Below are 72,089 nucleotides of genomic sequence, written 5' to 3' on the forward strand. Positions count from 1 at the left end.
TACAAAACGTTCTCCAGATTTGACCTCCGGAGCCTCTTGGAGGAGCAAAATTCATCGGATCCGGTTCAAATTAGGAACGTGGTGTTAGTATATGGTCGCTAACAACCATACCAAAATTGGTCCAATCACACAAAAATTGGTCCATATCGGTTCATAATCATGGTTGCCACTAGAGCCAAAAATAATCTACCAAAATTTTATTTCTATAGAAAGTTTTGTCAAAATTTTATTTCTAGAGAAAATTTTATTAAAATTTTATTCGGTTCATAATAAAATTTTCATCATTGTCAAAATTTTATTTCTATAGAAAATATTGTTCAAATTTTATTCGGTTCATAGTCATGGTTACCACTCGAACCAAAAATAATCTACCAAGATTTTATTTCTATAGAAAATTTTGTCAAAAGTTTATTTCTATAGAAAATTTTGTTAAAACTTTATTTCTGTAGACATTTTTGTCAAAATTTTCTTTCTATAGAAAATTTTGTCAAAATTTTTATTTCTATAGAAAATTTTGTGAAAATTTTATTTCTGTAGAAAATGTTGTCAAAATTTTATGTCTACTTTGTCAAACTGAATTATATACGTATTGGATCGATCTTTTTTGATTTAATATATACCACGTATGGACTTACATACAATTTAGAAGATGGTGTTAGGAGGTTTTAAGATACCTTGCCATCGGCAAGCGTTACCGCAACTTAAGTAATTCGATTGTGGATGGCAGTGTTTACAAAAAGTTTCTACGCAATCCATGATGGAGGGTACATAAGCTTCGGCCTGGCCGAACTTACGGCCGTATATACTTGTTTTTTTTTTAATTTAAGTACTATTGAAAAGTTTTCTCCAAATTACATTCTTATAGAAAGTATTGATTTCTATAGAAAATTTTGTCAAAACTTTATTTATATTGAAAATTTTGTAAATTTTTTTTTTTCTAGAGAAAAATTTGTCAAAAGTTTAGTTGTATAGAAGCCACCGTGGGAGCCGCCGTGGTGTAATGGTTAGGATGCCCGCCTTGCATACACAAGGTCGTGGGTTCGATTCCTGCTTTGACCGAACACCAAAAAGTTTTCAGCGGTGGATTATCCCACCTCAGTAATGCTGGTGACATTTCTGAGGGTTTCAAAGCTTCTCTAAGTGGTTTCACTGCAATGTGGAACGCCGTTCGGACTCGGCTATAAAAAGGAGGCCCCTTATCATTGAACTTAACATGGAATCGGGCTGCACTCAGTGATAAGAGGGAAGTTCACCAATGTAGTATCACAATTGACTGAATAGTCTAAGTGAGCCTGATACATCGGCCTACCACCTAACCTAACCTAGTTGTATAGAACATTTGGTCAAAATTTTATTTCTATAGAAAATTTTGTCAAAATTTTATTTCTACAGAAAATTTTGTCTAAACTTTATTTGTATAGAAAATTTTGTCAAAATTTTATTTCTACAGAAACTTTTGTCAAAACTTTATTTGTATAGAAAAATTTGTCAAAATTTTATTTGTATAGAAAAATTTGTCAAAAGTTTATTTGTATAGAAAATTTTGTCAAAATTTTATTTCTATAGAAAATTTAATAAAAATTTTATTTCTATAGAAAATGTTGTCACAATTTTATTTCTATAGAAAATTTTGTCACAATTTTATTTCTATAGAAAATGTTGTCACAATTTTATTTCTATAGAAAGTTTTGTCAAAATTTTATTTCCATAGGGAATTTTTTCAAAATTTTTTATCTATACAAATTTTTTTCAAAATTTTATATCTATAGAATTTTTTTAAAATTTGTATTGAAAATTGTTCTCAAAATGTTATTCCTATAGAAAGTATTGTCGATAATTGATTTCTATAGAATATTTGGTAAAAATTGTATTTCTATAGAAAATTTTTTCAAAATTTTTATTATATATAAAATTTTCATTTCTATAGAAAATATTGTCAAAATTTTACCAAAAATCTACCATCATCTACGGGTATCGCAAACGTTCTTCATTTGATTCAAATTTAATTTTCATTTTATTTTTGCATTTATTTATTGTTTGTTACAAAATTTGTTTTTGCCGTAATTTCAAACACTTTTATACAAAAACCACAATCGATTTCTTCTTTATCAAGACCTGTTCTTTACTGGAGAAAGAAGGTCCTTATCCCGTATATATGACATATTTTGATATTTCATGGAAAAAATGTTACATGGTTCTATGCAATGCCATACATCCTAAATTGACCCATAACCATGGTGTAGGGTAAAGTTAAGAGTTCTACTCTAACAAAATTTTCTGTTGTAAAGTTATGCTTTCTTTGTCTACACAATGCCAGCTGTCCAGATGAATATGACCATAGGCTATGGATTCACACAGAAAGCAACGTAACTCAGTTAATGGTAACATTGTAATGCGATAATGGTGATTGTATTAAATGATTTTTTCTTTTGTTGTACTTACTAAATATCTTAGTTGCAGTTCCCTTAATTTTATTTTGAATTTTCTTAAAATTTTAAAATTATTCAATTTATTTACTTGAAATATCATTATTTGGACTAAATGTTATAAAGATTGATATTGAATGGCCTAAGGAGTTAATTAAAAGGGCGCATGAGTTACAAATAAACCCGGAATTCGAGAATATTTGAAATAAAATTAAATTTCGAAAATATTTGAATATTTAAGAATATTTGAAATAAATTTTGCAAATAAATTTAAATTTCGGGAATATTTAAAATAATAGACCACTCATGGTCGATTTTAATTGTTGAATTCCGTCAACATCTTAAGAATTTATTTATTCAAAAAAAATGGCTTAATTCGATTTTTTTCAAAAATATCTGGAAATTTTGAGCCAGCCCAAACTTTGCATTATTCTTATGCGTTTCTTGTAGCCACAATATTTCAATTTTAAATGAAAGCTTTAAATAAATACTTGGTCATTTTGAATTTACCTCAACATATGGTTATGGTCTTAATGCTTCACTTAATATTGGTTGCTTGCATTGTTTTTGGGGTCTGTGTTTTAAACATCCACCAAATGTGGAGAAATCACCAGACAAGCGTTTCATTAAAATGTCAAAAATGTTAATTTGACTTTATCGCATATAAATTATCTTTCACCCAGACCCATATCTTCCATATGTATGGTATATATATATATATATATATATATATATATATATATATATATATATATATATATATATATATATATATATATATATATATATATATATATATATATATATATATATATATATATATATATATATTTTAATTTCATTTATTTTTGTCCTTCATTTGCTGAATTTGTATTCTGTCTATATGCGATAGTCCACAATATTTACTGGTGTAATTGCCACATAATAGCCCAAATAAAAACAAAACAAAAAATTATTGTAATTTCTAAAACAATTTCAGATATATCCGATATTTAAAGTGGAATTCAACGAAATGTTTTTCTATAGCAAATTATTATTTCTGCAGGTAATAGATATACCTCCAGAAGTCAAAGCGGGAAATCGATCTACATGCGCAAAAAATGGTAAACGATATTTGTTTGTCTAAAATTTAATTTGGGAGGCAAAAATTATTTTTTGGTGTGTAGATCGATCTCCCGATTTGTTTTCTGGAGGAATTTCCTCCCAAATGAAATTGTAGGGGAAAAAAATATCATTTCGGCCTGGCCGAACCTTCAGTCTTATTTACTTGTATTTTTTCGTTATTCAAACATTTTATTTCTTTGCTATTTCTCTTTATATAATATTATACATCAATACTATTTAGATTTAAAAAAAAAAAGTTGGCCAATTTTGCATAGACTCATAATCACCATCCTTAACCTCCATCTTTTGTAGCACATTTCTTATAAGACCTTTTTTATCCATTTTTCCACCTTTTGACTTTAGCCCATGCTAAACATTTTCAAATTATTAAATCCCTTTGATTTATCAATTTTTCCCTGGAGACGACCCTTCAGCAACATTACATTTTCAACATTGCCCTTATCCATTTGAATATCCACATAGAAATTAGTTTCGGTACAATATTGTGGTAATAGCTCTTCATCCACATGATAATCACTCAATGTATAGATATTCGACTTCTTTAGAGGACAGGTTTTGATAAAGGTACCCTGTTTGAGAATATCCTCATACAAGCGATGGAGGATGGCATCCAGGCTACGCTGTTGAAGGAATTTACAGAATTGTACCTTATGACTTAACATTGTGGTGTAGTTGTTGGCTTGTTCGCCCTCAATGGCCAGACTGTAAGTGAGGGCAATATCATCAATGTCTTCCAAGACATTGAGCACAACATTCACCGAGGTATCCGCGGAAGTATTTTGTATTTGAATTTTGGCATCCAACAGATTGGCATTAGTTTCATATTGGAATGCGGTTAGGATAACTTTGTAAGCACGCTAGTAGGATTGACATCAAATGAAAAAAGAGACATATTAAATAAATGTTAATTATATTGAATAAAATTTTCTATAGAAATAAAATTTTGACAACATTTTCTAGATAAATAGAATTTTGACAAAACTTTTCTATAGAAATAATATTTTAATAAAATTTTCTATAGAAATAAAATTTGAAAAAATTTTCCATAGAAATAAATTTGTGAAAAAATTTCCCATAGAAATAAAATTTTGACTAAAATTTTCTGCTGAACTAAATTTTTGACAAAATTTTCTATAGGATTTAAATTTTTACAAAATTTTGTATAGAAACGTAATATTGATCAAATTTTTTACAAAAAAAAAATTAACAAATTTTTCTATAGAAATACAATTTTAACAAAATTTTCTATAGAAATCAAATTTTAACAAAATTTTCTATAGAAATACAATTTAATTATACAATTATTTTTCGAGCTTTATGGACAGATATATATATAAGATTAAGGGACTTGTAAGTTATATGAAAAGATGATGTACAGTGGGAGAAAAGATGATTCAATTTGGGAGAGGAAATTTCCCAAATGTTTTCTCCTTAAGGAGTAAGCATATAGGGCCCAAAATTGAGTTATCTCTCCCAGCCAGATCTATACTAAAGGCTGTGGAAAGGTTCATTAGCCCGAACCGAAACATGTACAGTCCAGGAGTGTATAGATTTGTATCTGGCGTTTTCTTTGCAATGGCTCTATTAACCATGTTCCTAATCTATATCTGTCCATAAAGCTCGAAAAATAATTGTATAATTAGATATAATGCATTTGGACGTCACTTGCCTGTTTCGGTATCAGGCTAACATGAAACGAAATACAATTTTAACAAAATTTTCTATAGAAATAAAATTTTGAAAAAATTTTCTATAGAAATAAAATTTTGACAAAATTTTCTATAGAAATAATATTTTGATAAAATTTTCTATAGAAATAATATTTTGGAAATATTTTCCATAGAAATAAAATTTGGACAAAATTTCCCATAGAAATAAAATTGTGACAAAATTTCCCATAGAAATAAAATGTTAACAAATTCTTCTATAGAAATAAAATTTTGACTAAAATCTTCTACTGAACTAAATTTTTGACAAAATTTTCTATAGGATTTAAATTTTACAAAATTTTTTACAAAAATAAAATTTTAACAAAATTTTCTATAGAAATCAAATTTTAACAAAATTTTCTATAGAAATAAAATTTTGACAAAATTTTCTATAGAAATAAAATTTTGACAAAATTTTCTATAGAAATAAAATTTTGGCAAAATTTTTTATAGGAATAACATTTTACCAAAATTTTCTATAAAAAATATAATTTTTACAAAATCTTCTTTAGAAATAAAGTTTTTACAAAATTTTTCTATAGAAATAAACATCAAATAAAATTTGGACAAAATTTCTATAGAAATAAAATTTTGACAAAATTTTCTATAGAAATAAAATTTTGTCACATTTTCTATAGAAATAACATTTTGTCACAATTTTCTATAGAAATAAAATTTACACAAAATTTTCAATAGAAATAGCATTTTGACAAAATTGTCTATAGAAATAAAATTTTGATCAAATTTTTTTATAGAAATAAAATTCTGACAAAATTTTTCTATAGAAATAAAATTTTGACAAAATCTTCTGTAGAAATAAATGTTAATAAAATTTTCTTTAGAAATCAAATTTTGACGAAATTTCCTAAAGAAATAAAATTTTGACGAAATTTTCTATAGAAATAAAACTTTTCTAAAAATTTCTATAAAAATAAAATTTTGACAAAATTTTCTATAGAAATAAAATGTTGACAAAATCTATATATATAAAATTCAAATTATGTTTGTTTATTTGTTTGTTTGTTTGTTTATTTGTATGTTCCGGGTTGGCGCGAAAACGGCTGAACCGATTTACTTGAAACTTTCAGAGATCGTGGGGGGCACTCATGTGCTGAAAATAGGGTACCTCATTTTTTGACATATGGTCGCGGAGGGGGACCTCCCCTTTGTCGGACTTTTTGAAAATTGGACTAAAGTTGACCGATTTGCTTGAAATTTTCATTGAAGGTTGGGTTTGGCATCTAGACAAAGATCCGCAACTTTATATTTCGATATTTGGTGGCGGAGGGGGACCTCCCCTTTGTTCGACTTTTTTTAAGTACAGTGAAAAAACTAAAATTTTCTAAATTATCTGAGATTTACAGAGAGCATGCGGTGAGGTTATGGAATTAATATGGGGTACCTGATGGTTTCATATGTGGACGGGGAGGGGGACCTCCCCCTTGCCCTACTTTTTTAAACTTGGAACAAAATTATGCGATTTGCTTGAAATTTTCATTGAATTTTGGACGGGGAGGGGGACCACCCCTTTGCCCGACTTTTTTTTAAAGTACAGTGAAAACAAAACTAAACTCCCCCGACTGAAACTGCAAAAAAAACAACAACAATTCATAAGTTTTCTTGAAATGTACATAGGCAGTGGGGGAAGGTTATGAACGAAGAGGCAACCTTCCTTGCCCCACACTTGAAGGAAAGTTTCAAGAATTTTCGTTTCCAGTGCTATTCACTACGGTGTTTGTCGATATTGTATCGGGGAAAGTGACGTCCCTTTAAAACAATAGAGCAAAATTTAAACATCGCCGATCTACTTGAAATTTACAGGGAACGTGGGAGGAGGTGATTAAATTTATACATGATTTTTAAATTAGTATATGATTTTTCGATATCTGGTTGGGGAAGGGGAAAATTGAAATAAACTTTGTAGATTTACTTCGATAGAATTTATAGGGACCATTGATTAGTTGTGAAATTAATATAGGGTACGTGATAGTCCGATATCAGGTCGGAGTGGAGCGAAGGTGGGGAGAGGGTTCCCTTTTGTCCGTTTTTTTTTCTTAAATTGAAAGTAGAGGGTTGTCCGTAAATGGGAACTCGGTACATAATTTTATGATTTTTGCACAGGCTGAAATTTACATGAAATTGGCAGCCAACGTAGAGGGTGCATAATTTTCCAACATTTTAGCAAATGTTAATGTGGTAAAAATTTTACTACTTTTGCTTTTTCCGATTTATTGGATGGGAAACAGTAATTCTTTGTATGTTATTATAATATAGTGCTTAATTTTCAGATATGTTGAGGAGAAGGATACCTTTCCTTGACAAACCACACTTAAAATTCACAAGAAATATAGAAGATTGTCTACTTGAATACAGAACATTATTTATTGGAGGAAAGGGTACACCCTTTATTTTTGGAGGAAAGGGTACACCCTCTCCCCGACATTTTTGAAGACGAACCGTTTTACATATGCGTATCCGCCGTATTTGTACCTATAAACGAAAAAACAAGTAGTCCGATTTGTTTGAAAGAATTCAAATCTTTTCGAAGTTGTTCTCAGCATGAAGGATATGGTTGACTAAGTTGACGCAAAATGTTCCTACAAATACGCTTCGGAAGGCGCAGCGAAGCGGGCCGGGTTACGCTAGTTTTCTATAAAAATAAATTTTTTACAAAATTTTCTATAGAAGAATTTACTATAGAAATAAAATTTTTACTATAGAAATAACATTTTGACAAAATATTCTATTGAAATAAAATTTTGACAAATTTCTACAGAAATAAAAGTTTGACAAAATTTTCTTTAGAAATGAAATTTTGAAAAAAAAAATGTATATAGAAATAAAATTTTGACAATATTTTCTATAGAAATAAAATTTGGACAAAATTTTCTATAGAAATAAAATTTGGACAAAATTTTCTATAGAAATAAAATTTTGAAAAAAATGTATATAGAAATAAAATTTTGACAACATTTTCTATAGAAATAAAATTTGGACAAAATTTTCTATAGAAATAAAATTTTTGTTTGTTATTGTTGGTTTTGTTTGTCTATAGGGCTTTGCCCAAATAAATTTGACAAGCATACTTTTCCTCTGTTGGTTAAGCTACACTTGTAGTTTAGTCAATGCATGGCTTTAAGCTGAGATCAAAAACAACAATAACGAAATAAAATTTTGAAAAAATTTCCCATAGAAATAAAATGTTAACAGAATTTTTGAAAAAAATTTCTATAAGATTTAAATGTTGACAAAATTTTGTATAGAAACGTAATATTGATGAAATTTTTACAAAAATAAATATTTAACAAAATTTTCTATAGAAATAAAATTTTGACAAAATTTTCTATAGAAATAATTTTTGACAAAATTTTCTATAGAAATAACATTTTGACAAAGTTTTCTATAGAAATCAAATTTTTCTATAGAAATAAAATTTTAGCAAAATTTTTTAAAGAAATATAATTTTTACAAAAATCTTTTTTAGAAAACAAGTTTTTAAAAAATTTTTCTACAGAAATAAAATTTGGCCAAATTTCTATAGAAATAAAATTTTGACAAAATTTTCTATAGAAATAAATTTTGACAAAATTTTCTATAGAAATAACATTTTGACAAAATTGTAAATAGAAATAAAATTTTGACCAAATTTTTTATAGCAATAAAATTTTGACAAAATTTTTCTATAGAAATAAAATTGTGACCAAATTTTTTATAGAAATAAAATTCTGACAAAATTTTCGATAGAAATAAAATTTTGACCAACTTTTTTTTTATAGAAATGAAATTTTCTATAGAAATAAAACTTTGCCAAAAATTTCTATAAAAATAAAATTTTGACAAAATTTTCTATAGAAATCAATTGTTGACAAAATTTTCCATAAAAATAAAATTTTGCCAAAATTTTCTATGGAACTAAAATTTTGCAAGAATTTACTATAGAAATAAAATTTTGCAAAAATTTTCTATAGGAATAAAATTTTGTATAAAAATACAATTTTATTCGTTTTGTTTTGTTATTCTTGATTTTGTTCTTTAATCATTGTTTTTGTTTTTGTTTTTGTTTTTTTTTTTCTTGATTTCAGCTTAAAACCATGCATTGACTAAACTACAAGTGTAGCTTAACCAACAGAGGAAAAGAATGTTTGTCAAATTTATTTGGGCAAAGCCCTATAGACTGCAAGATGGTTGGATGGACGCACGTTTCGAAATTACGACATTCCTCATCAGCAAAACTATCAACCAATTATCAGAATAAATTCAGGCAGTTCATTAAACCCAACAATGAACCACACTTGAACTTTTCCTCTGTTGGTTAAGCTACACTTGCAGTTAGTCAATGGTTTTAAGCTGAAATCAAAAAAACAACAACAATGAAATAAAATTTTGACAAAATTTTCTATAGAAATAATATTTTGACAACAATTTCTAAAGAAATAAAATTTTGATATAAATGTATATAGAAATAAAATTTTGACATAATTTTCTATAGAAATAAAATTTGGACAAAATTTTCTATAGAACTAAAATTTTGCAAGAATTTACTATAGAATTAAAATGTTGACAAAATTTTCTATTGAAATAAAAGTTTGACCAATTTTTCTATAGAAATAAAATTTTGACAAAATTTTCTATTGAAATAAAATTTTGACAAATTTCTATAGAAATAAAAGTTTGAAAAAATTTCTATAGAGATAAAATTTTGAAAAATTGTTCTATAGAAATAAAAGTTTGAAAAATTTTTCTATAGAAATAAAATGTTGACAAAAATTTCCATAGAAATAAAATTTTGACAAAATTGTCTATAAAAATAAAATTTTCACAAAATTTTCTATGGAAATAAAAAACAATTTCTAAAGTAATAAAATTTTGATATAAATGTATATAGAAATAAAATTTTGACATAATTTTCTATAGAAATAAAATTTGGACAAAATTTTCTATAGAACTAAAATTTTGCAAGAATTTACTATAGAATTAAAATGTTGACAAAATTTTCTATAAAAATAAAAGTTTGACCAATTTTTCTATAGAAATAAAATTTTGACAAAATTTTCTATTGAAATAAAATTTTGACAAATTTCTATAGAAATAAAAGTTTGAAAAAAATTTCTATAGAAATAAAATTTTGAAAAATTGTTCCATAGAAATAAAAGTTTTGAAAATTTTTTTCTATAGAAATAAAATGTTGACAAAAATTTCCATAGAAATAAAATTTTGACAAAATTTTCTATAAAAATAAAATTTTCACAAAATTTTCTATAGAAATAAAATTTTGACTTCATTCTCCGTACAGGAGATTAAAGTGAAGTTTTCTGCAAAAGCCTATATGTATATGGATTTGTCTAAACTCTCTACCTTCTTCGGGAAAATGTCTACAGTACCCATCAAATTTTATCTTCATCTTCTTTTAATAATTCCTCATTTTTAGTTTTTGTTTTGCAATTTTTTTTTCTCCCCAATCCTCAAAAGGTTTACGAAGTTTAATTAAAAATCTCTTCATAAAAATCGACCAACTCATAAAATTATCATCACTCTCATTCCTTGCTATGTAATTCTAGTTCGGGCCAAAAATTCCAAGGGGAAATTCCCAAAGGAAAAATGCTTAAGAAACTAACATAGAAAAAGACCACAATGGAAAACTTACCCAAGCCAAACAGTTTTGATTGCAAAACAATAAAACCACACCAAATGTAATTAAAAATTTCAAATTTTCCCACTTCATGGTTAGAGCTTTTTTTGGCTTGTTTTCTTTTTCTATTTTAGTTAGTTGCTCACCAACAGATGCTTAAAACTGTATGGGGAAAAAAACAATTTGAAATCTCCTTGGGATTCATGGCATATGGGAGATGATGAGAATACAAGCCAAATTGGTTTTCTTTTTTTATTATTGAAAAAAAAATAGAAAAAAACGATGAATATCGACTTTTTAACCAGCTTAGCTTATTCCGATCATCAATAGACCTAAGGTCACAACAATTATTTCCCCTTGAATCATAAACAAGGTAATCAAAAGCTGTTTTAAGCTTTTTAAAATTTTTTGAGTCATTACCATGGCAGTTGATGTACCTGTTGATCCATGGAAATACGAAGAGATCTTGAACAAAGATTAGACCAAATTTTGTTGACTAGGCATGACTGACATTTTTTCCAGCCAAATAATTCAGTTGGGAAAAGTATAGAAAATTTTACCATGCCTCAGTGCTTGGGTCAATCTCAATTAAAAACTAATAATGAGAATTTTTATGAAATGTATTCAGATTTTGGCCATGATAGCAACTAATTTGACTCATATGTTTTGGGGTAAATTTCCATAATTTTTTCAGCTATAAAAGACATTTTTTTGTGACTGAAGTGAACCAAATACAAACGAATTTCTGTTCGATAGTGACATTGAAAGTTGTGTGTAGTGAAGATTTAGAAAAAAAGAAAAAACAAAAGATTTGTAATGACATCGGTTTCGTGGTTAGTTAATGTGGTTCTAGTGGCTTTGGCTGGAGTTGCATTGGTCCAGGCTGAGGTATGTAGTAGTGAAATGGAGAGATTATATCCTGAAAAACTCATATTCCAAACATTTTTTATATCCAAAAATTATTGATGGAAACTAACAAATTATTTACTTTTTTTATACCCTGCACCATAGGATGGGGGGTATATTAACTTTGTCATTCCGTTTGTAACACATCGAAATATTGCTCTAAGACCCCATAAAGTATATATATTCTGGGTCGTGGTGAAATTCTGAGTCGATCTGAGCATGTCCGTCCGTCTGTTGAAATCACGCTAACTTCCAAACGAAACAAGTTATCGACTTGAAACTTGGCACAAGTAGTTGTTATTGATGTAGGTCGGATGATATTGTAAATGGGCCATATCGGTCCACTTTTACGTATAGCCCCCATATAAAGGGACCCTCAAATTTGGCTTGCGATTGCTCTAAGAAAAGCAAATTTCATCCGATCCGGCTGAAATTTGGTACATGGTGTTAGCATATGATCTATAGGTTAGGTTAGGTTATGTGGCAGCCCGATGTATCAGGCTCACTTAGACTATTCAGTCCATTGTGATACCACAGTGGTGAACTTATCTCTTATCACTGAGTGCTGCCCGATTCCATGTTAAGCTCAATGACAAGGGACCTCCTTTTTTATAGCCGAGTCCGAACGGCGTTCCACATTCCAGTGAAACCACTTAGAGAAGCTTTGAAACCCTCAGAAATGTCACCAGCATTACTGAGGTGGGATAATCCACCGCTGAAAAACTTTTTGGTGTTCGGTCGTAGCAGGAATCGAACCCACGACCTTGTGTATGCAAGGCGGGCATGCTAACCATTGCACCACGGTGGCTCCATATGATCTATAACAACCATGCAAAAATTGGTCCACATCGGTCCATAATTATATATAGCCCCCATATAAACCGATCCCCCGATTTGTCTTGCGGAGCCTCTAAGAGAAGCAAATTTAATCCGATCCGGCTGAAATTTGGTACATGGTGTAAGTATATGGACTCTAAAGACTATGCAAAAATTGGTTCACATCGGTCCATAATTATATATAGCCCCCATATAAACCGATCCCCAGATTTGGCTTGCGAAGCCTCTAAGAGAAGCAAATTTCGTCCGATCCGGCTGAAATTTGGTACATGGTGTAAGTATATGGTCTCTAAGAACTATGCCAAAATTGGTCGAAATCGGTCCATAATTATATATAGGCCCATATAAACCGATCCCTAGATTTCACCTCCGGAGCCCCTTGGAAGAGCAAAATTCATCCGATTCAGTTGAAATTTGGTACTTGATGTTGGTATATTGTATCCAACAACCATGCAGGAATGGGTTCATATCAGTCCATAATTATATATAGCTCCCATATAAACCGATCCCCAGATTTGAACTCCGGTGCTTATGGAGAAGCAAAATTCATCCGATCTGGTTGAAATTTGGTACGTGGTGGTAGTATATGATATTTAATAGCCATGCCAAAAGTAGTCCATAACAGTCCATAATCATATATAGCCCCCATATAAACCGATCGCGAGATTTGGTTTTGGAGCCTCTTGGAGGAGCAAATTTCATCCGAGTCAGTTGAAATTTGGTACATTGTGCTAGTATATGGCCTTTAACAACCATTCCTAACTAGGTCCATATCGGTCTATAGTTATATATAGCCCTCAGATAAATCGATCCCCAACCGCACAAAAATTGGTCATATCAAGTTCATAATTGTATATAGCCCCCACATAAGCGACCCCCATATTACAATTCTGGTAGAAGTTTCTATGCAATCCATGGTGGAGGGTACATAAGATTCGACCTGGCCGAACTTACGACCGTATATACTTGTTGCAATACAGTTTAGTAAAAATTTTCTAAACTTAACCTACATTTTGCTTCCTGTTGGAATGGGGATATATTTACTTTTTCCATTCCGTTTATATACTCTGGATCGTGGTCATATTCTGAGTCGATCTAACGATGTCCTTCCGGCCGTCCATCCGTCTGTTGAAATCACGCCGATACAAGCTATCGTCTTAAAACTTGACACACGCTGAAAAATATATTGTGGTGAGGCCAAAGATTTCCTTAAAATATGAATGTGAATTTTGCTTAGAATAGAAGACGCATTTCTGTAATATAAAGTCCTTTTTCCTTCTCCAAAATCCAATACACTTTTCATTAAAGTCGTTTTGTCTCCGCTTCTTCTTTGGAACCTGGCATACTTTTTTTCAGTGCACATAACTGTTATAGATGTAGGTTGGATGGTATTGCTAATGGGGCATATAGGATCACTTTTAAATACAGCCCCCATATAAACCGATCCCCAGATTTGACTTCAGGAGCCACTTAGGGGAGCCAATTTCATACGATCCAGTTAAAATGTGAAAAAGCATTGGCACCTAACAACCTCGCAAAAATTGGTCCATATCGGGCCATAATTACATATATTTAGTTGCCGTATATCTGACATTTGACTTCCAGAGCCTCTTACGGGAAGCAAATTTTATCCGACCCAGTTAATATATGCTACGTGATGTTAGTATGTGCCATTTATTAAAAAAAATAGTTACGTGCAAATAAAGATTACTCAACCTAAATTTCAGGATTCGCCATTTACACAATATTTAGAACAAATTTCTTTAAAATAGTGAAATTTTTCTATATAAAAAATTGTAATTTTGGTTTTTTATGAAATTTGAGACACATATTTTGGAAATTTCCCTCGCTCCATTAAAATCGTATGTTTTTGAAGTAAGGCAAATTTTCCTTAAACAAAGAAACAAATTTTTGAGTTAAAGAAATCGTCTTTAAATTAACTGAAATAGTGAATCTCCAGATTAAAGAAAACAAGTATATACACTAGTAAGTTCGGCCGGGCCGAATCTTAAATACCCACCACCTTTGAAAATTTTAGGAGAGTTTGATGACAGATATTTTCCCAAGCAGATCAGTTCAACTAGTACGCTTCCCACAGATATATGTAAAGATTTTACCTATTAAGACTAGATCAGATTCTGAATTTATAAGAACCAAATTTTGTTTGAGTTTTAGAAGAATCGTAAACATCTCTTGTAAGTGTGCAAGAAAATGATGAAATAACGCCGGGAGTTCGGTGTAATGGGGGCTGTACCAAAACATGGAAGTATACACACAGTATTCAGCACATTTAATTGTAGTTCTAGAATCTAGACCTCAAATTGGAGGGCTATATAGACCTCAAATATAAGGGGGCTATATCAAAACTTGGACCGATATAGCCCATCTTCGAACTTGACCTGCCTTCAAACAAAAGACGAATCTGTGCCAAATTTCAGGACGATAACTCAATTATTGAAGGCTGTTGCGTGATTACAACAGACAGACGGACATGCTTATATCGTCTTAGAATTTCTCCCTGGTCAAGAATATATATACTTTATATAGCCCGAAATCGATATTTCGATGTGCTACAAACGGAATGACAAATTTATTATACCCCCGTCACCATTCTATGGTGGTGGGTATAAATAACGCGTTTACACTAGGCTAAGACCTATTGTAAGGATCCTTGGTCTAACGTGTTTTGTTATACCCTCCACCATAGGGTGGGGGTATATTAACTATGTCATTCCGTATATATATATATATATATATATATATATATATATATATATATATATATATATATATATACATATATATATATATATATATATATATATATATATATATATATATATATATATATATATATATATATATATATATATATATATATATATATATATATATATATATATATTTTGGGTCGTGGTGAAAATCTGAGTCGATGTGAGCATGTCCGTCCGTCCGACCGTCTGTTGAAATCACGCTAACTTCCGAACGAAACAAGCTATCGACTTGAAACTTGGCACAAGTAGTTGTTCTTGATGTAGGTCGGATCGTATTGCAAATGGGCCATATCGGTCCACTTTTACGTATAGCCCCCATATAAACAGACCCCCAAATTTGGCTTGCGAGGCCTCTAAGTGAAGCAAATTTCATCCGATCCGGCTGAAATTTGGTACGTGGTGTTAGTATATGGTTTCTACCAACCATGCAAAAATTGGTCCACATCGGTCCATAATTATATATAGCCCCCATATAAACCGATCCCCCTATTTGGCTTACGGAGCAGCTAAGAGAAGCAAATTTCACCCTATCCGGCTGAAATTGGGTACATGGTGTTAGTATATGGTCTCTAACAACCATGCAAAAATTGGACCACATCGGTCCATAATTATATATAGCCCCCATATAAACCGATCCCCCGATTAGGCTTGCGGAGCCGCTAAGAGAAGCAAATTTCATCCGATCCAGCTGAAATTTGGTACATGGTGTTAGTATATGGTCTCTAACAACCATGCAAAAATTGGTCCACATCGGTTCATAATTATATATAGCCCCCATATAAACCGATCCCCCGATTTGGCTTGCGGAGCCGCTAAGAGAAGCACATTTCATCCGATTCAGCTGAAATTTGGTACATGGTGTTAGTATATGGTCTCTAACATCCATGCAAAAATTGGTCCACATCGGTTCATAATTATATATAGCCCCCATATAAACCGATCACCAGATTTGACCTCCGGAGCCTCTTGGAAGACCAAAATTCATCTGATTCAATTGAAATTTGGTACGTGGTGTTAATATATGGCCTCAAACTCCCATGCAAAAATTGGTCGATATCGATCCATAATTATATATAGGCCCCATATAAACCGATCCCCAGGTTTGACCTCCGGAGCCCCTTGGAAGAGCAAAATTCTTCCCATTCGGTTGAAATTTTGTACGTGATATTAGTATATGGTATCCAACAACCATGCAGGAATTGGTTCATATCAGTCCATAATTATATATAGCCCCCATATAAACCGATCCCCAGATTTGACCTCCGGTGCCTTTTGGAGAAGCAAAATTCATCCGATCTGCTTGAAATTTGGTACGTGGTGGTAGTATAGGATATTTAACAACCATGCCAAAAGTGGTCCATATCAGTCCATAATCATATATAGCCCCATATAAACCGATCCCGAGATTTGGTTTTGGAGCCTCCGAGTGATTTGAAATTTGGTACATTGTGCTAGTATATGGTCGTTAACAACCATGCCTAACTAGGTCCATATCGGTCTATAGTTATATATGGCCCTCAGATAAATCGATCCCTAATCACACAAAAATTGGTCCATATCAAGTTCATAATTGTATATAGCCCCCATATAAGCGACCCCCATATTTCAATTCTGGCTCTCTACGTACAGTGCAAAAAGTCCATATCGATTCGTAATTATTTGTAGGCTTAACTATATATACCTTTTTTGTCTAATATATACCACGTATGGACTAACTCACAATTTAGAAAACGATGTTAAGAAGTTTTAAGATACCACAACCCAAGTAATTCGATTGTGGATGACAGTCTTTCGTAGAAGTTCCTACGCAATCCATGGTCGAGGGTACATAAGATTCGGCCTGGCCGAACTTACGGCCGTATATACTTGTTTTATATAGAAATGTTTATCAACATTTTATTTCTATTGAAGATTTTGTCAAAATTTTATTTCTATAGAAAATTTTGTCAAAATTTTATTTCTATAGAAAATTTGGTCAAAATTTTATTTTATAGAAAATGTTGTCAACATCCCAGCAAAAAATTTTGGAAGTTCTTCCAAAGGCACAACTTTAAAAGCATTTCCAGAAGATGCACTCCCAATGATGTTCTTTATTTTAACTACCCAGGAAGTTCTTTTAATTCAATTTTTTATAACTTGTTTTTTTCATACTTTTAATGCCTAATTTTAACTTTTTTTATTTCAAATAGGTTAAAAACAGAGTAAGAATTCATAAAATGGTACAAATTATTTAAATTTTGTCGAAAAAATGCTAAATCCAATCTGAAAAAATTGTGAATTTTTGAAAATATTTAAGGTCAAACTTTTTCGAGATGCGTTAGAATCCATTAAAAATTATAAAAAATTATAAAAATTATTTATTTGACAAAATATCACAGAATTTTTTAATTTACATCCAAAACATTGAATTCGGATCACACCTAAAGAAGTGATGCTAATTCAGTGCAACGGCTGTTGAAATAGAGGACTTTCGTCCTATGACAAGTCCATGTTATATTCATCGCTTCTGCGTCAATTTTGCACCACTTCCGGATCCAAAAAGAACATTTTCATTACTTTTTTGGCGACGCTTTTTTTGCTGGGATTTTATTTCTGTAGAAAATTTTGTCAAAATTTAAAGCAAAGTCTTTGACGTTTACTTAAATTAGAGTTTCTTATTTTAAAGAGCATTTGACATATAAAAAACGAGGAGCAGGGTTTTTTTTAATTAAAAGCCGCTCCGAGCAGCATTTCTTCAATTAAAAACCGTTCCTCGATACTTTTTTAATTAAAAATCGCCCCGCACAGCATTTGCTCAATTTAAAACCTCTCCGCGCCGGTTCTAAAATTGTCGTTCTCGCTTCGGGCGCTGCGCTTCTGATCTCCGATTCCATATGACAAAAGGTTTCTCTTAAATGCTTATAAATTTAAGTGATATCATTAATAAATAAAACTTTTATTTTCTCTAATTTTTCAGAAAGTAATGCGCCCCAAATTTAAGGATATTAATCTATGGTCCGATGATAAACATGTCTCACATTCCTTCAAATTTGATCCCAGTGACCCACATATGAATATAACCGTAGATGTTTTGCAAGAACTGCATGATGTTGATATAAAATCGGAACTTATGATTAGCCAAAAACAAGATCCCACCTATCATTTAGCCTTGAATAGCACCATGAATTTGTGCCGCATTGTCAACTGGCATAGCAAGTCGCCAGTAGGAGCTATTATCTCGACCTTCCTCAAAGAGTATGGCAATATTATCGATAAATGTCCCATTGGCAAGGTAAGCAAAAATATCTCAAGATACAATTTCATAAATCAAAACTTTTTTGATCAAAAATCAAAACAAAAAAATCTTTTGACATTTTCGACAAATAAAATAAATATACAAAATTTATAGGGTCAAATTAAAATGTCATTACCTCTATTGCGTAAATTACAGGGCCAATATTATATGCACAAATTCTGGATTCCTGAGGATACAACTTTGGCCACATTACCTGAAGTCGATTTTGTATTGAATATCCAGGCTTTCCATGTTGAGGCCAATAAACAAAAGACAATGATTATTAATGATCATGTAACCGGTGAAATTGTTGTCCAGGATGTTAACAATGTCAAACCAGGTCTCTTGGCCCTGTTACCTAAGGTACCAGCTGGCTAAGCCAGTCAATACCCAATACGTACCAAATAAAACGTACCAACTTTATTTACCACAGAAATATATGTATAGTAGTGTATTTTTACCAATCCTTTTTGTAGTCACTGTAAATTAATTAAATTTCATGTACACGTGTCTCTGTGAACTTTATCATTGTATATGTATATAAAAATTATATTATAATTAATAAATATTTATTTAATGGTTACCATCGCCGAAAACCCCACATAAATTGAAAGTTTTTTTCCTGGGTTAATATAGCTCGAGCTATACAAGCAGATATTTTGACAAGGCCCTAATCTAGGATTTATGAAAGGGAAATTAGGAAACAAAACTTATTCATAAAATATTCGATTCCCTTGGAGTTGTTTGTGTTTTAAAATTTTTCAGCCAATAATTCTCTAGAATATAATCTACAAAACAATTACAATGACTATGACATTCGAGGAAGCGAACTGTCTCTATTAGATGATTGAAGTAGGTGTCCAGCCTGTTGGGTTCGCATGACACACACACAAAAATAATTTTCTTATTCTATCACGAAATTAATTGTTCCCATTAATTTGTTAATTGCAATGTCTTCAATCACAGAAATGATATTATCAATTAAAAAATTAATTGATCCAATAAATTTGTATACCCTCCACCATAGGATGGGGGTATATTAACTTTGTCATTCCGTTTGTAACACATCGAAATATTGCTCTAAGACCCCATGAAGTAGATATATTCTGGGTCGTGGTGAAATTCTGAGTCGATCTGAGCATGTCCGTCCGTCCGTCCGTCTGTTGAAATCACGCTAACTTCCGAACAAAACAAGCTATCGACTTGAAACTTGGCACAAGTAGTTGTTATTGATGTAGGTCGGATGGTATTGCAAATGGGCCATATCGGCCCATTTTTACGTATAGCCCCCATATAAACGGACCCCCAAATTTGGCTTGCAGATCCTCTAAGAGAAGCAAATTTCATCCGATCCGGTTGAAATTTGGTACATGGTGTTAGTATATGCTCTCTAACAACCATGCAAAAATTGGTCCACATCGGTCCATAATTATATATAGCCCCCATATAAACCGATCCCCCGATTTCGCTTGCGGATCCTCTAAGAGAAGCAAATTTCATCCGATCCGGCTGAAATTTGGTACATGGTGTTGGTATATTGTCTCTAACAACCATGCAAAAAATGGTGCACATCGGTCCATAATTATATATAGCCACCATATAAACCGATCCCCCGATTTGGCTTGCGGAGCCTCTAAGAGAAGGAAATTTCATCCGATCCAGCTGAAATTTGGTACATGGTGTTAGTATATGGTATCTAATGATCATACAAAAATTGGTCCACATCGGTCCATAATTATATATAGCCCCCATATAAACCGATCCCCAGATTCGTCCTTCGGAGCCTCTTGGAAGACCAAAATTCATCCGATTCGGTTGAAATTTGGTACGTGATGTTAGTATATGGTATCCAACAACCATGCAGGAATTGGTTCATATCAGTCCATAATTATATATAGCCCCCATATAAACCGATCCCCAGATTTGACCTCCGGTGCCTTTTGGAGAAGCAAAATTCATCCGATCTGGTTGAAACTTGGTACGTGGTGGTAGTATATGATATTTAACAACCATGCCAAAAGTGGTCGATGTCAGTCCATAATCATATATATGCCCCATATAAACCGATCCCGATATTTGGTTTTGGAGCCACTTGGAGTAGCAAATTTCATCCGAGTCAGTTGAAATTTGGTACATTGTGCTAGTATATGGCCGTTAACAACCATGCCTAAGTAGGTCCATATCGGTCTATAGTTATATATAGCCCTCAGATAAATCGATCCCCAATCACTCAAAAATTGGTCCATATCAAGTTCATAATTGTATATAGCCCCATATAAGCGACCCCCATATTTCAATTCTGGCTCTCTACCATGTATGGACTAACTCACAATTTAGAAAACGATGTTTAGAAGTTTTAAGATACCACAACCCAAGTAATTTGATTGTGGATGACAGTCTTTCGTAGAAGTTTCTACGCAATCCATGGTGGAGGGTACATAAGATTCGGCCTGGCCGAACTTACGGCCGTATATACTAGTTTTGATTAATTTTTGTTTCAATTAAAACTTTTGTTGAATCAATTGAATTTTGATAGGAATATTTTTTAAAACTCAATTAAAATTTTAATTGGAAAAATTTTCGTGAACTTTTTTTTGTGTACAAGCGATGACAAGCCTTTTGAGGTTCCAGCCATATAGATTACCAACCATCTCTTAGGATTATTAGGAAGGTAGGTCTCCATAATATCTTCTACGAGGCGAATATCCACTTACTCTTGAATTGTTAGGTTCAGAAGTGAAATGTAAATGTTGTGGTACATGCAGATTCCAGCTAATAAACGAGATAACAAAGAAGTTTTCCCTGTAAATTCCACATAAGATTGTCTGCCAACTATATAGTTTGGCAACCATCTCCTAAGGTTTCCATAATATCTCCCTATACCTTCCCTCCAAATTCCACATAGGATTGACTACCAGCCATATATGGTAATTTGCCAACCATCTCTTAAGACTTTTAGGATAGCAGGTTTCAACAATTTCTCCTAAAAGGGCGAATGCTTACACTTCGTTTAAATTGCTGGGTTCAGAATTGAGAGTTAACTGTTGCGGAACCTGGAAATTGCAGATCGTAGATGAGATAGCAAATATGTTTTCCCTCTAAATTCCATGTAGGATTGTATACCAGCCATAAGTTTGCCAACCATCTCTTAGGAGTATTAGGGAGGAAGGTTTCCATAATATCTCCTTAGAGGCGAATATCCAAACTTCAGGTGTTACTCTTGAATTGTTGGGTTCAGAAGTGAGAGTTAACTGTTTCGTTACCTGCAAATGCGATAGCAAAGACGTTTTCTTTCTAAATTCCACATAGGATTGTATACTAGACATATAGTTCGCCAAGCATCTCTTAGGATTATTAGGATGGTAGGTTTCCACAATATCTCCTAGGAGATGAATAGCCACACTTTGGAAGTTAATCTTGAATTGTTGAGTTCAGAAGTTAGAGGCGATGTACCTGGAGTTTCCAGATCGTAGATGAGATATCAAAGATGATTTCCCTCCAAATTTCACATAGAATTGTCCACCAGCCATATAGTTTGCCACCCATCTTTTGAGATGCTTATCTCCAAAACGGGCGCATGTCTACACTTCGGGCATTCATTTCGAATTTCTGGGTTCTGAAGTGAGAGTTAACTGTAGCGTTACCTGGATACTCCAGATCGTTGATAAGATAGCAGTGATGTTTTCCCTCCAAATTCCACATAGGATTGTATACCAGACATATAGTTTGTCAAGCATCTTATAGGATTATTGGGAGGTACAGTTCCATAATATCTCCTAAGGGGCGAATATCCGCACTTCGGCCGTCAATCTGGAGTTGTTGGATTCTGTTGCGGTACTTGCAGATTCCAGTTCGTAGATGAGATAGGGAAATTATGTTTTCCCTCTAAATTCCACATAGGATTGTCTATCAGCCATATAGTTTACCAAGCATCTCTTAGGATTATTAGGATGATAGGTTTCGACAATATCTTCTAGGAGATGACCATCCAGACTATGGACTCTAATCTTGAATTGCTGAAATCAGAAGTGAGTACTTGGAGACTCTACACCGTACATGAGATATTAAAGATTTCTTCCCTCTAAATTCCACATAAAATTCTCTACCTGCCATTTGCCAACCATCTCTTAGGATTATTGGTAGGAACAGTTCCATAATATCTCCCAAGAGGCGAATATCCAAACTTCGGCCATCAATCTGGAGTTGTTGGATTCTGTTGTGGTACCTGCAGAATCCAGCTCGTAGATGAGATAGCAAAGATCATCTCCCTCTAAATTCCACATATGATCACATATGTCTACCAGCCATATAGTTTGCCAACCATCCATCTCTTAAGATTATTAAGGAGGCAGGTTTCCATAACATCTCCTAAGAGGACATTTGTCCACAGTTCGGATATCCATCTTGAATTGTTGGGTTCAGAAGTGAGAGGTACCTTCAGATTCCAGCTCGTAATTGAGATAGCAAGGATGTATGCCCTCTAAATTCCACATAGGATTGTCTACCAGCCATATAGTTTACCAACAATCTCTTCAGGATTCCATAATATATCCATCTGTTTTCCCTCCAAATTCCACATAGAATTGCACAACCATCTCTTAAGATTATTAAAGAGGCAGATTTCCATAATATCTTCCACGAGAACGAGTGTCCGCTATTTGGGCGTTCATCTTGAATTGTTCAATGCAAAAGTGTGAGGTACCTGGAGATGCCAGATCATAGATGAGATAGCAAAGATGTTTGACTTCTAAATTCCACATAGGATTTTCCCACCATCTCCTAAGATTATAAGGGAAGCCGATTTCCATAATATCTTCTAAGAGGGTGGATGATGATTTATATCATATAAAGGCAAATCCAATGCTACGAGAATCGAACGTTTATGCGGCCTCTTGCTATTAAACCGCGTCTGTAATTGCGATGGAACCCTTGGCTGTCTATAACCACCCGAAGCATACACTCCTGGCTGATGACCATAGAGAGAACTGTCTGGTCTAAGTGCACGGAAGTCTCAGCTTTGACTTCTGTCTGAACGGCCTTCAGTCTAGGTGTTCTCGATAAATTGTCTGCAGAAGGCATTCTCAGATCTCCTTAGCAAGACTCAAGATCTTGGGATCAACTGAATTTTCTTTCCACATATCGTCTATCTTAATTGCTTTCACCAAGTAGTACAGATGGATGTCAGGAAAGAAAACAAAAATAAATTTTCCAAAGAAACAATAATTGTCGACTTCTCATAGATTTCACTGAATTTTATATTCCGAGGATGTTGAGGAAAGCTTTCAATGTATATGCCAGGAACATAGCATCATTTTCTCGAATGTTCCAAATTATCTAGGCCAATTGCGGTGGAACTCTTGTAACCTGTAGCCGCCCGAAGTACGCACTCATGGCTGATGACAGTAGAGGGGGCTGTCTGATCTGAGTGCGTGGAAGTCTCAACTTTGCCTTCTGATCTCCTAGCAAGACTCAAGATCTTGGAATCAGCTCGGATTTCTTTCTGCATATTGTCCATCTTAACTGTTTTCACATCGCAGTGAGGACGGATGTGAGGAATCAAAAAAAATGTCTTTAGATCCCACATGAAAATTAACCTCTCACAACAGGACACCTCCCAAATGTGGAAAAAAAATTTAAGCGTTTGTGGGTGTAGACTTCTTAGAGGTTTCACTGAATCTGGTATTTCGACGGTGCTGGAGCAAACATTCAGAAACTTAGTACCGTTTCCTCGAATTTTCTAGGCCTGGAACTCTTGGCAGCCTGTAAACGCCCAAAGCACACACTCCTGGCTGATGAACCTTGGGGGCCTCTCTGGTCTGGGTGCAGTAAGTATAGGCCTTGCCTTCTGCATATACACAGAAAGAAGAGTTTTCTTTTCTGAGGAACGAAATTTTAGACAAACAAAGTTTTCTTTTGATGCTAAAAAATTTACCTTTAAAGCAAATAAAAAATATCAGAGACAATCCTTGAATCGCTTATAACAACTTCGGGTTTATTTGCTGCAAAAGAAAATACATTATAAGAAAGGGGAATTTCGTATGTCTAAAATTTCGTTCCGCAGGAAAGTATTTTTTCTTTGGGTGTATGGTCGGCAGTCTGGCTGTGCTCGACAAATTGTCTGCAGAGGCATTCGCCGTACCTTAACGAAATGGAGATGTTGTCTTTCTGTTTGAGGTTGGATAGGTTCCGAATCGTCGACTACAGCTGTTTGGATCCAAGATTGGACGCCTCTAGATGATCGCTTCACTTATCCCGCATATGAGTAGTATGGTGATCGATCTCCTTAGCAAGACCCAAGATCTTAGGGTAAGCTGGCTTTTCTTTCCGAATCTCTCTTAACTGCTTTCACAGAGACGTGCGAACGGGATATCAGGAATACCAAAGAAAAAATACTTTTCTCTGGAACGAAATTTTAGACAAACGAAAATTGCATTTCATATAGAGAAACCTCTCAAAAGTGGACAACCACGGTCGCCTAATTTTTGTCCACATTTGGGAAGTTTAATGTGTTGATCCGTCTCACGACAGCTGTTAAATTTTGAGAGATGTCCGGTGTTCAGAGTGTCCAAGTTTGAGAGGTTTCACTGTATTTTCTTTTAGAGAAAATAAACTCGAATTTACGTTAAGATATTCACCCTTTGTAAAGAAAGTTTTTTTTTAGAGTCAAAAGAAAACTTTGCTTGTCTACAATTTCGTTCCTCAGAAAAGGAAAATCTCAGTTCAGTGTCCAATTCGGCCTGGCTGAATTTACAGTCGTATTTGATATTGTTTGTTTGTTTTTGGTTTTTGTTTTTTGTTTTTTGTGAAAACCTTTTATTCTTTTTCATTCGCATCTCATTCCTATTCCATATTATCAAAAAATATCCTTTCACTTGCATCAACAATATTGAGTTGTTTTCAGGACATTTGGCAAATATACGAGAGGGTTTATTGAGTATGTGAATGGATTGTTAGTTTTTATTCCTATTATTTTTTTCTTTACTGTCGGTTTAAGTTGTAAATCTTGAAATATTACCATTCAATACATAGATTTGAACATTCATCAAGATGCCTTTGCCAAGCCGTGGAAAAATGCATTGGCAAAATAGCTTTTTTTTGCGAATAGAAGAAAACATTTATGGGAAGTTTGTTTAGAAGTCCACAAATGCTGCCCTTAAATGCAGTGATTGGTACTTAGTAAAAAAAAAATTCAAAAACAAGTATATACGGCCGTAAGAATCTTATGAACCCTCCACCATGGATTGCGTAGAACTTCTACGAAAGACTGTCATCCACAATCGAATTACTTGAGTTGTGGTATCTTAAAACTTCTTAACATCGTTTTCTAAATTGTGAGTTAGTCCAAACGTGGTATATATTAGAGAATTATTTGTAAATCTACAAATAATTACGAATCGATATGGACTTTTGCACGGTACGTAGAGAGCCAGAAATGAAATATGGGCATCGCTTATATGGGGGCTATATACAATTATGAACTTGATATGGACCAATTTGTGTGTGATTGGGGATCGATTTATCTAAGGGCTATATATAACTATAGACCGAATAGGCATGGTTGTTAACGGCCATATACTAGCACAATGTACCAAATTTCAACTGACTCGGATGAAATTTGCTCCTCCAATGGGCTCCAAAACCAAATCTCGGGATCGGTTTATATGGGTGCTATATATGATTATGGACTGATATGGACCACTTTTGGCATGGTTGTTAAATATCATATACTACCACCACGTACTAAATTTCAACCAGATCGGATGAATTTTGCTACGCTAAAAGGCACCGGAGGTCAAATCTGGGGATCGGTTTATATGGGGGCTATATATAATTATGGACTGATATGAACCAATTCCTGCACGATTGTTGGATACCATACACTAACAACACGTACCAAATTTCAACCGAATCAGATGAATTTTGCACTTCCAAGGGGCTCCGGAGGTCAAATCTGAGGATCGGCTTATATGGGGGCTATATATAATTATGGGCCGATTTCGACCAATTTTAGCATGGGTGTCTGAGGCCATATATTAACACCACGTACCAAATTTCAACTGAATTAGATGAATTTTGGTCTTCCAAGAGGCTCCGGAGGTCAAATCTGGTGATCGGCTTATATGGGGGCTATATATACACACAAAAAAATTTTTTTTCTGATTCAATCACCAAATTAATTGATCCAATTAATTTTTTAATTGAAATGTCTTCAATCACGAAAATGATAGTATCAATCACAGTTTTAATTGGGCATAGAAAAAATTCTTGATTAAAAAATTAATTGATTTTTTCAGCAAATTTCAATTAATTTTTTAATTGATTCAATTAATTTTTTAATTGATTCAATTAAAAATTTAATTGATGTTGATTGCAAAACTCAATTAATTTATTAATTGGAAAAGGTAACTATTTTTAATTACTTTCTGAATTGTCTTAGAGTTTTTATTTGGATTAACAAATGATTGTTTGCAATACATTTTTAATTTAAAAAAATCAGCACTTTTTTAACTGAATTAGTCTTCCGAATTTGATTAAAAAGTTAATTGTTTCAATTAATTATACCCTGCTCCACACTGTGGTACAGGGTATAATAAGTTTGTGCATTTGTATGTAACGCCAAGAAGGAGTAATCATAGACCAACCTTTTAGTATACGGATCGGCTTAGAATTAAATTCTGAGTCGATTTAGCGATGTCCGTCTGTCTGTCTGTCCGTCTGTCTGTCCGTCTGTCTGTCCGTCTGTCTGTCCGTCTGTCTGTCCGTCTGTCTGTCTGTCTGTCTGTTGATGTATTTTTGTGTGCAAAGTACAGCTCGCAGTTTTAGTCCGATTGTCCTAAAATTTGGTATAGGGTCCTGTTTCGGCTCAGAGACGATCCCTATTGATCGGTTCAGATTTAGATATAGCTGCCATATATATTTTTCACCGATCTGGTCATAATTGGCGTGTATATCAACCGATCTTCCTCAAATTCCGTACATCCGAATATTTTATGAGTCTCGAAAAACTTGCAAAATATCAGCCAAATCGGTTCAGATTTAGATATAGCTCCCAAATATAGCTTTCTCCCGATTTACACTCATTTGCCCACAGAGGCCAATTTTTTGCTCCGATTTAGTTGAAATTTTGCATAGGGAGTAGAATTAGCATAGTAGCTATGCGTGCCAAATTTGGTTGAAATCGGTTCAGATTTAGATATAGCTCCCATATATATGTTTTTCTGATTTTTCTTTCTCCCGATTTACACTCATTTGCCCACAGAGGCCAATTTTTTGCTCCGATTTAGTTGAAATTTTGCATAGGGAGTAGAATTAGCATAGTAGCTATGCGTGCCAAATTTGCTTGAAATCGGTTCAGATTTGGATATATCTCCCATATAAAGCTTTCGCCCGATTTACACTCATATGACCACAGAGGCCAATTTTTAACTCCGATTTAGTTGAAAATTTGCACAGGGAGTAGAATTAGCATAGTAGCTATGCGTGCCAAATTTGGTTGAAATCGGTTCAGATTTAGATATAGCTCCCATATATATGTTTTTCTGATTACGACAAAAATGGTCAAAATACCAACAATTTCCTTGTAAAATCGCCACTGCTTAGTCGAAAAGTTGTAAAAATGACTCTAATTTTCCTAAACTTCTAATACATATATATAGAGCGATAAATCATAAATAAACTTTTTCGAAGTTTCCTTAAAATTGCTTCAGATTTAAACGTTTCCCATATTTTTGTACTAACATTGTGTTCCACCCTAGTGCATTAGCCGACTTAAATTTTGAGTCTATAGATTTTGTAGAAGTCTATCAAATTCTTCCAGATCGAATGATATTTAAATGTATGTATTTGGGACAAACCTTTATATATAGCCCCCAACACATTTGACGGATGTGATATGGTATCGAAAATTTAGATCTACAAAGTGGTGCAGGGTATAATATAGTCGGTCCCGCCCGACTTTAGACTTTCCTTACTGGTTTTTTAATTAAAAATTTTAAAATTTTCAATCATTGACTTAATTAACTTAATGTTTCTATCATGACTAAAAAGTTAATTGTATCAATTAATTTATTAATTGAAAAAATTTTCAACTTCAATTAACTTTTTAATTGGAAATATTTTGGTGATATTTTTTTCTGTGTAATTATGCGCCGATGTGGACCAATTTTTGCATGGTCATTAGAGACCATATACTAACACCATGTACCAAATTTCAGCCGGATCGGATGAAATTTGCTTCTCTTAGAGGCTCCGCAAACCAAATCGAGGGATCGGTTTATATGGGGGCTATATATAATTATTGACCGATGTGGACCACTTTTTGCATAGTTATTAGAGACCATATACTAAACCCATGTACCAAATTTCAGCCGGATCGGATGAAATTTGCTTCTCTTAGAGGGTCCGCAAGCCAAATTTGGGGGGTCCGTTTATATGGGGGCTATACGTTAAAGTAAACCGATATGGCCCATTTGCAATACCGTCCGACCTACATCAATAACAACTACTTGTGCCAAGTTTCAAGTCGATAGCTTGTTTCGTTTGGAAGTTAGCGTGATTTCATGGGTGGATGTCCTGAGAAAACATTATGTGGACCTTTTCGAATCAGGGACCACCCCAATAACTGTATTTTTATACCCTTCACCACTACTGTGGTACAGGGTATAATAAGTTTGTGCATTTGTATGTAACGCCAAGAAGGAGTAATCATAGACCAACCTTTTAGTATACGGATCGGCTTAGAATTAAATTCTGAGTCGATTTAGCGATGTCCGTCTGTCTGTCTGTCTGTTGATGTATTTTTGTGTGCAATGTACAGCTCGCACTTTTAGTCCGATTGTCCTAAAATTTGGTATAGGGTCCTGTTTCGGCTCAAAGACGATCCCTATTGATTTTGGAAAAATCGGTTCAGATTTAGATATAGCTGCCATATATATTTTTCACCGATCTGGTCATAATTGGCGTGTATATCAACCGATCTTCCTCCAATTCCGTACATCAGAATATTTTATGGGTCTCGAAAAACTTGCAAAATATCAGCTACATCGGTTCAGATTTAGATATAGCTCCCATATATAGCTTTCGCCCGATTTACACTCATTTGCCCACAGAGGCAAATTTTTAACTCCGATTTAGTTGAAATTTTGCACAGGGAGTAGAATTAGCATTGTAACTATGCGTGCCAAATTTTGGTTAAATCGGTTCAGATTTAGATATAGCTCCCATATATAGCTTTCGCCCGATTTACACTAATTTGCCCACAGAGGCAAATTTTTAACTCCGATTTAGTTGAAATTTTGCACAGGGAGTAGAATTATCATTGTAACTATGCGTGCCAAATTTGGGTGAAATCGGTTCAGATTTGGATATATCTTCCATATATAGCTTTCGCCCGATTTACACTCATTTGCCCACAGAGGCCAATTTTTTGCTCCGATTTAGTTGAAATTTTGCACAAGGAGTAGAATTAGCATTGTAGCTATGCGTGCCAAATTTGGTTGAAATCGGTTCAGATTTAGATATAGCTCCCATATATATGTTTTTCTGATTTCGACAAAAATGGTCAAAATACCAACATTTTACTTGTAAAATCGCCACTTCTTAGTCGAAAAGTTATAAAAATGTCTCTAATTTTCCTAAACTTTTAATACATATATATCGAGCGATAAATCATAAATAAACTTTTGCCAAGTTTCCTTAAAATTGCTTCAGATTTAAATGTTTCCCATATTTTTATACCCACCACCATAGAATGGTGACGGGGGTATAATAAGTTTGTCATTCCGTTTGTAACACATCGAAATATCGATTTCCGACTATATAAAGTATATATATTCTTGATCAGGGAGAAATTCTAAGACCATATAACGATGTCCGTCTGTCCGTCTGTCTGTCTGTCTGTCTGTCTGTCTGTTGTAATAACGCTACAGTCTTCAATAATGAAGCAATCGTGCTGAAAATTTGCATAAACTCGTCTTTTGTCTGCAGGCAGGTCAAGTTCGAAGATGGGCTATATCGGCCCAGGTTTTGATATAGTCCCCATATAAACCGACCTCCCGATTTGGGGTCTTGGGCTTATAGAAATCGTAGTTTTTATCCAATTTGCCTGAAATTTGAAATCTAGGGGTATTTTATGACCATAAAGAGGTGTGCCAAAAATGGTGAGTATCGGTCCATGTTTTGGCATAGCCCCCATATAGACCGATCTCCCGATTTTACTTCTTGGGCTTATAGAAACCGCAGTTTTTATTCAATTTACCTGAAATTGGAAATCTAGAGGTATTGTAGGACCACAAATACGTGTGCCAACAATTGTGAGTATCGGTCCATATTTTGGTATAGCCCCCATATAGACCGATCTCCCGATTTTACTTCTTGGGCTTATAGAAACCGCAGTTTTTATCCAATTTACCTGAAATTGGAAATCGAGAGGTACTTTAGAACCGTAAAGAGGTGTGCCAAAAATGGTGAGCATCGGTCCATGTTTTAGTATGGTCCCCATATAAACCGACCTCCCGATTTGGGGTCTTGGGCTTATAGAAACCGTAGTTGTTATCCAATTTGCCTAAAATTGAAAATCTAGTGGTACTTGAGGACCATCAAAAGGTGTGCCGAAAATGGTCCGTATCGTTCCACGTTTTGGTATAGCCCCCATATAGACCGATCTCCCGATTTTACATTTTGGGTTTATAGAATCCGTAGTTTATATACAATTTGCCTGAAATTTGAAATTTATAGGTATTTTGGTACCATAAAGGGGTGTGCCACAAATGGTGAGTATCGGTCCATGTTTGTGTATAGCCCCCATATAGACCGATATCCCGATTTTACTTCTTGGGCTTCTAGAATCCGAAGTTTTTATCCAATTTGCCTGAAATTGGAAATCTAGAGGTATTTTCGGGCCATGAAGAAGTGTGCAGAAAACTCACCGTTTTCGGTCCATATTCTAGTATAGCCCCCATAAGAATGATCTCCCGATTTAACTCCTTGGGTTTCTAGAAACCGTAGTTTTTATCCGCTCACAAAAACGTGTATCGGATTAAGTTTTTATCGGTCCATTTGGTAATGCCTCCATATAGACCGACTTCACTTAATGAGGCGCACTGATCATGAAAATTGCTTGAAACTCAATGTAAAATTTCCAGATTTTACTTCTCGGGTGAAAATCTACAGATTCAAGATTTCAAATCAAGACGTTATTTAAAAATTTTCTTGCACACTTACAAGAGATGTTAATGATTCCTCTAAAACTCAAACAAAAGTGGTTCTTATAAATCCAGAATCTGATATAGTCCTCATAGGTGAAATCTTTAAAATTATCTTCGGGAAGTGTCCTCAAGTCCTCAAGCCCTCCTGAATTGTCAAAGGAAACCCTAATAAAGGGTGATTTGTTAAGAGCTTGATAACTTTTAAAAAAAAAAAAACGCATAAAATTTGCAAAATCTCATCGGTTCTTTATTTGAAACGTTAGATTGGTCCATGACATTTACTTTTTGAAGATAATTTCATTTAAATGTTGACCGCGGCTGCGTCTTAGGTGGTCCATTCGGAAAGTCCAATTTTGGGCAACTTTTTCGAGCATTTCGGCCGGAATAGCCCGAATTTCTTCGGAAATGTTGTCTTCCAAAGCTGGAATAGTTGCTGGCTTATTTCTGTAGACTTTAGACTTGACGTAGCCCCACAAAAAATAGTCTAAAGGCGTCAAATCGCATGATCTTGGTGGCCAACTTACCGGTCCATTTCTTGAGATGAATTGTTCTCCGAAGTTTTCCCTCAAAATGGCCATAGAATCGCGAGCTGTGTGGCATGTAGCGCCATCTTGTTGAAACCACATGTCAACCAAGTTCAGTTCTTCCATTTTTGGCAACAAAAAGTTTGTTAGCATCGAACGATAGCGATCGCCATTCACCGTAACGTTGCGTCCAACAGCATCTTTGAAAAAATACGGTCCAATGATTCCACCAGCGTACACCCCACACCAAACAGTGCATTTTTCGGGATGCATGGGCAGTTCTTGAACGGCTTCTGGTTGCTCTTCACTCCAAATGCGGCAATTTTGCTTATTTACGTATTGCTCACTTGGTCGATTATGTAGACCATAAATCGGACGTAAAGCGCGAAACACATTTCGAACCGAACACTGATTTTGGTAATAAAATTCAATGATTTGCAAGCGTTGCTCGTTAGTAAGTCTATTCATGATGAAATGTCAAAGCATACTGAGCATCTTTCTCTTTGACACCATGTCTGAAATCCCACGTGATCTGTCAAATACTAATGCATGAAAATCCTAACCTCAAAAGAATCACCCTTTATTTGGTTCATGGTGGTGGGTATTTAAGATTCGGCCCGGCCGAACTTACTGCTGTATATACTTGTTTTTACTAAAATTGTGTTTCACCCTAGTGCATTAGCCAACTTAAATTTTGAGCCTATAGATTTTTTAAAAATCTTTCAAATTCTGTCCAAATCGAGTGATATTTAAATGTATGTATTTGGGACAAACCTTTATATATAGCCCCCAACACACTTGACGGATGTGATATGGTATCGAAAATTTAGATCTACAAAGTGGTGCAGGGTATAATATAGTTGGCCCCGTCCGACTTTAGACTTTCCTTACTCGTTAGGTTTACCATTTATTTCACCAAAATTAGATATTCCTCTCAGTGCATTATCATTTTTCCAGTTATTGAACTGTAAATAAACTGAAAAACCTCTGTGATTTTTCTTCATCATCAACACCACCATGACCTTCTAGATTATGCACCATGAAAAGGACAGCCTTGGCATGGTTTGTGAGTATAAAAGAATCTGCTTTGGTTTTTTGTTCGTTCTAAATTCCATTGTTTCGCCTAGTAGACACACATAGTCAAATCTATCCATTTAGCCAATAAATCCTTGAGAAGCTTATTCACGTCCACGTACGTCTGTCAAGGCATATAAATATTATGGCTGGTTGGCTAAGTTGAAGGCACGATGGTTAGCTTGACTGGATGACATTGGAAATGTTCAAGATTTAGTTGCTTATGTTGCTCACAGTCTCCTTCCTTTTATATTCAAAGTTTAGTCTTTAGGAAAGTTTCAAAGAAGGATATTGAGATCGAAACTTATATACACTAGGCAATGCGTAGAAAATTTTAATAAAACTAAGCGAGTGATTTTTTTTATTTTGAAAAATTTTCATAAGGGTAATGACAGTTTTCGTAAATAGTAGGAACATTTTCTTTATGTAATAGGAAAATCATATCAATAACGAAAAATTTCATTATATTTATGAAAATGTTTCATAGACTCAATTTTAATTACAAACTTCGGTAATATTACGAAAAAATGGAAAGCCATACAATTTTTAAATTTTGTAAAAATTGCACTTCTACTTTGCGGTTATTAATATTTCAATGATAATGTTCGTAAGTAGTAGGAAAAGTTTCGTTATTTAATAGGAAAATTATTACAGTATCAAAAACTTCGTTATATTCATGAAATTGTTTAATTGACTCAATTTTAATAAAAAAATTCTTTACTATAACGAAAATTTTTTGTTTGACAAAATTTTCTACAGAAATAAAATTTTGAAAAAATTTTCTATAGAAATAACATTTTGACACAATTTTCTATAGGAATAAAATTTTGACAAAATTTTCTGTAGAAATAAAATTTTGACAAACTTTTCTATAGAAATAAAATTTTGACAAACTTTTCTATAGAAATAAAATTTTGACAAAATTTTCTATAGAAATAAAATTTTGACAAAATTTTCTATAGAAATAAAATTTTGACAAAATTTCCTATAGAAATAAAATTTTGACAAAATTTTCTATAGAAATAAACTTTTGTCAATATTTTCTACAGAAATAGAATTTTTACCAAAATTTCTATAGAAATAAAATTTTTACCAAATTTTCTATAGAAATACAATTTTGACAAAATTTTCTAATGAAATAAAATTTTGACAAAATTTTCTATAGAAATAAAATTTTGACAAAATTTTCTAATGAAATAAAATTTTGACAAACTTTTCTATAGAAAAAAAATTTTGACAAAATTTTCTATAGAAATAAAATTTTGACAAAATTTTCTATAGAAATAGAATTTTTACCAAAATTTCTATAGAAATAAAATTTTTATCAAATTTTCTATAGAAATACAATTTTGACAAAATTTTCTAATGAAATAAAATGTTGACACAATTTTCTATAGAAATAAAAATTTGACACAATTTTCTGGAGAAATAAAATTTTGACAAAACTTTCTATTGAAAATTTTGAAAAAAATGGGAAGCGTGATTTTTTTAAAAATTTGCCAAAAATCGCATTTCTACTTTGGGTTTATTGAAAATCTTACGATTTTCACTATTTTTATTTATTTGACAAAACTTCGATTTTCGACTTTTTACATCTCTGATAATACCCTATTTTTAAAATTTCCTTTAATTCTTTTCAATAAATTGTTTTAAAGCAGAGAGACACTTTGCATTGTAGCCTAATGCCACTAAGTGGTGCTACAGTTGTCCAATCAGTAGCCAAGGATAGTTATTCCAAAGATTTTGGAACATTGTTCAACGTGGTAATTTTTTTTTTCTCTTTGCTATGCGGACAAACAACAATGGATATTTCAATGTCCTTTAAATAAAAGTGCACGAAGTTGCTTATCTGCCTTGGGTATTTGGTGTGGTCATCGTTCAGAAGATGGGGATTCGTCCCCCCAACCAAAAGTTGGTCCTTGCATATATTGTAGCATTTTTGTTATGCCAGGCAAATACCAACAACAAAAAGTGTTAAATAAACAGATCCCAAGTTGGCTGGAAAAAATCAATGTTTAAATAAGAAAAATTGTTTAGATGACATTGGATTTACGGTCTTATTTGGTGATCTGCATGTTTGGCATTCCAAAAGCCTCTAGCATCATTTGGTATTAGAGTTGATAGAGAGGAAAGGTTATTGGGTATTTTGGGTTTGCTTTGTTGGCCTTTAATAGTAGATTAAATAAAAAGGTAAAAATTACTTACCACACTGAAAATAAACGAAACCAGCTCCAAATTTATATTATATAAGATTATTTTTTTATTAAATTTTCTATAGAAATAAAATTTTGACAAAATTTTCTATAGAAAAAAAAATTTAACAAAATTTACTCTAGATATAAAATTTTGAGAAAATTTTCTATAGATATAAAATTTTGAGAAAATTTTCTATAGAAATAACATTTTGGCAAAATATTCTATAGAAACCAATATTTTGACAAAATTTTCTATAGAAATAAAGTTTTGGCAAAGTTTTCTATAGAAATAAAATTTTGACAAATTTTCTATAGAAATAAAATTTTGACAAAATTTTCTATAGAAAAAAAATCTTTACAAAATTTTCTATACAAATAAAATTTTGACAAAAGTTGCTATAAAAATAAAATTTTGACAAAATATTCTATAGAAACCAAATTTTTGACAAAATTTTCTATAGAAATAAAGTTTTGGCAAAGTTTTCTATAGAAATAAAATTTTGAAAAATGTTCTATAGAAATAAAATTTTGAAAAATTTTCTATAGAAATAAAATTTTGACAAAATTTTCTATAGAAATAAAATTTTGACAAAATATTCTATAGAAACCAAATTTTTGACAAAATTTTCTATAGAAATAAAGTTTTGGCAAAGTTTTCTATAGAAATAAAATTTTAACAAAATTTTCTATTTTGACAAATGTTTCTATGGAAATACAATTTTGACAAATTTTTCTATATAAATACTATTTCGACAAATTTTAACAAAATCTGCTAAAGAAATAAAAATATAATAGAAATAACAAAAATAATATTTTCTATAGAACTAAAATTTTGCAAAAATATTCTATAAAAATAAAACCTTGACAAAATTTTCTATACAAATAAAATTTTGACAAAAGTTGCTACAAAAATAAAATTTTGACCAAATATTCTATAGAAACCAAAATTTTGGCAAAATTTTCTATAGAAATAAAGTTTTGGCAAAGTTTTCTATAGAAATAAAATTTTGACAAATTTTCTATAGAAATAAAATTTTGACAAAATTTTCTATAGAAATAAAATTTTGACAAAATTTTCTATTTTGACAAATTTTAACAAAATCTGCTATAGAAATAATATTTTAACAAAATATAAAAATAATATTTTCTATAGAACTAAAATTTTGCAAAAATATTCTATAAAAATAAAATTTTGACAAAAGTTGCTATAAAAATAAAATTTTGACAAAATTTGCTATACAAATAAAATTTTGACAAAATTTGCTATAGAAATAAAATTTTGACAAAATTGTCTATAGAAATAAAACTTTAACAAAATTTTATATTGAAATAAAATTTTGATAAAATTCTGACAAAATTTTCTAGAAAAATAAATTTTTGCCAAAATTTTCTAAAGAAATAAATTTTTGCCAAAATTTTCTATAGAAATAAATTTTTGCCAAAATTTTCTATCGAAATAAAATTTTGACAAAATTTTCTATAGAAATAAAGTTTTTGACAAAATTTTCTATAGAAATAAAATTTTGACAAAATTTTCTATAGAAATGCAATTTTGACAAAATTTTCTATAGAAATACAATTTTGACAAAATTTTCTAAAGAAATAAGTTTTTTTTATAAACTTCGCATTTCAGCAAAAATCAAATTTCTTATATTGCATATTTTCTTGTAATTTGCTTCTGTTAAGGATTTAGTTTTTTATACCCTCTACCATAGGATGGGGGTATATTAACTTTGTCATTCCGTTTGTAACACATCGAAATATTGCTCTAAGACCCCATAGTATAAAGTATATATATTCTGGGTCGTGGTGAAATTCTGAGTCGATCTGAGCATGTCCATCCATCCGTCCGTCCGTCTGTTGAAATTACGCTAACTTCCGAACGAAACAAGCTATCGACTTGAAACTTGGCACAGTAGTTGTTATTGATGTAGGTCGGATGGTATTGCAAATGGGCGAAGCCTCTTGGAGGAGCAAACTTCATCCAATCCGGTTGAAATTTGGTACATGGTGTAAGTATATGGTCTCTAACAACTACGCAAAAATTGGTCCACATCGGTCCATAAGTGTATATAGCCCCCATATAAACCGATCCCCCGATTTGGCTTGCAGAGCCTCTAAGAGAAGCAAATGTCATCCGATTCGGTTGAAATTTGGTACGTGGTGTTAGTATATGGTCTCTAACAACCATGCTAAAATTGGTCCACATAGGTCCATAATTATATATAGCCCCCATATAAACCGATCCCCAGATTTGACCTACGGAGCCTCTTGGAAGAACAAAATTCATCCGATTCGGTTGAAATTTGGTACGTGGTGTTAGTATATGGTCTCTAACCACCATTCAAAAATTGGTCCACATAGGTCCATAACTATATATAGCCCCCATATAAACCGATTCCCAGATTTGACCTCCGGAGCCTCAGGGAAGAGCAAAATTCACCCATTCGGTTGAAATTTGGTACGTGGTTTTAGTATATGGTCTCTAACAACCATGCAAAAATTGGTCCATGTCGGTCTATAATTATTTATACCCGATCCCAAAAGAATCTACCAAAATTTTAATTCTATAGATTTTTTTTCAAAATTTTATTAGCATAGAAAATTTTGTCAAAATTTTATTAATATAGAAAATTTTGTCAAAATGTTATTACGATAGAAAATTGTTTAATATATAGCCCGTATGGACTAACTTACAATTGAGAAGACGGTGTTACGAAGTTTTAAGATACCTTCCCATCGGCAAGTGTTACCACAACCCAAGTATTTCGATTGTGGATGACAGTCTTTAGTACAAGTTTCTGTGCAATCCATGGTGGAGGGTACATAAGATTCGGCCTGGCCGAACTTACGGCCGTATATACTTGTTTGTTTGTAATTTTATGGTGCCTTTAATATTCTACGAATGACTTTATAATGATGTGCCAACTGTACACTGCCTTAGCAGACACGCATCTGAGCCACATGAATATCCTTACTCATAACCCAAACTAGATGTAAAGGATTCACATTTATGTTCTGCATAAATGAGTAGTATGATGACGATGATGATGTTGATGTTGATAAGTTTTTCCGCAACATGTTTTCTTTGAATTATCTATCGTATACCCCAAAAATATGGTGTTTATTTTCAATTAAGGATTAGACAGCAACAGAACATTTTGTTTAGCACATCATACCCCATATACGTAAGTCCGTCTGTACATGGGCTTTTGGTGAATAGCATTTTTGTAAACGTGAAACTTTTCACTGTGTTATTTAAAAAGTTTTAATGTAGATTTTCACAAAGATACAAGAAAGTAATTTCGCTATAAAAATATATGTAACATATGTGAGTTGACATTTCCATTATAATATGCTGTTATACATAGAGATATTCAACAAATACAATATGTGAAATTGGTATTATAAATCGATAAAAAGGACAATTTAATTTCATGAAATTTTAAGCATTTTCGAAATATGACACGAATTTATTTATAAAGAAAACTTTGCCAAAAATTTTATTTCTATAGAAAAGTTTGTCAATATTTTATTTCTATAGAAAATTTTGTCAATATTTTATTTCTGTAGAAAATTTTGTCAAAAATTTATTTCTATAGAAAATTTTGTCAAAATTTTATATCTATAGAAAATTTTGTCAAAATTTTATTTCTATAGAAAATTTTGTCAAAATTTTATTTCTATAGAAAATTTGTCCAAATTTTATTTCTATGGAAAAATTTCTGAAAATTTTATTTCTATAGAAAATTTTGTCAGTATTTTATTTCTATGGAAAATTTGTCAAAATTTTAATTCTATAGAAAATTTTATAAAAAATTTTTCTGTAGAAAAATTTTTCCAAATTTTATTTCTATGGATAAATTTCAGAGAATTTTATTTCTATAGAAAATTTTGTCAAAATTTTATTTCTATAGAAAAATTCCTGAAAATGTTATTTCTATAGAAAATTTTGTCAGAATTTTATTTCTACAGAACATTTTGTCAAAATTTTATTTCTATAGATAATTTTGTCAAAATTTGATTTCTATAGGATTTTTTTGCAAAATTTTATTTCTATAGAACATTTTTGCGAAATTTTATTTGTATACAAAATTTTATTTCTATAGAAAATGTCAAAATTTTATTTCTATAGAAAATTTCGTCAAAAATTTATTTCTATAGAAAATTTTGTCAATATTTTATTTCTGTAGAAAATTACGACAAAAATTTATTTCTATAGAAATTTTTATCAATATTTTATTTCTGTAGAAAATTTTGTCAAAATTTTATTTCTATAGAAAATTTTGTCAAAATTTTATTTTTATTGAAAATTTTGTCTAAATTTTATTTCTATCGAAAATTTTAACAATATTTTATTTCTATAGAAAATTTTATCAAAATTTTATTTCTACAGAAAGTTTTGTCAAAATTTTATTTCTATAGAAAATTTTGACCAAATTTTATTTCTAAAGGAGATTTTGTCAAAATTTTATATCTATAGAAAATTTTGTCAAGGTTTTATTTCTGTAGAAAATTTTGTCAAAATTTTATTTCTATAGAAAAATTTGTCCAAATTTTATTTTTATAGATAATTTTGTCAAAATTTGAGTTCTATAGGATTTTTTTTGCAAAATTTTATTTCTATAGAACATTTTGTCAATATTTTATTTCTGTAGAAAATTTTGTCAATATTTTATTTCTGTAGAAAATTTTGTCAAAATTTTATTTCTATAGAAAATTTTGTCAAAATTTTATTTTTATTGAAAATTTTGTCAAAATTTTATTTTTATTGAAAATTTTGTCAAAATTTTATTTCTATCGAAAATTTTACCAAAATTTTATTTCTATAGAAAATTTTATCAAAATTATATTTCTATACAAAATGTCAAAATTTTATTTCTATAGAAAATTTCGTCAACAATTTATTTTTATAGAAAATTTTGTCAATATTTTATTTCTGTAGAAAATTTCGTCAAAAATTTATTTCTATAGAAAATTTTGTCAATATTTTATTTCTGTAGAAAATTTTGTCAAAATTTTATTTCTATAGAAAATTTTGTCAAAATTTTATTTTTATTGAAAATTTCGTCTAAATTTTATTTCTATCGAAAATTTTACCAAAATTTTATTTCTATAGAAAATTTTATCAAAATTTTATTTCTACAGAAAGTTTTGTCAAAATTTTATTTCTATAGAAAATTTTGACCAAATTTTATTTCTATAGAAGATTTTGTCAAAATTTTATTTCTATAGAAAATTTTGTCCAAATTTTACTTCTAAAGAAAATTTTGTCAAAATTTTATTTCTATAGAAAGCAAAATCTACCAAAACATCAAGAATTCTAAGAATCTACCAAATATCTTTGCGGCTTGTTTTAATCGCACAAATTCATCATCATTATCAAAACCAAAAGAAATCAAAATTACATTATCTTTTCCAATTGAACCTTCATGTTCTGCCATTAACTAAATCTGTTGTGCATGAACTTAAGAAGGATCTATAACAAGTAACAAGGATATGAGCATTAACTGGAATAGAAGGACAAAGGACCAATGTCACTATATCTCAAGTGTAAATAATATTTGGTGTGACACAAAGTCATGGACCAACAGGTGTAAAAAATCCAATATCTCTTGGACAAATGACTGCAATAAGTTAAGACGAAGAGATAGCCAAAGGATATCTTACTCAACTGGAAAGTAGGGATAAATGGACAATGAAAATAATAAACACTGAAGGAAATTTTTTCTAAGAATTATCCAGAGTCACAAATATGGCTATATAGCAGGGCTGCCAGGTTGGCGATTTCCGTCTCCAAATTTAGGGTTTTGTTTTCGCGTTTCTACTTGTTAGTATGGGTGTCATGTGTTACGAGTATGTTACGAGTATCAAATGCGGTAGTAGAACAAACCATCACGCAATAAAATTCGACATCTTCCACTGGGGTTGTTTATATAGAAACCCTACATTCTACAATCAAATTTTAATTTCCCCCAAACACGCATAGAAATTCCCAAATACCAAATACTTTCGTAGGGATTTCGACACCTTGTTATCGATTGTCTTGTATAGAAATAAGCCATTAGTACAACATCCGCAAATAATTATTCGAGCTCTTTCTATTTCGATATCATCCGTTGTCCTGGTAAGACTCCAACTCTATCCCAAGAAATAAATTCAGAATTATTCAAACTATCCCAATTTGTTCGTTTTCCTTGTCTGGATTTTCTTTACATTTCTCTCTGTGGAATAAATTTCCATTCGTTCTTGCGGAGAAACTCAAGAGTAAATCGACATTCTTAAATTTATTTTTTTTTTGGCTTTGAGACGTCCCCCTTCACTGTTCTACTTCATCGTTCACGAAATTTTCTACAGAGATAAAATTTTGAAAAATTTTCCATAGAAATAAAATGTAAACAAAAGTTTCTATAGCAATAAAATTTTGACAAAATTTTCTACAGAAATAAAATTTTGACAAAATTTTCTGTAGAAATAAAATTTTGACAAAATTTTCTATAGAAATAAAATGTTTAGAAAATTTTCTACAGAAGTAAAATGTCAACAAAATTTTCTATAGAAATAAAATTTCGAAAAAATTTTCTATGGAAATGACATTTTAGTAGATTATGATATATATATATATATATATATATATATATCTATATATATATATATATCTATATATAGCAACAATGCTAATTCTACCCCCTGTGCAAAATTTTAACTAAATCGGAGCAAAAAATTGGCCTCGGTGGTCATATGAGTGTAAATCGGGCGAAAGCTATATATGGGAGCTATATCTAAATCTCAACCGATTTCAATCAAATTTTGCACACTTAACCGCACTACTAATTGTACTCCTAGTGCAAAATTTCAAACAAATTGGGCCAAAACTCTGGCTTCTAGGACCATATTAGTCCATATCGGGTGAAAGATATATATGGGAGCTATATCTAAATCTGAATCGATTTCAACCAAATTTGGCACGCATAGCTACAATGCTAAATCTACTCTCTGTGCAAAATTTCAACCAAATTGGGCCAAAACTCTGGCTTTTAGGACCATATTAGTCCATATCGGGCGAAAGATATATATGGGAGCTATATCTAAATCTGAACCGATTTCAATAAAATTTGGCACACTTGACTATAGTACTAATTGTTCTTCTTGTGCAAAATTTTAAGCAAATTAGGGTAAAACTCTGGCTTCTGGGGCCATATAAGTCCATATCGGGCGAAAGATATATATATGGGAGCTATATCTAAATTTGAACCGATTTCAATCAAATTTTGTACACTTGACTATACTACCAATTGTACTCCTAGTGCAAAATTTCAAACAAATTGGGCCAAAACTCTGGCTTCTGGGCCATATAAGTCCATATCGGGCGAAAGATATATATGGGAGCTATATCTAAATCTGAATCGATTTCAATCAAATTTTGCACACTTGACTATACGACTAAGTGTTATGTTTGTACAACATTTCAAGCAAATCGGTATAAAACTCTGGCTGCTGGGTCCATATTAGTGCATATCGGGCGAAAAATTTATATGGGAGCTATATATAAATCTGAACCGATTTCTTCCAAAATCAATAGGGTTCTATTCTGACCCAAATTAGGAACATGTGCCAAATTTGAAGGCGATTGGACTTAAATTGCGACCTAGACTTTGATCACAAAAATGTGTTCACAGACAGACGGACGGACGGACATGGTTATATCGACTCAGGGACCCACCCTGAGCATTATTGCCAAAGACACCATGTGTCTATCTCGTCTCCTTCTGGGTGTTACAAACATATGCACTAACTTATAATACCCTGTTCCACAGTGTGGCGCAGGGTATAAAAAATAATTAAAGACCATATACTAACACCACGTACCAAATTTAAAGCGGATCGGATGAAATTTGCTTCTCTAAGAGGCTCCGCAATCTGGGGGTCGGTTTATATGGGGGCTATACGTAAAAGTCGTCCAATATGGCCCATTTGCAATACCATCTGACTTACATAAATAACAACTACTTGTGCCAAGTTTCAATTCGATTGCTTGTGTCCTTCGTGATTTCAACAGACGGACGTGGCTAGATCAACTCAGAATTTCACGACGACCCAGAATATATATGCTTTATGGAGTCTTAGAGCAATATTTCGATGTTTTATGGTGTCTATAACTTATATTTCTAAAAGGCACATTTTAACCACTACTTATTTCGAATACTTTTAAAACTATTGGCATACTTTCAGGCGCCGACACATTCCTATTGCCGTAAAACTGATAAATTAGCCTCTACGATACCACAACATAAACATTGTTTCCAATACTTTTTTACTACATAATCCGATGGAGCTAGTACTTTAATGTTTATTACAGTTTTGAAAATTGTTATAAATAAATAAAAATACGTCTCTTTCTCCCTATATTTTCTCTATGTACTTCATTGACTTTATCATGGGACATATTTAAAGCTTAAGCTTCTTTAACGTGGAAAATGGGATAAAATAGCAAATCACAATCTTTACCAACGTTTTCGAACACCCATTTTGTACCACAGCAAATCTTTCGAAGAAAAAATTGATAAATAAATTGCATTGGATTAGGCTTCATTGTGTTGTGCAGTTTTCGTATATCGTCAGACCTTATCCAGCCACTCCATACCCCTTTCCAAAGAATGCCACTATCAAACTAAAATTCTTGCGTATTTTTTTCTTCTTTCTTTTATTTTTTTCTATTCTACTTTTTTGGTAAATGTCAACGTTTATGGGCAACATTTTGTGCCCAAAGAGGACATGATTCGATTTTAGGTTTATGCAGAGAAAAGGATAGTATCTGAGTGCTTGTTGCAATCTCTTGCTTTATCGAATGAATGGGCTTTTCGTTTATTGTGGCTATTCCATCCTATATTGACAAACAATTTTTATATCTTTCTTTATAAAGAGGATGTCTGTTGTTTTATTTTTTTTTTTGACACGTGTGTACATGTGTTTGTAGATTGGAGCCCATCTCTAATGTTGAGCAATTTTTCAAATGTTGCAAAATCAATTGACGTAAATCTTTTATGAGATCCTTTATGTCTACATTAAATGACCAGAAGGCTTTTTGTTCTGTCGATGTCCCAAAACATGGCAGCCAAATAGATGAAATCTTTGTATGGATGAATGGATCAAGAATTGAATGAATGGGTGTCTAGTTAGTTCATTAGAAAATATTGTCAGAAGATGTTTGGGTTTTATTTAGTAATAGTTTTCTTAATCCACAATTGTCTGGACGGTTGCTCATACAAGACTATGATAATGAAAGCGAAAATGGGGAAAAATTATTAAAGAAACCGGAAGAGAAACAGAATTAAATTAATTTTATCCAACATTTTATTTCTATAGAAAATTTTTTCAAAATTTCATTTCTATAGAAAAGTTTTTCTAAATTTTATTCCTATAGAAAATTTTGCAAACATTTTATTTATATAGAAAATTTTGTAAAAATTTTATTTCTATAGTAAAATTTTGTAAAATTTTAATTTCTATAGTAAAATTTTGAAAAATTTTAATTTCTATAGTAAAATTTTGTAAAATTTTAATTTCTATAGTAAAATTTTAATTTCTATAGAAAATTTTGTAAAAAATTTATTTCTATAGTAAAATTTTAATTTCTATAGTAAAATTTTGTCAAAAATTTATTGCTATAGAAAATTTTGTTAAAAATTTAGTTCTAAAGAAAATTTTGTCGAAATTTTAGTTCTATAGAAAATTTTGTCAAAACTTTTTTTCTATAGAAAATTTTGTCAAAATTTTATTTCTATAGTAAAATTTTGTAAAATTTTAATTTCTTTAGTAAAATTTTGTCAAAAATTTATTGCTATAGAAAATTTTGTCAAAAATTTAGTTCTAACGAAAATTTTGTCGAAATTTTATTTCTATAGAAAATTTTGTCAAAAATTTATTGCTATAGAAAATTTTGTCAAAAATTTAGTTCTAAAGAAAATTTTGTCGAAATTTTATTTCTATAGAAAATTTTGTCAAAACTTTATTTCTATAGAAAATTTTGTCAAAACTTTATTTCTATAGAAAATTTTGTCAAATTTTTATTTCTATAGAAAATTTTGTAAACATTTTATTTATATAGAAAATTTTGTAAAAATTTCATTTCTATAGTAAAATTTTAAATTCTATAGTAAAATTTTGTTAAAAATTTAGTTATAAAGAAAATTTTGTCGAAATTTTAGTTCTATAGAAAATTTTGTCAAAACTTTATTTCTATAGAAAATTTTGTCAAAATTTTATTGCTATAAAAAATTTTGTAAACATTTTATTTATATAAAAAATTTTGTAAAAAATTTATTTCTATAGTAAAATTTTGTAAAATTTTAATTTCTATAGTAAAATTTTGTCATAAATTTATTGCCATAGAAAATTTAGTCAAAAATTTAGTTCTAAAGAAAATTTTGTCGAAATTTTATTTCTGTAGAAAATTTTGTCAAAACTTTATTTCTATAGAAAATTTTGTCAAAACTTTATTTCTATAGAAAATTTTGTCAAAATTTTATTTTTATAGAAAATTTTGTAAACATTTTATTTATATAGAAAATTTTGTAAAAATTTCATTTCTATAGTAAAATTTTAATTTCTGTAGTAAAATGTTGTCAAAAATTTATTGCTATAGAAAATATTGTCAAAAATTAAGTTCTAAAGAAAATTTTGTCGAAATTTTATTTCTATAGTAAAATTTTGTCAAAAATTTATTGCTATAGAAAATTTTTTCAAAAATTTAGTTCTAAAGAATATTTTGTCGAAATTTTATTTCTATAGAAAATTTTGTCAAAACTTTATTTCTATAGAAAATTTTGTGAAAATTTTATTTCATTGTTGTTGGGTTTAATGAACTGCCTGAATTTATTCTGATAATTGGTTGATAGTTTTGCTACAAGTAGAGGATGCTGATGAGGAATGTTGTAATTCCGAAACGTGCGTCCATCCAACCATCTTGCAGTCTATAGGGCTTTGCCCAAATAAATTTGACAAACATTCTTTTCCTCCGTTGGTTAAGCTACACTTGTAGTTTAGTCAATGTATGGTTTTAAGCTGAAATCAAAAAAACAACAACAATGATTAAAGAACAAAATCAACAATAGCAAAACTAACAAAAAAATTTCTACAGAAGAAAAATTTTATTTTCATAGAAAATTTTGTCAACATTTTATTTCTAACGTAAAGTTTTGTCAAAATTTTATTTCTATAGAAAATTTTGTCAAAATTTTATTTCTGTAGAAAATTTTGTCACAATTTTATTTCTTTAGTAAGATTTTGTCAAAATTTTACTTCTCTTGTCAAATGTTGCCAAGATTGGATTTCAATAGAAAATTTTGTCAACTTTTAATTTCTATAGAAAATTTTGTCAAAAATTTATTTTTATAGAAAATTTTGTCAAATTTTAATTTCTATAGAAAATTTTGTCAAAATTTTCTATAGAAATCCAATTGTGTCAATATTTTACTTATATAGAAAATTTTGTCACAATTTTATTTCTGTATTAAAATTTTGTCAAAATTTTATTTCTATAGTAAAATTTTGTAAAACTTGTATTTCTATAAAATTTTTTATCAAAATTTGATTTCTATAGAAAAATTTGCCAAAATTTTATTTCTATAGAAAAAATTTTGTCAAAATTTTATTTCTATAGTAAACTTTTGTCAAAATTTGATTTCTATAGAAAAATTTGTCAAAATTTTATTTTCTATTGAAAACTTTGTCAAAATTGTATTTATATAGTAAAATTTTGTCAAAATTGTATTTCTAAATTTGTCAAAATTTGATTTCTATAGTAAAATTGTGTCAACATTTTACTTATATAGAAAATTTTGTCACAATTTTATTTCTGTATTAAAATTTTGTCAAAACTTTATTTCTATAGTAAAATTTTGTAAAACTTTTATTTGTATAGAAAATTTTTGTCAATGTTTTATTTCTATTGAAAATGTTGTCAATATTTTATTTCTATCGAAAATTTTCTCAAAATTTTATTTCTATAGTAAAATTTTGTCAAACTTTAATTTCTATAGTAAAATTTTATCAAAATTTGATTTCTATAGAAAATTTTGTCAAATTTTATTTATATAGAAAATTTTGTCAAAATTTTATTTCTATAGTAACATTTTGTCAAACTTTAATTTCTATAAAAAATTTTATCAAAATTTGATATCTCTAGTAAAATTGTGTCAAAATTTTTTTTCTATAGAAAATTTTGTCAACATTTTATTTTCATAGAAAACTTTGTCAAAATTCTATTTTCATAGAAAATTTTGTCAAACTTTTATTTCTATAGTAAAATTTTGTCAATATTTTATTTCTATAGGAAATTTTGTTTCTATAGTAAAAACTTTTATTTCTATTGAAAATTTTGTCCAATTTTATTTCTCTGGAAAAGTTTGTCAAAATATTATTTCTATAGTAAAATTTTGTCAGCATTTTATTTCTATAGAAAATTTTTGTCTAAATTTTGTTTCTATAGATTTTATAACCTCCATCATAGGATAGGGGTATATTAACTTTGTCATTACGTTTGTAACACATCGAAATATTGCTCTAAGACCCCATAAAGTATATATATTCTGGGTCGTGGTGAAATTCTGAGTCGATCTAAGCATGTCCGTCCGTCCGTCCGTCCGTCTGTTGAAATCACGCTAACTTCCGAACGAAACAAGCTATCGACTTGAAACTTGGCACAAGTAGTTGTTATCGATGTAGGTCAGATAGTATTGAAAATAGGCCATATCGGTCCACTTTTACGTATAGCCCCCATATAAAGGGACCCTCAGATTTGGCTTGTGGAGCCTCTAACAGAAGCATATTTCATCCGATCCGGCTGAAATTTGGTATATGGTGTTGGTATATGGTTTCTAACAACCATGCAAAAATTGGTTCACATCGGTCCATAATTATATATAGCCCCCATATAAACCGATCCCCAGATTTGGCTTGCGGAGCCTAAAAGAGAAGCAAATTTAATCCGATCCGGCTGGAATTTGGTAGATGACGTTGGCATATGGTCTTTAACAGCCATGCAAAAATTGGTCCATATCGGTCCTTAATTATATATAGCCCCCATATAAACCAATCCCCAGATTTGGCTTGTGGAGCCTCTAAGAGAAGCACATTTCATCCGATCCGGCTGAAATTTGAAACATGGTGTTGGTATATGGTCTCTAACAATCATGCAAAAATTGGTGCACATCGGTCCATAATTATATATAGCCCCCATATAAACCGATCTCCAGATTTGGCTTGCGAAGCCTCAAAGAGGAGCAAATTGCATCCGATCGGGCTGAAATTTGGTACATGGTATTGGTATATGGTCTCTAACAACCGTGCAAAAATTGGTCCACATCGGTCCATAATTAGATATGGCGCCCAAATAAACTGATCCCCAGATTTGGGTTGCGGAGCCTCAAAGAGAAGCAAATTTCATCCGATCCGCCTGAAATTTGGTACATGATATTGGTATATGGTCTCTAACAACCATGCGAAAATTGGTCCACATCGGTTCATAATTATATATAGCCCCCATAGATATATATATATATATATATATATATATATATATATATATATATATATATATATATATATATATATATATATATATATATATATATGTCTTTAAATTTATATATAAATAAATCAGTGATAACTTTAGTATTAGTATTCATCCAATCCGGTTGTAATTTGGAACATGGTGTTAGTATATGATCTTTAACAAACGTGCCAGAATTGGTCCATATCGGTCCATAATTATATATAGCCCCCATATAAAACATTCTCCAGATTTGACCTCCGGAGCCTCTTGGAGGAGCAAAATTCATCCGATCCGGTTCAAATTAGGCACGTGGTATTAGTATTTGGTCGCTAACAACCATACCAAAATTGGTCCAATCACACAAAAATTGGTCCATATCGGTTCATAATCATGGTTGCCACTAGAGCCAAAAATAATCTACCAAAATTTTATTTCTATAGAAAATTTTGTCAAAATTTTATTTCTATAGAAAAATTTGTCAAAATTTTATTTCTATAGAAAATTTTGTCAAAATTTTATTTCTATAGAAAATTTTGTTCAAATTTTATTCGGTTCATAATCATGGTTGCCACTCGAGCCAAAAATAATCTACCAAGATTTTATTTCTATAGAAAATTTTGTCAAAAGTTTATTTCTATAGAAAATTTTGTCAAAATTTTTATTTCTATAGAAAATTTTGTGAAAATTTTATTTCTATAGAAAATTTTGTTAAAATTTTATTTCTGTAGAAAAATTTGTGAAAATTTTATTTCTACTTTGTCAAACTGAATTATATACGTATTTGATCGATCTTTTTTGATTTAATATATACCACGTATGGACTTACATACAATTTAGAAGATGGTGTTAGGAGGTTTTAAGATACCTTGCCACCGGCAAGCGTTACCGCAACTTAAGTAATTCGATTGTGGATGGCAGTGTTTAGATGAAGTTTCTACGCAATCCATGATGGAGGGCCTGGCCGAACTTACGGCCGTATATACTTGTTTTTTTAAATTGTATTTCTATAGACAATTTTGTCAAAATTTTATTTCTATAGAAACATTTGTGTGTTAATTTTTTATTCTTTATACGAAATAAATACCTATAAGTTAAGTTATTTAGTTAAATTGTAGATTTTTTGACGATTTTTAAAATAGAAGTGACAATTATGACGATTTCTTCGGAAAAAAGTAAAGATTTTTCTTGAAATTTTATTGGCAGCCCTGCTGGTGAGTGATGATGAGTTCAAGAATTAATCAGCACTAGATTTTTTCTGAGTTAAGCGGTCGAGATGCATGAAACTTTTCCAAAATCATTCCCTCTCAGGTATACACCACTATAAAAAAATTTCTTTCGAATATGGCCCTCCAAATGTTGCACCTTTCCATAGCATATTCAATGCCTTTACCCATTACATATTTCTATGAAGTTCAAAAGAAGAAAAAAGAATATGAATTTTAAGACTTTTTCCTATAAAAAAATCCCAAAGAAAAACTTTTCTATGAATACAGGCATACATTCATGAAATTATAAGGCATACAAAAATGTTCGTCTAAACTAATATGTGAAGTTTTTCATGCAGGATAGGCTTCTTCCTCCGCTCCTGAGAAAAGTAAAACTTCTATAATTGTTTGAATTGAAGAAGCAAAACTAACACCAAAGGCTTCCTAAGTTAAAATTCTTATAAAAAAATATTAAAAAATTTGATTTAAACTTTAAATTGGAAAATATCACAAAATTTCCATCACAGACTTCTATGTATGGTTCTTCTCTGTCATAATGAAAAGGCATCAACATATCACCAAAAAAAAATGGAAAATCCACAATTCTCGTGAATAAAAAATCAAGCAAAATATTCGATAGGGAACATCATATCGAACCGTGAAAATGGAAAACAGAAGCTCGTTAAAAAATCAAACATTGTTGTGTGGTATGTGCAAACAGGCGGAAAAATCTTACGAGGTGTCCATATAAATTTACCATCGATACGACAGACGGACAATATAAAATCAAAACACTGTGGAACGATTGTGATATAAAACAGGTAAGAACGAACAGTTGAATTAAGTCAAGATCCATATACCCTTTCACAAGAAATAAAATCGATAAGGACTTCCTGCCGAAAATATCTTATGTTAAGTTATAGTAACAGCCTGAAATTTTTGGAGTGATTCCAAATGGGCAATGAGAGCAGTAATCTTATCATTAAGTACTACTCGATTCTGTCTTTAGAAAGGACCATCCTTGAGTAACCGAATCCAAACGCGGTATCACATTCTTGATTGCAGTAGCATATATGTACTTGACATTTTGAAGTTACCAGATGGATGGCGAAATTACCATGGAATATTCCGGAGGTTTCACAGAATAATCCGCATAGCAAAACGGGGTTGGTTCCCATTTAGACCATGTTGATCCATTGTGTGTCCTCAAAGTGGTTTTCTCTCCTCTTTATCATTCGTATTTGAGTTCCCAGACGAGTTTCAAAATGAGCTTTTCTAGGTCTTCCATCCCGAAGCCTTGATGAAGGCAAGTATATACTTTAGATTAAAGTTCCGTACATCGGTAATAGATAGGCGTCTTCTGTTCCCTCCGGGTCCAGAAACCATCTACAAATATCATTAGCCGTTAAGCCAATCCTTCCGATGGTTCGCAACGTGACGTCCATAGGTAGCTATAGCTCTTATAACTGCTGTAAACAGCCATTGGAACAGTGACGGGTTCATTCCCCAACGTCCCCCAACCAGCTTTACATCTGTATTTTCCAGCCAGTTTAGTCTGGCGTCTAAGACAACTGCTACATACTTAGCCGATTTTGAGAGACTTAATCTCATTCCTTGAAATTGTGGGTCTAACAGCTTAAGTCTTCCAACCAGTTTAGTTAGGAGTCTAAGAAAACTACTAGATACTTAGCTGATTTTGAGAGACTTAATCTCGTTCTTTGTAATTGTGGGTTCTTATATCCATTTTCCTTTGGCTAGCACCTAATACACAGACCCTTGCCGAGTGGGATAAAATCTGCCGTTTCCTCTCACTCTGTACCATCTTCTGGATTATATTTCTTGGAGAGACACTTCGTTGTTTTGCCGACCGGCTACATATAAAGAACTTATTTTCGCCATCATCCGCGACCCCGTTTTCTTCATAAATACATGCCGATACATTCAAAAGTATCCGTGACCAGAGATCATCTGAGTCAGGTAATACGTCACTTCCCCATATCTTTCATCTCACCATAACTGTATGGCAGTTATAAGTCGGTGTGTCCATCTGCCCTTTGTCTCATTCCTTCATCGTTCCTGCCGTTTATCTTTGGTCTCTTGTTGAATGTTTGGTATCAAGTCCATCGCGCCTTGTTGCTTAGCCTCGAAGACCTTTTGCCGCTCAATCGCCTGGAAGTCTATTGAGATCGTTCCTGCTATTACTAATATGGGTTTCCCCGATACCGTGCGATATGCTGAAGCGATTCTCAGAGCTACCGTTATGTGTATTGAAAGCAGCTTTTTCGCTCTAGTCCGACTCTGTAGCGTCGACGCCCAGATCTCACTTCCATAGAGGAGTATACTGCTAATCACCTCCATGAACATTCTTCTTCTGCTTGGAAGGGGACATCCTCCGCTTCATCCATATTCAAGCTTACATTACTGATGTCTTAGTGTCCAACCTTTTCCCTGCGGAGAATGTGTTGGACAAAACGCCCTATGGCCTGCCAGTTCCTCTCACTCTGTATAATCTTTTCAATTGTATTTCTCGGAGAGACATGTCCAATGTCATCTTCTAGCGCGGTCCGTCGTTCTGTCCTCCCGTCTACATCGAAAGAGTGTATGTTCGGCATCATCCGTGACCTCTTCTTCTTTGTAAATACAATTATCTGAATTGCATTTCCCCATACGATGCCGATACTTTCGAATGTATCTGTGATCAGAGATAATCTGGGTCATGTTATATATCACTTCCCCATATCTTCTGTCTCGCCCTAATTGTGTATCAGTTATAAGTCAGTTTGTCCATCAGCCCTTTGCCTCGTTCCTCCATCACTCCTGCCATCTATGTTTGGCCTCTTGTTGAATGTTCGGTATCAAGTCCATGGCGCCTCGAAGACCTTTTGCCGCTCAATCGCCTTGAAGTGTAATGGGATCGTTCCTACTATCACTAGTGCGGCTTCCCCCGATACCATGCGGCATACGGAAGTGATTCTCAGAGCTGCCGTTCTATGTACTGCAAGAAAGTATCTTCACTTTAGTCCTTCTCTGTAAGATTGATGCCCAGAGCATCCTTCTCCATGAGCATCCTTCTTCTGCATGGAAGAGAACTCCTATGTTTGCCATCAGCCTGCTCAGTTGCGACGTTATCGTACTTTTGTGATTGAACAACACTTTTGCTCCACCGTCCTGTATTGTGATTGCCGATCTTTGAACATATTTTGGTCATGTGTTGTCGCATATATTTTGTCATGTCGCTTTGTGAAAATCGTAGTGGAACAACCACTGCCACCAAAATACACAAATACCCAAGCGGTCCCAAAACGACCAGCCATATACTATAGTACTTAGTATCGTATAGACCAAGAGCAGCAGCTACCACAACGAAGGCAGTCGTGCCATACATACGTTTTGGCCAAGTGTCCAAAGTAACGCCACAACAAAGCCTGTTAATTGACGCGAAACGACAATATAACCAACCAAACACACATATGTACATGCCTAGGAAGCATCTCCATATTCAAACTACATGAAAAAAACCCTGTGACCAGCATAGCATACAGGACATTGCATCACATCACCAGACAAAAATTACCAATGCCATTCGTGAGAAGGGAAAATCCAGGAAAATGAAAAAAGCATCAAAAAAGCAAAACCTAAAAGAAAACCAAATACGGTCATTGGTGAGACAGAACATTGTCCAGGATATGTTCAGACCTGTATCGGTATAAATTTGAAGTGACTATCAAATCTTGTGTGTATGGTCCGATTTTATACTCAACGATGAGATGATAAAAAAAATTGCAATGTCCCCAAGGGGTATTTAACAAATATTTTGTGACACCTTTTATTTACCGTTCATTTTTTTTCAACAAAAAACTTGAATAGTAAAATACAATTACAAGATCAAGTTAGTGATTTATGACCAAAATTTAAGAAGAATTTGTAAAAAACGAAAAACAAAGAACAATAAATAAATTCCTTGCAAGGGAAATTGAATTGTATTCAAAATTATATTAAATTAAAATTTTCCCTACCCACATTGTTATGGTCGATGACCATACAGAAGACATTGCTACAATCTTCATTCCATTAACGGAGGAATGGAGTGACCGGTATCCCATCTGGCTCCGGGACTTGACGGGATACCGACAGAAATTCTAAAGAAGATAGCAGAACATCGGCCCGAAGTTCTTCATCACATGTATAATTCGTGCAAAGCAGATGGAACTTCTCCCGAAACCTGGAAAGAGCAGAAATTAGTACTTGTAAGTAAAGGAAAAGGAGACCCACGCGAACCATCCTTATACAAGCCCCTATATATACTTAACACTGCTGGAAAGGCAATCCAAGCCAAGCCAAGCCAAGACCAGAACAAGACGATCCAGCTAAGAGGATGACTCTCCCACAGACAACATGGGTTTCGCACAGGAAAATCTGGAAGACAGAATATTGGTAAATAACACGGAACTAGAATGAATGAAATCACATCAGGCGATGCCCTGGGATCAATCCTAGGCCCCGATCTATGGAATATTAGCTACGACGAGATCTTATGGATTGAGGTGCCAGTGGACACTTTTTTGGTCGAATAAGCTGACGATATGGCAGCGATGATACAAGTGCGAAACATCACATTCCATTAACGGAGGAATGGAGTGACCGATATCCCGTCTGGCTCCGGGACCTGACGGGATACCGACAGAAATTCTAAAGAAGATAGCAGAACATCGGCCCGTAGTTCTTCATCACATGTACAATTCGTGCATAGCAGATGGAATTTCTCCCGAAACCTGGAAAGTCTAGAAATTAGTACTTATAAGTAAAGGAAAAGGAGACCCACGCGAACCATCCTTATACAGGCCCCTATATATACTTAACACTGCTGGAAAGGCAAGCCAAGCCAAGCCAAGCCAAGACCAGAACAAGACGATCCAGCTAAGAGGATGACTCTCCCACAGACAACATGGGTTTCGCACAGCAAAATCTGGAAGACAGAATATTGGTATATAACACGCAACTAGAATGATTGAAATCACATCAGGCGCTGCCCAGGGATCAATCCTGGGCCCCATCTATTGAATATCAGCTACGACGAGATCTTATGAATTGAGATGCCAGTGGACACTTTTTCGGTCGAATAAGCTGACGATATCGCAGCGATGATACAAGTGCGAAACATCATAGAGGCGTAAGGTCCCGAAACACAGGTGATGACACGGGCAAGGTCCTGGTTGGAGACACGTGGACTAGAACTTGCAACCCACGAGACAGAGTTCTTGCTAATTACGCGGCGACACGTACCAACGCTGATCGACATGCAGGTCGACAATTTCGTTATTCAAACTAGGGACGCTATAAAATACCTAGGACTACGATTGGATACAAAGCTGAAGTTCTCGACGCAAATAGACTATGCTGCTAGAAGGCAAAACAGATAACGCTACAACTCAGCAGACTAATGGCGAATTTAGGCGGCCCGCTGCCAAAAAAGCGAAACGCTTACCCATATCTCGCTTCCGCAGAGTAGAACACTATTTCTACTCTACGGAAGCGAGATATGGGCAAGCGCACTGAGTCATACAAGTAAGGCACGAACCTTTCGGGCAGAACAGCGTTCGGCCGATTTACGTGTAATCTCCGCATATCGCACTGTATCTGCCGCGGCGGTATTGATCGTAGCCGGCATGACCCCATTACACCTTCAAACTGAAGAAAGGAAGAAGAATTTTTGATCTAAAGATAGAGGAACAGACTTAACACAAACACGTTAGAGGAGATGAAACGAGAGACTATGAAACAGTGGCAAGGTCGATGGAACTACGTAATACATGGCAGGCCGATATAGAGAAGTGGACGGCACAGAACACAGGTGAAAAAGTTGAGCGGAACCTGGTAGAAAAAATGACGAGAGAGGAACAGACTTAACACAAACACGTTCGCGGAGATGAAACGAAAGATTATGCAACAGTGACAACATCGATGGCATATATATCGCAGATATGCCAGGTAAACAGCAAGACATATCCCCGGATACAGAGGGACGTGGACTATTATATAACATGGAGACACAGAACACAGGTGAAATAGATGAGCGGAACCTGGTAGAAAAAAGGACGGGAAACGAACGGAATTGGATTTTTGATCTAAAGATGGAGGAACAGACTTAACACAAACACGTTCGAGGAGATTAAATGAGAGACTATGCAACAGTGGCAAAATCGATGGAACTGCGTAATATATGGCGGTGAACAGCAAATCTTATCCCCGATATAGAGAAGTGTACGAACAGACGTTACGGGGACGAAAACTATTATATATAACACAGAACACAGACGAAATAGATGAGCGGAACCTTATAAAAAAAATGACGTCAGACGAACGGCATTGGAACATAATCTCAAGTATTGCTAATCTTAAGTATTACTATGGAGTAAGACGGCATAACAACGGAAAGAGATGCACACATAGAAAATGGACACGTATCTGGAAGCAAACACGGTAGACGAAAGGGTAAAGCATCTACGTGGGAGTCCACTTCGAAGTACGAGGAGGAGCAAAACTCCTGGAGCGAAAAGGGTCGGGGTTTTTTAGTCGGTATTATTGATATATATCGAGTGAGTCCGACATACGACGAGAGACGTTCTTGACAGATGCATAAAGGTATTTTTAGCCACCTCTCTCCCATCCCCCCTTCCCCATAACTCAAAAAATTAGATTAAGTTAAATTAAATTAATTTAAATTAACTAAAGTCCAACACAATAATACTTTTCTTTCGACATTCCTTAATGTTATTAGCCTATTACCTATGAACTTTTAAAACTTTAAATCCTATGCTTCTTTGTTTTATTACCCATCTACCAGGCATTACACCAAAAGTCTTCTTCGATAGCACGCAAATATTTTTAGGGTGAGTGAATGGCTATAACCTAGACTTGACACTGTGAATCAGCACGTGATTAATGGCCTTTAATTATGTCAAATGGTACAATGAAGCTTGTTGTATAAATACACCAACAGTAGAGGTATGGCCATTTAAAATACCCAACCATATGATATGTTTATATGGGGGAATATATTAGAGTGGGACGACACGAGACGAGATAATATAAAGAAATTAAAAAAAAAAAATCCATCTCAAAAATTTGAAAAAGACGGGAATTTGAAAAAATCGAAACGTTGACTTTTTTTATCAGATCACAATGCCTTCCCTAAATAATCTATAAATTAAAAAGGAAAACTCCGTATATATGAAGGATATATCAAATACTTGATAGAAATTATTTAAAAACAAGTATATACGGCCGTAAGTTAGGCCAGGCCGAAGCTAATGTACCCTCCACCATGGATTGCGTAGAAACGTCTACTGAAGCCGATGGCAAGGTATCATAAAACTTCCTAACAACGTAATATATACCACATAGTCCATACGTGGTATATATTAAACTACAAAAGGGCCGATTAAATACGTATCTAATTAAGTTTAAAGTTTCTATAGAAATAAAATTTTGACAACATTTTCTATAGAAGTAAAATTTTGACAAAATTTTCTATAGAAATAAAATTTGAAAAAAAATTTCTATAGAAATAAAATTTTGACAACATTTTCTATAGAAATAAAATTTTGTCAAAATTTTCAATAGAAATTAAATTTTGACAAAATTTTCTAAAGAAATAAAATTTTGACAAAATTTTCTATAGAAATAACATTTTGACAATGTTTTCTATAAAAATAAAATTTTGGTAGATTATTTTTGGCTCGAGTGGCAACCATGATTATGAACCGATATGGACCAATTTTTGTGTGATTGGGGATCGGCTATATATAACTGTAGACCGATATGGACCAATTTTGGCATGGTTATTAGCGGCCGTAGACTAACACCACGTTGCAAATTTCAACCGGATCGGATGAATTTTGCTTCTCCAAGAGGCTCCGGAGATCAAATCTGGGGAACGGCTTATATGGGGTCTATATATAATTATGGACCGATATGGACCAATTCTTGTGTGTTTGTTAGAGACCACATTCTAACACCATGTTCCAAAATTCAACCGGATCGGATGAATTTTACTCCTCCAACAGGCTCCGGAGGACAAATCTGGGGATCGATTTATATGGGGGCTACGTATAATTATGGACCGATATGGACCAATTCTTGCATGGTTGTTAGAGACCATATACTAACACCACGTACCAAATTTCAACCGGATCGGATGTATTTTGCTCCTCTAAGAGGCTCCGGAGGACAAATCTGGGAATCGATTTATATGGGGGCTATATATAATTATGGGTCGATGTGGACCAATTTTTGTATGGTCATTAGAGAACATATACCAACACCATGTACCAAATTTCAGCCGGATCGGATGAAATTTGCTTCTCTTAGAGGCTCCGCAAGCCAAATCGGGGGATCGGTTTATATGGGGCTATATATAATTATGGGTCGATGTGGACCAATTTTTGCATGTTCATTAGAGAACATATACCAACACCATGTACCAAATTTCAGCCGGATCGGATGAAATTTGCTTCTCTTAGAGGCTCCGCAAGCCAAATCGGGGGATCGGTTTATATGGGAGCTATGTATAATTATGGACCGATGTGGACCAATTTTTGCATGGTTGTTAGAGACCATATAGTAACACCATGTACCAAATTTCAGCCTGATCGGATGAAATTTGCTTCTTTTAGAGCAATCGCAAGCCAAATTGGGGTGTCCGTTTATATGGGGGCTATACGTAAAAGTGGACCGATATGGACCAATTTTTGCATGGTTGTTAGAGACCATATACCAACACCATGTACCAAATTTCAGCCGGATCGGATGAAATTTGCTTTTCCTAGAGGCTCCGCAAACCAAATCGGGGGATCGGTTTATATGGGGGCTATATATAATTATGGACCGATGTGGACCAATTTTTGCTTGGCTGTTAGAGACCATATACTAACATCATGTACCAAATTTCAGCCGGATCGGATGAAATTTGCCTCTCTTAGAGCAATCGCAAGCCAAATTTGGGGGATCGGTTTATATGGGGGCTATGTATAATTATGGACCGATGTGGACCAATTTTGGAGGTCCGTTTATATGGGGGCTATACGTGAAAGTGGACCGATGTGGCCCATTTGTAATACCATCCGACCTACATCAATAACAACTACTTGTGCCAAGTTTCAAGTCGATAGCTTATTTCGTTCGGAAGTTAGCGTGATTTCAACAGACGGACGGACATGCTCAGATCGACTCAGAATTTCACCACGACCCAGAATATACATACTTTATGGGGTCTTAGAGCAATATTTCGATGTGTTACAAACGGAATGACAAAGTTAATATACCCCCATCCTATGGTGGAGGGTATAAAAAAAATCTTCACCCCACCTTAGTGTTTTTCTTTCTTTTTTTTCTCAAAACAAAAACACTTCGTATTCATACACATGGACATTTACTTGTCTATGCACTATGAAAATCCCCAAAAGTCTGCCCACTGTCACCGAAACATGTGTATACCGTCCATTTTACACTTGGTCTGTTGGCCGTATGTGTCCAGCATTACCACAGGCATTCACTAGCCCAGCACATCTAGTCTAACACATAGCCACGTTCGATGTTTTGAAGAGTTAACTTCCTTTTTACCCATTGATATGCAAAGGCAGGTGTGCGTATGTGTGTGTGGGTTGACTGGCTTGCATTGCCTCAACCTAGACTAAAATCAAGGGATATTGGGAGGATTGTAACAAAAATGGTAGCTAAAAAAGGAAAACTTACACCGTTAAGGGTGAAATGTCAACGTGACATTTGGTCATATGTCTCCGGACAATACTGAACGTGGGTCTTTAAGCTGAAACATTTACCTTGGCTCCATGGTGCCAAAGGGTCGAAACTTTTAGTCAAATCAGAATCTTACGTTAGAAAATAAAAAAAGTTTTAATCACTATACGCAAATAAATTAAAATACAAAATCTCCCTCATCTATAGTGACGTGGAAATGTCCACCTATTCGTCTTTAATGGGACAAAGGGTCGAAACTTCTAGTCAAATCAGAATCTTACGTTAGAAAATAAAAACAAGTATATACGGCCGTAAGTTCGGCCAGGCCGAATCTTATGTACCCTCCACCATGGATTGCGTAGAAACTTCTACGAAAGACTGTCATCCACAATCGAATTACTTGGGTTGTGGTATCTTAAAACTTCTTAACATCGTTTTCTAAATGGTGAATTAGTCCATGGTCCACGTGGTATATATTAGACACAAAAGTTATGTATAGGTAAGTCTACAAATAATTACGAATCGATATGGACTTTTTGCACGGTACGTAGAGAGCCAGAATTGAAATATGGGGGTCGCTTATATGGGGGCTATATACAATTATGAACTTGATATGGACCAATTTTTGTGTGATTGGAAATCGATTTATCTGAGGGATATATATAACTATAGACCGATATGGACCTAGTTAGGCATGGTTGTTAACGACCATATACTAACACAATGTACCAAATTTCACCTCACTCGGATGAAATTTGCTCCTCCAAGAGGCTCCAAAACCAAATCTCGGGATCGATTTATATGTGGCTATATATGATTATGATCTGATATGGACCACTTCTGGCATGGTTGTTGAATATCATATACGATCACCACGTACCAAATTTCAAGCAGATCGGATGAATTTTGCTTCTCCAAAAGGCACCGGAGGTCACATCTGGGGATCGGTTTATATGGGACCTATATATAATTATGGGCTGATGTGGACCAATTTTTGCATGGTTTTTAGAGGCCATATACCAATACCATGTACTAAATTTCAGCCGGATCGGATGAAATTTGTTTCTATTTGAGGTTCCGCAAGCCAAATCTGGGGATCGGTTTATATGGGGGCTATATATAATTATAGACCGATGTAGACCAATTTTTGCACGGTTGTTAGAGACCATATACTAACACCATGTGTCAAATTTCAGCCGGATCGGATGAAATTTGCTTCTCTTAGAGGCCTCGCAAGCCAAATTTAGGGGTCCGTTTATATGGGGGCTATACGTAAAAGTGGAAGATAACATATACTAACATCACGTACCAAATTTCAACCGAATCGGATGAAGTTTGGTCTTCCAAGAGGCTCCGGAGGTCAAATCTGGTAACCGGTTTATATGGGGGCTATATATAATTATGGACCGATTTCGATCAATCTTTGCATGGTTATTAGAGACCATACACTAATACCATGTACCAAATTTCAGCCGGATCGGATTTTTGCACAATTTTACTTCTATAGCATATGTTTCTATAGACACTTTTGTTAAAATTTTATTTCTATAGGAAATTTCGTCAAAATTGTATTATTATAGAATATTTTGTCAAAATCTCATTTCTATAGGAAACTTCGTCAAAATTGTATTATTATAGAAAATGTTATCAAAATTCTATATCTATAGAATATTTCGTCAAAATTGTATTTCTATAGAAAATTTTGTTAAAATTTTATTTCTATAGAAAATTTTGTTACAATTTTATTTCTATAGAAAATGTTGTCAACATTTTATTTCTATAGAAAATGTTGTCAACATTTTATTTCTATAGAATATTTTGTCAAAATTTTATTTGCAGAGAATATTTTGTCAAAATTTTATTTCTATAGCAAAATTTGTCACAATATCTATAGAAAATTTCGTCAAAATATTATTCCTATAGCAGATTTCGTCAAAATTTTATTTCTATAGAAAATTTTGTCAAAATTTTATTTCTGAATAAAAATTTTCTCAGAATTTTATTTCTATAGTAAATTTTTGCAAAATTTTATTTCAATAAAACATTTTTTCAAAATTTTATCCTTATAGAAATTTTTTCAAAATTTTATCTTTACAAAAAATTTTGTCAAAATTTTATTTCTAAATTTTATTTTATTTCTATACAAAATTTAGTTAAAATTTTATTTCTAAATTTTATTTTATTTCTATACAAAATTTTGTTATAATTTTATTTCTGTATAAAAATTTTCTCAGAATTTTATTTCTATAGTAAATTTTTGCAAAATCTTATTTCCATAGAACATTTTTTCAAAATTGTATCTTTATAGAAAATTTTTTCAAAATTTTATCTTTACAGAAAATTTTGTCAAAATTTTATTTCTAAATTTTATTTTATTTCTATAGAAAATTTTGTTAAAATTTTATTTCTACAAAAATTTTGTCAAAATTTTATTTTGTAAAACTTAAATTTCTACAAAAAAATTGTATACAATTTTGTTTCTGTAGAAAATTTTGTCAAAATTTATATCTGTAGAAAAATTGTATTTCTCTAGAAAATTTTGTCAAAATCTATAGCAAATTTTGTCAGATATTTATTTCTATAGAAAATTTTGTCAAAATTTTATTTTTATAGAAAATTTTGTCAAAATTTTATTTCTATAGAAAATTTTTCAGAATTTTATTTCTATAGCAAAATTTATCACAATATTTATAGAAAATTTAATCAAAAATTTAATTTCTATAGCAGATTTAGTCAAAATTTTATTTCTATAGAAAATTTTGTCAAAAGAGATCTAAACCTAGAGATTTTCCTCCCAAATATATGAAAAACACGCGTTATCGTTTGTGTAAAAACAATTGGAATATGCTAATCACCTTCATTATTATTGCATTAGGATCCAAACGGAAAATATGTGATTAGTTCGCAAATGATGCCAGAAATCTGCCAGATATTTCTACAACACAATGTTATTCGGAATTGATTATATTCTCCAAATTATTTTGATGATGAATATTTGTGGTATTTCCACCAAGGTATTTTTCTATTTATAGCTTTTATTTTTATTGAAAACTAATTTTGTGATTTCTTGTTGTTGTTTTTTTTTTTAATTCTTCAATAGGAAAATTCCGGTAAAGTTTACTTTCTTTCCATTCATATAGACAAGAATTCATTTTATATCGGCGATTTTATCATAAATGTCAATGCCAAAAATGAATCGGTTGATGTCAAATTCTATGTACAACGTGAACTTCCAGCAGATATATTTTTTGAATTTAAAGTTCATAAGAAAATTCGCCAAGGAAGCAGCTACCATCCTTTGATTCAGGTTGGCTCTAAACTTTGTAAAATTTACAAGTTGTCCCAATCTAATATACTGAAAGTATTGATGGAGAACTTGTGGAAGCGTGGTAATTTTCCCAAGCAATGTCCTATAAAAGAGGTAAGAGATCAGACTTACACTATGCAACAAAATAAATTATTTCGGCCAACTGAAAAAAAACTGGGGATAATGAATTGTTATTTTGTTATAATGTTATTGTGTAAATATTGTTTATGCTATTTACACTTAAAGAAAGTCCACTTGGGAAGAGAAGTTTACAAAAACGTTTTGATGAAATGCGTGACATTTTGATCTCAAGTGTGATAGTGTGATTTCCTTATATTTGGTAACCACAAGTGGTTATCATTAGAGCCATTCACCATTTAAATGTGAATACATTTTTGTCGCGTCCCAAAACGGCAACAATACCAGAAACGGTCCAAAAAGTGAAGGCCACATTGATCGAAATCCATGATGTAGTGGTAGAACTCGTCAATCAAAAATGGCTTAAAAAAGGCTCCTCATATAATTTCCACCGCACAACAAGTATCAAAAATTCCGTATCACAATCTATTGACCTTTTGCACCTAGGGCATTTTGGAGAATAAATTTGTCACCAAAAACGATCAAAGTGTCTATTACCTCAAGACTGCGCTTTGCCGGGAATGAGCCAAAGTACACCCCAAACATGTTTCAACGGCAATATGTTGTTTTCTCCGTCCAAAAAAATTTTCTCTTGAAACATATTTGATGTGATCCTATTCCTTCTCTGTGTATACCGCAGAACCAATTTCGTGTAGTCTGTGATGGCTTTAAAAAGAAAAGACAAAAATATAGTGCTTTGCTATGGTGCATTATACATCAGCCACCTTATGAACTGATAAAAAAGCTTGCTCGGTTCCGAAGACTTTGTCTTTGCATATGTTAAAAATTTTATTTCTATAGAAAATTTTTTCAAAATTGTATTTCTATACAAAAAATTTTATCAAAATTTTATTTCTATAGAAAATTTTGTCAAAATTTTATTTCTATAGAAAATTTTCCAAAATTTTATTTCTATAGAAAATTTTCCAAAATTTTATTTCTATAGAAAATTTTGTCAAAATTGTATATCTATTGTCAAAATTTTATTTCCATACAAAATTTTGTCAAATTTTTATTTCTATAAAAAAATTTTGTCAAAATTTTATTTCTATTGAAAATTTTGTCACAATTTTATTTATATAGAAATTTTTCTAAAAATTTTATTTCTATAGAATATTATCTAAAAATTTTATTTCTTTAGAAAATTTTGTCAAAGTTTTATTTCTATAGAAATTTTTGTCACAACTTTATTTCTATAAAAAATATTGTCGAAATTTTATTTCTTTAGAAAATGTTGTCGAAGTTTTATTTCTTTAGAAAATGTTGTCCAAATTTTATTTCTATAGAAAATTTTCCAAAATTTTATTTCTATAGAAAATTTTGTCAAAATTGTATATCTATTGTCAAAATTTTATTTCCATACAAAATTTTGTCAAATTTTTATTTCTAAGAAAATTTTGTCAAAATTTTATTTCTATAGTTAGTTACCTTTATCCTGATGTATAGAGAATGTTAATTATCATTCGGAACATTTTTATTTGAAGATACGATCGTGAAAATTTTATTTCTTTAGAAAATTTTGTCAAAGTTTTACTTCTATAGAAATTTTTGTCAAAACTTTATTTCTATAGAAAATGTTGTCAAAATTTTATTTCTTTAGAAAATGTTGTCTGAAAATTTGTTTTTCCTCTAGAAAACTTTGTCAAAATTTTATTTCTATAGAAGATTTTGTCAAAATTTTATTTCTATAGAAGATTTTGTCAAAATTTTATTTCTATAGAAAAATTTTCAAAATTTTATCTCTATAGAAAATTTTCTGAAAATTTTATTTCTATAGAAAATTTTCGAAAAATTGTATTTCCATAGGAAATTTTATTAAAATTTTATTTCTTAAAAAATTTTGTCAAAGTTTTATTTCTATAGAAATTTTTGTCAAATCTTTATTTCTATAGAAAATTTTATTTCTTTAGAAAATGTTGTCAGAATTTTATTTCTATATGTTAAAGTTTTATTTCTATAGAAAATTTTGTCAAAATTTTGTTTCTATAGAAGATTTTGTCAAAATTGTATTTCTATAGAAATTTTTGTCAAAACTTTATGTCTATAGAAAATTTTGTCAAAATTGTATTTCTTTAGAAAATGTTGTCCAAATTTTGTCAAAATTTTTATTCTATAGAATATTTTGTCAACATTTTATTTCTATAGAAAAAGTTGTGAAATTTTTATTTCTATAAAAAATCTTGTCAAAATTTTATTTCTATAGAAAAATTTCTCAAAATTTTATTTCTTTAGAAAATTTTCTAAAAACTTTATTTCTTTAGAAAATTTTGTAAAAATTTTTTTTCTATAGAAAATTTAGTCAAAATTTTATTTCTATAGAAATTTTTGTCAAAATTTTTATTCCATAGAATATTTTGTCAACATTTTATTTCTACAGAAAAATTTGGCAAAATTGTATTTCTATAGAAATTTTTGTAAAAATTTTATGTCTATAGAAAATTTTGTCAAAATTGTATTTCTTTAGTAAATGTTGTCCAAATTTTGTTAAAATTTTTATTCTATAGAATATTTTGTCAAAATTTTATTTCTATAGAAAATTTTCTTAAAATTTTATTTCTATAGAAAATTTTCTCAAAATTTTATTTCTATAGAAACTTTTCTGAGCCACCGTGGTACAATGGTTAGCATGCCCGTCTTGCATACGCCAGATCGTTGGTACGATTCCTGTTTCGACCGAACACCAAACAGTTTTTTACTGGTGGTTTATCCCACCTCAGTAATGCTGGTGACATTTCTGAGAGTTTCAAGTCTTCTCTAAATGGTTTCACTGCAATGTGGAACGCCGTTCGGACTCGGCTATAAAAAGGAGGTCCCTTGTCATTGAGCTTAACATGGAATCGGGCAGCACTCAGTGATAAGAGAGAAGTTCACCAATGTGGTATCACAATGACAATGACTGAATAGTCTAAGTGAGCCGGATACATCGGGCTGCCACCTAACCTAAGCTAACCTAACCTTTCTGAAAATGTTATTTCTATAGAAAATTTTGTCAAAATTTTATTTCTATAGAAAATTTTGTCAAAATTTTATTTCTATAGAAAATTTTGTCAAAACTTTATTTCTATAGAAAATTTTGTCAAAATTTTATTTCTTTAGAAATTGTTGTCCAAATTTTGTCAAAATTTTTATTCTATAGAATATTTTGTCAACATTTTATTTCTATAGAAAATTTTGTCAAAATTTTCTTTCTATACAAATTTTGTCAAAATTTTATTTCTATAGAAACTTTTCTGAAAATTTTACTTCTATAGAAAGTTTAGTCAAAATTTTATTTCTATAGAAATTTTTGTCAAAATTTTTATTTCTATCGAAAATTTTGTCAATAGTTTATTTCTATCGAAAATTTTGTCAAAATTTTATTTCTATAGAAAATTTTCTCAAAATATTATTTCTATAGAAAATTTTCTAAAAATTTTATTTCTATTGAAAATTTTGTCTATAGAAACTTTTCTGAATATTTAATTTCTATAGAAAATATTGTCAAATTTTTTTTTTCTATAGAAATTTTTGTCAAAATTTTATTTCTATAGAAAATTTTGTCAAAATTTTGTTTCTATAGAAGATTTTGTCAAAATTGTATTTCTATAGAAATTTTTGTCAAAACTTTATGTCTATAGAAAATTTTGTCAAAATTGTATTTCTTTAGAAAATTGTTGTCCAAATTTTGTCAAAATTTTTATTCTATAGAATATTTTGTCAACATTTTATTTCTATAGAAAAAGTTGTGAAATTTTTATTTCTACAAAAAATTTTGTCAAATTTTTTTTCTATAGAAATTTTTGTCAAAATGTTATTTCTATAGAAAATTGTGTTAAAATTTTATTTCTATAGAAAATTTTATAAACATTTTATTTCTATAGAAAATTTTGTCAACATTTTATTTCTATAGAAAATTTTGTCAAAATTGTATTTCTTTAGACAATTTTGGCAAAATTCTATTTTTGTTAGAATATTTTGTCAACATTTGTTAAATACCTCTTTGTTGGAGGGTAATATTTTTCAAAAATTACCAAAACATGAAGAATTTTACCAATCTACCAAACAGTAAAAGATCTACCGTGTTTGGTAAAATTTTATCAAATGCGGCAAACGTGGTTTCCAGTCGCCTTAACACACGTTTAAGGAATTCAAATATTTCATGGCCAAAGAAAAACGAATGCCGTTCATGAAATCGTGGACGAAACCGTGAATAGTCCGTTTGGATTTTTCATGAACGTTCCCGTCCGTTCAAGATTTTGCAACGTAATTTTTTACATTAGTGTGTGTAATAAAGTCCGTAATATCTTAGATACAAAATATTTAAAAAAATTAAGACGAGAATAAATCGATTAAATGTTTGTTGCGTAGTCTTATCATGTATTTTCTCTTTTTTTAAGGGTCACTATTATTGGAAAGATATAAAACCCCAAAGCTTTGCCTTGGCCTATTTCACTGGAAAATATAAAGTCTACGTTGGAGTGACGCGTAAAAGGGATTCCATTGACACCATTTCAAATGTGACCATACTGGTTGAGGTTAAATAAATTTTTGTTATCGCAGACAGATATTTAATATTATAATTTAATTAATTTCCAAATTAAATAACTTCATTCACGGAAATGATAATATGAATCATTGACTTCAAAATCCATTCTAAAATTTTCCGATTTCAGATGAAAAATTGAATTGGTCCAATAAAAAATTTATTTGAAGGAATTTAATTGTGTAATTCACGAAGAATATGAGTGTGTGACAAACTAAATGGCAAAGTAAGTATACCTTCCTATTCTATGGTAACGGTTATAAAATTATTTACACACCAGTTAGAATTGGTAACACTTTGTGCCATCTACCCTGTATGTTGAGAAGGGGTTAAATGAATATAATTCACCCACTTTAGCTTTCCTTTAATTTCTTATATCCGCAACCTGAAGTAGCGGAATAAAAATGAAATATTATTCAAGACCATATTTAATTTCACAATTCGTATAATCCACCTGAAGGGCAATATGCAATCACGGTTGCCAGAGTTGGTAAAATTCTACCAAAAATGGCAAATTTCTACCAAAAATGGTAGATTTTTTACTGTTTATTTATACTTCAACTAAGAGATACTCTCAAATTTTCTATAGAAATAAAAATTTGAGAATTTTTCGATAGAAATAATATTTTGAAAAAAATGTTCTATAGAAACAAAATCTTAACAAAATTTTCTATAGAAATAAAATTTTGACAAAATTTTCTATAGACTTAAAACTTTGATAAAATTTTCTATAGAAATAAAATTTAGACAAAATTTTCTATAGAATTAAAATTTTGACAAAATTTTCTATAGAAATAAAATTTTGTTAAATTTTTTTTAAATAAATAAAATGTTGAAAAAATTTTCTAGAGAAACAAAATTTTAACAAAATTTTCTATAGAAATAAAATTTTGACAAAATTTTCTCTAGACTTAAAATTTTGACAAAATTTTCTATAGAAATAAAATTTAGACAAAATTTTCTATAATTTAATGTTCTATAGAAACAAAATTTTAAGAAAATTTTCTATAGAAATAAAATTTTGACAAAATTTTCTATAGACTTAAAATTTTGATAAAATTTCTATAGAAATAAAATTTAGACTAAATTTTCTATAGAAATAAAATGTTGACAAAAAAAAATGCTAGATTTTTTACTATTTATTTATACTCCAACTAAGAGATACTCTCAAATTTTCTATAGAATAAAAATTTGAGAATTTTTCGATAGAAATAATATTTTGAAAAAATGTTCTATAGAAACAAAATTTTAACAAAATTTTCTATAGAAATAAAATTTTGACAAAATTTTCTATAGACTTAAAACTTTGATAAAATTTTCTAGAGAAATAAAATTTTGACAAAATTTTCTATAGAAATAAAATTTTGACAAAATTTTCTATAGAAATAAAATTTTGTCGTTTTTTTATTTCAGCTTAAAACCATACATTGACTAAACTACAAGAGTAGCTTAACCAACAGAGGAAAAGAATGTTTGTCAAATTTATTTGGGCAAAGCCCTATAGACTGCAAGATGGTTGGATGGACGCACGTTTCGGAATTACCACATTCCTCATCAGCATCCTCTACTTGCAGCAAAACTATCAACCAATTATCAGAATAAATTCAGGCAGTTTATTAAACCCAACAAAAACCACACTTGAACCCTCCGAAAAAAGGTTTTACATTGATAGCCGGCTTATGCCAAATAAATTCGAAACAAACATATCTCTTTTCCTATGCCACTGTCAAATCATCGATTTGAATTCACATGGCTGGGTTTATTTTGAGCGTGCCTCCTCTTCTTTTTCCATTTGTTTTGTTTTGTTATTGTTGGTTTTGTTCTTTAAGCATTGTTGTCGTTTTTTTATTTCAGCTTAAAACCATACATTGACTAAACTACAAGAGTAGCTTAACCAACAGAGGAAAAGAATGTTTGTCAAATTTATTTGGGCAAAGCCCTATAGACTGCAAGATGGTTGGATGGACGCACGTTTCGGAATTACCACATTCCTCATCAGCATCCTCTACTTGCAGCAAAACTATCAACCAATTATCAGAATAAATTCAGGCAGTTTATTAAACCCAACAAAACCACACTTGAACCCTCCGAAAAAAGGTTTTACATTGATAGCCGGCTTATGCCAAATAAATTCGAAACAAACCAAACATATCTCTTTTCCTATGCCACTGTCAAATCATCGATTTGAATTCACATGGCTGGGTTTATTTTGAGCGTGCCTCCTCTTCTTTTTCCATTTGTTTTGTTTTGTTATTGTTGGTTTTGTTCTTTAAGCATTGTTGTCGTTTTTTATTTCAGCTTAAAACCATACATTGACTAAACTACAAGAGTAGCTTAACCAACAGAGGAAAAGAATGTTTGTCAAATTTATTTGGGCAAAGCCTATAGACTGCAAGATGGTTGGATGGACGCACGTTCGAATTACCACATTCCTCATCAGCATCCTCTACTTGCAGCAAAACTATCAACCAATTATCAGAATAAATTCAGGCAGTTTATTAAACCCAACAAAAACCACACTTGAACCCTCCGAAAAAAGGTTAAAAAAGTTTACATTGATAGCCTGGCTTATGCCAAATAAATTCGAAACAAACATATCTCTTTCCTATGCCACTGTCAAATCATCGATTTGAATTCACATGGCTGGTTTATTTTGAGCGTGCCTCCTCTTCTTTTTCCATTTGTTTGTTTTGTTATTGTTGGTTTTGTTCTTTAAGCATGTTGTCGTTTTTTTATTTCAGCTTAAAACCATACATTGACTAAACTACAAGAGTAGCTTAACCAACAGAGGAAAAGAATGTTTGTCAAATTTATTTGGCAAAGCCCTATAGACTGCAAGATGGTTGGATGGACGCACGTTTCGGAATTACCACATTCCTCATCAGCATCCTCTACTTGCAGCAAAACTATCACCAATTATCAGAATAAATTCAGGCATTTATTAAACCAACAAAAACCACACTTGACCCTCCGAAAAAAGGTTTTACATTGATAGCCGGCTTATGCCAAATAAATTCGAAACAAACATATCTCTTTTCCTATGCCACTGTCAAATCATCGATTTGAATTCACATGGCTGGGTTTATTTTGAGCGTGCCTCCTCTTCTTTTTCCATTTGTTTTGTTTTGTTATTGTTGGTTTTGTTCTTCTTTGAAAAAGAAGAGGAGGCACGCTCAAAATAAAACCAGCCATGTGAATTCAAATCGATGATTTGACAGTGGCATAGGAAAAGAAGATATGTTTGTTTCGAATTTATTTGGCATAAGCCGGCTATCAATGTAAAACCTTTTTTCGGAGGGTTCAAGTGTGGTTTTTGTTGGGTTTAATAAACTGCCTGAATTTATTCTGATAATTGGTTGATAGTTTTGCTGCAAGTAGAGGATGCTGATGAGGAATGGTAATTCCGAAACGTGCGTCCATCCAACCATCTTGCAGTCTATAGGGCTTTGCCCAAATAAATTTGACAAACATTCTTTTCCTCTGTTGGTTAAGCTACTCTTGTAGTTTAGTCAATGTATGGTTTTAAGCTGAAATAAAAAAAACGACAACAATGCTTAAAGAACAAAACCAACAATAACAAAACAAAACAAATGGAAAAAGAAGAGGAGGCACGCTCAAAATAAACCCAGCCATGTGAATTCAAATCGATGATTTGACAGTGGCATAGGAAAAGAGATATGTTTGTTTCGAATTTATTTGGCATAAGCCGGCTATCAATGTAAAACCTTTTTTCGGAGGGTTCAAGTGTGGTTTTTGTTGGGTTTAATAAACTGCCTGAATTTATTCTGATAATTGGTTGATAGTTTTGCTGCAAGTAGAGGATGCTGATGAGGAATGTGGTAATTCCGAAACGTGCGTCCATCCAACCATCTTGCAGTCTATAGGGCTTTGCCCAAATAAATTTGACAAACATTCTTTTCCTCTGTTG

General features: G+C 31.9%; 3 protein-coding genes across 3 annotated transcripts; 2 read left to right on the forward strand and 1 right to left on the reverse strand.

Annotated features, from left to right (window-relative positions):
- Window positions 1–3,889: 3,889 nt before the first annotated feature.
- On the reverse strand, window positions 3,890–10,982 carry LOC142235300 (uncharacterized). Its single transcript, XM_075306551.1, has 2 exons — window positions 10,905–10,982; window positions 3,890–4,408 (listed from the first exon to the last, which is right to left on the reverse strand). The coding sequence occupies exons 1-2, from the start codon at window positions 10,980–10,982 to the stop codon at window positions 3,890–3,892; spliced, it is 597 nt and encodes a 198-aa protein (XP_075162666.1).
- A 723-nt stretch (window positions 10,983–11,705) lies between these two features.
- On the forward strand, window positions 11,706–19,287 carry LOC142235301 (uncharacterized). Its single transcript, XM_075306552.1, has 3 exons — window positions 11,706–11,777; window positions 18,363–18,677; window positions 18,837–19,287. Exons 1-3 carry the CDS (start codon window positions 11,706–11,708, stop codon window positions 19,056–19,058), a joined length of 609 nt encoding a protein of 202 aa, XP_075162667.1. The 3' UTR covers window positions 19,059–19,287.
- A 38,093-nt stretch (window positions 19,288–57,380) lies between these two features.
- On the forward strand, window positions 57,381–68,162 carry LOC142235302 (uncharacterized). The gene is made up of 3 exons (XM_075306553.1): window positions 57,381–57,443; window positions 63,295–63,615; window positions 68,016–68,162. Exons 1-3 carry the CDS (start codon window positions 57,381–57,383, stop codon window positions 68,160–68,162), a joined length of 531 nt encoding a protein of 176 aa, XP_075162668.1.
- The last annotated feature ends 3,927 nt before the right edge of the window (window positions 68,163–72,089 follow it).

The sequence above is a fragment of the Haematobia irritans genome, chromosome 4 (assembly GCF_050003625.1).
Source record: "Haematobia irritans isolate KBUSLIRL chromosome 4, ASM5000362v1, whole genome shotgun sequence".
Classification (NCBI taxonomy): Eukaryota; Metazoa; Arthropoda; class Insecta; order Diptera; family Muscidae; genus Haematobia; species Haematobia irritans.

What these genes read in the sequence shown, in the direction of transcription:
- LOC142235301 (XM_075306552.1), top strand. Translation starts at nt 11,706, where the DNA reads ATGACATCGGTTTCGTGGTTAGTTAATGTGGTTCTAGTGGCTTTGGCT. An exon ending in TTGCATTGGTCCAGGCTGAG is followed by an intron (nt 11,778 to 18,362) that starts GTATGTAGTAGT and finishes CTAATTTTTCAG; the next exon opens with AAAGTAATGCGCCCCAAATT. An exon ending in ATAAATGTCCCATTGGCAAG is followed by an intron (nt 18,678 to 18,836) that starts GTAAGCAAAAAT and finishes CGTAAATTACAG; the next exon opens with GGCCAATATTATATGCACAA.
- LOC142235300 (XM_075306551.1), bottom strand. Translation starts at nt 10,982, where the DNA reads ATGAAGTGGGAAAATTTGAAATTTTTAATTACATTTGGTGTGGTTTTA. An exon ending in ATCAAAACTGTTTGGCTTGG is followed by an intron (nt 4,409 to 10,904) that starts GTAAGTTTTCCA and finishes CAATCCTACTAG; the next exon opens with CGTGCTTACAAAGTTATCCT.
- LOC142235302 (XM_075306553.1), top strand. Translation starts at nt 57,381, where the DNA reads ATGGCCTTTAATTATGTCAAATGGTACAATGAAGCTTGTTGTATAAAT. An exon ending in TAAATACACCAACAGTAGAG is followed by an intron (nt 57,444 to 63,294) that starts GTATGGCCATTT and finishes ATTCTTCAATAG; the next exon opens with GAAAATTCCGGTAAAGTTTA. An exon ending in AGCAATGTCCTATAAAAGAG is followed by an intron (nt 63,616 to 68,015) that starts GTAAGAGATCAG and finishes TCTTTTTTTAAG; the next exon opens with GGTCACTATTATTGGAAAGA.